Here is a 72,089-nt window from a genome sequence, read left to right as displayed (position 1 = left end):
GTTCCCTGATCCTGGGGTCCTCAGTGCCTGAGAACAGGTTAGGCAAACGCTCCTTCCCTCTTTCCAGCAACATCGGATAACACAGAACCCCTGGGACTCTGTGAGGCCACGTCTCCTTGTTGGGTGGGGTTCCCACAGGCCAGCCCAGGCAACAGGCTGAGCTCTAGAAGCCTGGAGATGAGACAGAGAAGGGGGTCACTTATGAAAGCCGTCAGCATTTTTAAATGAGATGTTTCTACCCCAGGCTGCACCACTGGGCTACATTCCTCCAAATCCATTTCACAGTAATCTTGTCTTGGAGGAAGTTTAACAACTACTTGTTTTCAGTGTGGAAAAAAAAAAATAGTGGCTATTTTTTGAGATTCTATTTTATTCGTTCTCACTCTTTTGAGGGTGTCTCTATGTTCTTGTATTAATAATCTGGGACTTCATATCTTGTGCCCTCTGACTATGTTTTTGTCCTTTGCATTGGAAGTGTGGAGAGTCTTAACCACTGGACCGCCAGGGAAGTCCGCGTGGCTATTTTTTACAGAAATAAATAGAAATGCTTTTGTAAATAAAGATACAGAATTGATTGGTTCATTCATTCATTCAACCATTCTAGTTCCACGTGGTGACTGAGAAGAAAGATGCAGAGCGTCAAGTAATGTGTCCCAGTTATTTCCTACCTGTGCTGTTTGGTTTAGGATATTATTTTTTTATCATTTTCAATGACAGGAAACAATTAAAATATGCTTTCCAGTAAATTCCGAGGAAAACATCTTTATCCCATTTCTGACAGTTTGCACCCAAATTAACACAAAAGCAGCAGCTTCACTAGTGTAGAAGGAGCCAGTGTCTGGTGGAAAAGCTGATCTTGGACTTGATGTGGTTGAAGGGCTGCCAGCAGTGGGGCCTTGGGCAGGGTGCTGGAGCAGAAAGACAGCCTGCTTTTCCTGGGGGATCAGGACATGTGTCCTCTGGAGGGGGCAATGTGGCTGTCTGTGCCTTGAGTGATGGGCAGGGTTTCTGTGATTTTTATTTTTCTGGCTTAAGGGCAATTTTCGTTCCCAAATAATGGAGCCAGGCATGGAGGCTGGAATTTGGGAAGCGGGGGTTACAGAGGTCTGGAGCGGGAAGGCGGGGGCCTTTGGGGTGGGGAGTTCTATGTGAACCACTGTTGGCCACTCTGTCAACTTCCAGAGCATCCCAGGCTTTGAGACCCTCAGAGGAGAGCTGCAAAGGCCTGCGGGCGAGGGCAGTGTGACGACAGCCCCCTTCACTCCTCAGCCTCCAGACCCACAAAGGCTGTGAGAGAGAGATTTACTCTTGAACAGTTTGGAGGTTTTATTTTTTTCTCTTTTTTTTTTTTGTTTTTGTTTTTTGTTTGTTTTAAAAACACTTCCCTTGTGCCATGTATTACACTAAGCAGTTATTAAAAATTTAATATTCAAAACAATCCTAGCAGGAAGTCACCATCATTTCCATTTTACAGGTGAATGAACCAAGCTTTGCTGTTGTTTACAGCTCATTTTATATTTTGTTTCTCGGGCACAATTCTGAAAAATGGATGATGATATAGATCATGGTTGTATTTTTTTCTGTAAAAAAAATGTCAAGAACTTAACTCTAGAACTTCAAACATACCTGTGTTAAAACAAAAATTTAAGGTAACCATCCCAAAGGATTCTTTCTTACTACTGAGGTTAGTTTGCTGATTTGCACTTTAAGTAGGGGACTGTTTAGTAATATACCTTTGACTAGTATTCTTGCTATATTTTAATCATTAAAGGGCTTGAACACTTACATAAAAACACAAGCAAACCCATGCATATTTAGTTTACCCTTTTAGTTGACATTTATTTGCTGAAATCCTAATGCTACTTGTGTTTTTTGTTAGTGTGGCCCCAAACACTGGGCCACCCTCTACAGAAGGAGATAAACATGAGCTTCCTTCAAGGATCTTCACCTCATGGAACAGGCAAGGAAAGAAAGAAAGATGCAATGGAGGATTAGACGTATATGAAGGAAATCCATGTGGGGGGCTGGGGGAACATGAAGTGGCGGGGAGTCTATTCTAGCTGAAGTCCAAGAGTGTCTCAGAGACACACCTGGGGTAGAGGGAATCCCAGTCCTACGGGAGGAGACAGTTCCTTTCTCAGCAGACAGTGTCCACCTGCCCCTCCAGCTCCTGCAGAGGATGTTCTATAAACCGCTAGCACACTGATGTGGGGCTCCAACCGAAATGCAGCCTCTTAGAATATTGTCTTCCGACCCGAGAAAGTTCTAGATTTTAAAAATGAACGTTCATGACATCATTCAACTGAACAAGTCAGCAATATTTTTTTCTTTCATTTGAACTGGAAATGGACTTAACAAGACTCTAAAGTCTATTGAATTTGTCATATACTAGAATAGTCTTTTTAATTCATCTTTTAAATCCTCTTGTCAAATGATTAGCACCGCCCCGCCCCCCAGGGTCTCTTCACGCTCCTGGGTAACCTCCCAGGTCCACAAACCCACCAGCTCTAATTTCTATTTCTGGATTATTTTCCATTTTTTTCCATTGTGGAAAAGGCAAAGCAAGAATCATAAAATGTAGCGATCATGTGTAAAATACATTATTTCACATGGAAGTTTTTCTATCAGCTTAAAGTAGAACATCTTGGATTATAAATTTCTCCGAAATTTTGGCTCCATTTTAAAGGTACAACTGGATATGGTTGTCATTTTAAAGTTCTACAAAGGCTCCAAGTTGTGGACAAATATCAAAAAAGGAGTTTTGACACACAAGTTGAGCGTTTTCTCTATTTTCACCCTTCATGTTGTTTCAGATTATTCGTTGGAAAAGAGCTGAGTAAGCTGAGAATCCTATAAATGTTTAATTACAGTTTCATACAGCCCTTGGAGCTGTGCAACATTTCCTATGCTGCATTTACTTGAAATGGGGGCTCAGTACATTACACTAAAATTAGCCACGTCAGATTATGATTGAAGAACACATACTGAACATTTAAAGGTACAACTATTTTTTTCCGACTAATTCTATATTGAAACTCTGACTAATCCTAAAGAAAACCTTCAGGGCTCTTTTTTTTTTTTTTCTGGGATTATGTTGATGTGATCTAAGATATTAGCATGAGCTGTTGTTCTACCTGCATTTCACTTTAGAAGAAGGCATTACAGTGCTTTTCTCAGAAGACGTCAGGGCTGCTGCAGAGATTTGCAAGCTAACCAATACGCCTCACATTGCAGAGAAGAAACAATGTGCATACACGCAGCTAGGTGGGAACTTCCACCACTCCTTGTCTTTGCTCATGTCAGGGCAGGCATGGTTTTTAATCAACATCATTCCAAGGAGAGAGAGAGAGAGAGAGAGCATCAGGTGATTCCTTCTGCAAGAACATTTGTAGGTGTAAAACCAGTGCCCACAATGTCTCCATAATGTAAAGAACTCAATGTTCAACAAAATTAAACAAAATCTTTCTAAAGACATGTAAAAGCTATTGGACTAGTACACTGATTTAATATGAAACGGGGCATTTCAATTCTGAATAGCAAAAAGAAAAATGCTTTTGTTCCTTTAAAAAACAAAACCAAACACCGGATCCTAAGTAAAGGCTTCTAATTGATCAAGCATACATAATAATTCACAGTCTCACCCGAAAGGGTGAAAGGCCTCGGTGCAAACTGGTTTAGAAAAAGTGTATTTTAATATTTCCATTAATATGCTAGTTTTTAAAGATTTTGACAGAGTTTTTAGGATATTGAATTTGCAATTATTATTCAAAGTTTGTGTGATTTGGTGATAGAAGTCTTAAAAATACTTTATCTTTCAATAAAGTTGGGTGGTTTCCTCCCTAGACAGTCTTCTTATTTTTTGGCAGTGACAAATATCTTTTTCCTTAATATCACGTGCAGATATACCGTGAAGGAGTTCACTTTACTTCATGGGTCTATGGTATATGAAACTGGTTACCATCAGTAATATTTAAAAATACAAGTAATGAAAAGTTTGGCTCCTACTTTTTTTTTCAGAATTCCAGACCTCTTATTGTGTTTCAGTCTCATTTGAAACTGAAGGTGTAATTCCGTTGAAAATATTTTCATTTAAAAAGTTTCTCTGTTTTTAAAATGTGTAATTATTTTAGAAGAAATTTTCCCTTCTATGCTTTTTCAGGAAAAAAACAGGATTAAAATTGCTTCTACCCTGTGTCTGCAGGGGACGCTCACTTTTGGCACAGGTGTCATCCAGGGGTGTAGAGAACAAACATTTTCTATCACAAATACCTACAGCTCCACCTGCATATATAAATGTGCAAATACAAACATAGCCATATGTGCTTTCTATAGAGGTGTAAGGTAGACCTTCAAAACAGAAAGCGGTCTGGAAACGATGTCTTGATCACGATATAGGATCCGTGTCAGCCCTAGAAGAGATTTAAAATATTAGATTAGGTCATTGTATATTTTTATATTCTATAATTTTTGATATTGCAATTTTTAATTGTTTAAATTTCCTATTTTTTAGACACCAACTTTCTCCATTAGTTTCTTTTTACAAGAAAAATTTTAAAGCTTCTTTCATGTCTAAAAATGTCTTGTTTCCAAACTGACTACTATAGCATGCTTAATGTAGAGAAAATCTCAGAAGATAACAATGTAAAAGAAAACATACGTCATAATAAAGAATCCCACAAATGACCTTTTTTTTTAGAAATATACTTTCAGAATTGAAGGATTTATTCTATTTTAACTTTTGAAAAAACCTATTTTGTGTTCACTTTGATATAATGAAATAATTAAGCGCATGGCATCTTGATGCTGTATTTGCAAAGACCGTTGATGGCATTGATTACAGAGGCTACCTATCTTTGTGATCATCTAGCTTACTGTTAAAAATACCTACTTAAAAGTCATTCATGCAGTTATTCACAGTGAGTCAAAACATGTGACTGGAAAAACAAATACTAATGATGTCAAGTGTGTTTTTGAGTATTTGCAATATTAATAATTTTTTCTTTTACATTTTAGTAAGGCTATTTTGATCGATTACTTTCAGGAAACTTTTTCAACCCGTTTTAAAATAGTTGGTTAAAAAATGTAGGACAGCACAGTATGAATATAAATTATTGGTCAACATATGGTGACAGAGGGCGTGGCCAAACCAAACTCAAAGTCTCCACAAAGAGCAGGCGTTGTTCAAGGAGATGAAGTCCTCAAATTGAAGTTCCGTGGTGGCGGGAGAAGTTGCTTGCACGCTCTGAGGTTACAGCACTTGGTAAAGCCGGGGACAGCTGCACCAATTGTACATAATTAGTCAAGGTCAGACGCTGCAAATGGAGGACATTCGCCATTTGTCAGGAGAACAATGGATGGGACCTGAGCCTTCTCAACTGGGAACAACTCAGGGAGGGGCTCATTGAATCCGGGGTGAAGCAGGCCTGCCCTTTTTTGTGCTCCCAGGAAGGGGGGGGGGCAGCCACTCAGGAGGATTCAAATGGTAGCACTAGCCAAGCTAACCAATGTCACAAAACACAATCTTGTTTTAACTACCAGAAGCATATGTTCATTGACACAGTGTAATGTTGGTGACACTTGAAGGGAAACAGTAAAAGAAGATTTGAGAGAATAAATGTATTTTCTCCATGTGCTTGGCATTTCATGTTTTCTTCCTCCAAGGGTATAATCTTTTAAGTGACCAATTGATGCAATGTAATCCTTTAAATAAAGGGGTGATTACTTTCAAATGAACAGTAGAGCTTGGAATGAGTACAAACAGGTCGTTGTGTATAGAATGAAATTGTTTTTGTCTTAACGGCTGCTTAGAAAAATGCTGTATTTTCAACAGGAGAAAGTAAACATGGTTTTAAATGGTCTACTAAAATAAGTTAAAATAAAGGAAAATGTTTGGGGCTGATAGATATTTTAGACCCACTAAGGGATGCTAATCTACCCAACGGGCAAGTGTATAGTGTGATTCTGAAAGCTAAAAAGTCTGCACTAGTTTTAAGGAAAAGAGAATAGGACCTTAGTGTTTAAATTGAGAACCACAGAGGTTTGAGATGCTGATTTGTAAAAATGCCTGTGCCTCTGTAACCAGTGAAAAGGAGGGCTGTCCTTTATCTTCCTGTCTCTCCTGTGCTGCTCTTTCCAGGGCTGGTGATGCCGTTTTAGCCCAGGGAGGGCATGCTCCAGCCTGCAGTAGGGACACCCTAAAGCACACAGCGGGTCCACGGGACACCTCCCTCTTCCTTCCCCAAAGCAGCCCTGTGGGAATGAGCTCCGGGAGGGACAGAGGACTTGCTGGCACAGAGGGGAACAGCAGGGCTCTGTACTGCCCTGATTTCTCGTTAGCTCACTCCCCCTGATCACAATTTCCAGGTGACATTCTTTCTTTGGACTCTGGGCCCTCATTAGTGTCTCATTATAATATCTTCCCACATTTCAGATTTATTTCACCTGCCGCAGCATGGGAAAAAAGTCAAAGAATTACTTTAAAATTAAGAAAAATTTAGTTGATGGCTTACACACACACACACAGCACATGCACACAAAAATCTGTTAGACATTTCAAAGCACCTTGCATTCGTAGAAGGTGCCAGAAGAGCAGGATGGCTTACCATCTTTCAATTATATGTCCTTATAATAGGTATTCATTATCTCATTGTGGACAAAGCAATACAGTTCTGATTAGCCTTTTATCACACCTTCATTTTCAAATGAATAAGTCTAATAAGAAACTGCACTGTAAAATCCTCCCCCATTACTGCTAGCGAGGCAAGTGAATTATACATTACACATAATGTCCTAAGTTTTCATATGAGGAAACGGTATACATGTACTTACATGTATGCAATATACACATACAGAGACACAGAGACACACATGCACGCAGAGTGTGGGTCCCTCTTGTTCATCATTCCAGCTGAAAGAACAGCTCTTTCTCTCACAAACCCCTCACCTCCACATAAAAAGAAAAAGAGGGGAAAAAAATGTTATCTCTGCTATTAGAACCATTTCTCCCATATTCTTCACATCTTTAATATTTTCTCCTGTGTCCTCTTGAGGAAATGACAGAAGCTGCTGTGTAATTTAAGCAACCCCAAATACAGTCTTACAAATTTCACTCTCTGAAAAGTTAATAAAGATAATGACCTATTAACTTCTTTATTTCTCTATAGTGCAATTTATCCTTGGGCATAAGGAACTGCCAATTTTATGTAAGCATGGCAAATGATGTTCTTTGCACTCTCACTGGAAAATATATTCAGCAATTAAAAATGAAATATGCTATTAAGCAAAGGCGTCATCTATGCATGTGTTCCCTTTATGCTTGCGTTCTCTAAATCCAGGGTAAGAAATGCCGCTGTTTCTACCAGGCAGAACTGCATCCATCGCAGTTCCTTTAAGACAGCTTTTGAGAAAAATCCTAGCAAGAAATTCTGCTGTGCAGCCCCACTGTCACCGTCCCTGCATCCGCAAACTACTGTGTTAAGGATCCTCCTAAGGTAGTTCATCATGTCGGGGGGGAAGGGATGCAAAGCACACCAGGGCATCTATTGTTTCCATTTCATGCAAGTAGAATAGTAACTGCTAACGTGAGAATATGATTCAGCACGTTTATTACAGTGTCATTCTGTCGATTTGTATTTCAGTCACTACCACCTGCAATTAACACAGTCTCTAAACACTAAAAAGCAGTCCTATATTTATTTCTGATCTTAAACGCGACTAAAATTGACTAAACTAATATAATGAAATAACATTTGTCATTAAGCACTCAGTGTTTAAGCCTCAGCCTTTGATAAATGAAAAATGGTTTCACCGCCAGAAATGCATTCAGACTGAACTGATTTAACCTTAAAGAGGTAATGGTATACATGTAACGTATGGGCAATCTCCTACTTCTCAAGATATTAAAGAAATTATCTTCACAGGTTAGTTTCCTCTGAATGTAGGGTAAAGCAAGCACATTTCTATTGAAACCAAAAATAACTTTAGTATCCGAAAACAGTCTACTTTTTGCCTTTAACTTTCCTAAGTTTAGAAAAACAAATAGTATGTAATATATGACTTATAATCACATACTCCCTGTTCCTTCACATGGGTAACTTTAGACTTCACTATAACATATCATAAAATAACACAAAAGTGCAATAACTAAATAATTCTGGAAAAGGGACATACTGTGGCTTTCTCTTGTTTCAAAATTTAAAAGTAGCTTAAAATCCCCCCCACCCCGCCTTTGTTTAGGTATACAATGTTTTTCATATTAACTGCAAAAGAAAAGGGGACTCATAGGAGAATTGTTTTTTTTTTTTTCGGAGTTAAATCTCATTTTAATTCTTCAAACTAATTCATCTAATTTTTAAATATTAGTTGAAAAACTTTGAAAGTCTAGGAATTTGTAAATTAGCTGCATGATTTTAAAATGTCCTCTTTGTCTCATGACGCGATTGTTTTCCACTTTCAAGTATCTTAACGCTGTAATTATTACCATCAATCTTTTTTTAAAGACCATATTTAAGTCACTTCCAGGTAGTGAATTTTAATAACTACCACAGCGTACCCAATGGGAATCCTAGTGACCTAAAATAATTAATGCACCTAAGAAAAGGCCAAAACTGTTAATTAGAAGCATGCCAGGGAAATCCTACAGACTCAGCCCCAAGATGCAAGAGATTCTGTACCAGCAACAGACCGATTTGGGATTTTCCACTTTTGGGTTTCAATTTACCTTCCAATATCTGTATTTTCACATGTGTGAAGATAATCACACGTGATAGACTATAGGTAGATGGCAGTTAACCATTGCTATTTTTGTTTGCTCTACACTTTTGAGTTTTCTTTATGGAAATCACTAACTACTCATCTTGACTGAGATTCCTCGGGTTCACACTCCACAAGTGGAAAAGATGCAGAGCTGATAAGGTTGTGATGTCTGGTTGGATGGTGACATGGCTTCTAAAAGCTGCTGCCTGAGACTGTAATAAATGTGCGAATATGCACGTGCGTTTGAGAGTTTTATGTTCTCCTCTGAAGTCTAATGAGTGTATTCATTTCTTCATTGTTTCATTAAATGTCAATAAAGAAAAAGGTTAATCAGTAGCATTAAATAGCTACTGAAATTAGATAGTCAAAAGAGTTTATTGTCTTCCAGAATCTGAGAACAAAAGAGAGAAAGGCTAACTTCATACAATTTTTCATGAGATACTGATTCTGAAGGAAGATTTACTATTTTACATTAGGTAGCTCCTAAACTATTATTTGAATTATCTCAGCATCTGCCGTTATTGACTTCCGTTTGGAAATTCAAGCATATACTGAATGAGGGATTCATACATCTAAACAATGGCATTATTGGTGATTTGACCAAATTGTTTCTCCTAAGTTGATGCTGTATTTTCCTTCATTTTCTTTAAATTCTGTGATGACTGTCACTGTGTTTCTTTGCTCCATCCCAAAATATTAATTGGGGAACTACTTGTTTATACTTGTGCCAAACTTCCAACTGAAATGTATAAAACATGCCCAAGAAAATAATAAGAAAAAGAGAAAAACTTTTAGTAGAAATGGTAATTTGGAATCCTGATTGCAGGTGTAAAATTTAGAAAAGGTCCCTTTCTTGAAACAGCCCACTGCAGTGGTCCAACAACAGCTCTATCTGCTCCCTCCAAGGGGGAAATATCCATCACATCAGCCAGTATCCATGCCTGCGGGAGCCGGGTTTTGAAAGACATCAGCCTGTTTCCTTGTTCCAAAGCAGCCCTGTAAGTACAGACCGGGCAGAAACCAGTGAAAACCTCCCATAAAGGCTTCCCAGGTGAAGTCTGTCATAAGTTTCTCTTCATTAGCCGACTGGATGACTGGCCGGAGGTCACAATTAAAGGGGGTTATTTTACGGCGTTATTAGTACAAAGAGTATTAACGGTGACTCCATTTGTCATGCCTTATTGGCAAAAGCATGGGAAAATATTAAAATCACAATAAACTCAGCCTCCCCCCAGAATGCTGCCAAATGGACTTGACTTTCCCAGGCTCCACTCCATACCAGCACCTTCCTCTTAGAAAGAGACGGAGCTGAGGGAGGATTTGCCAGCCTGGGCCAGGAAGAAGCAGGCTTACTTTATGGCACTGTTGTTCCAAATCTTAATGTTCTGCATGCCTTCTTGAATTCCCAATATTTATTCCTAAGGAATACACCTAGCCTAAGGTACTGACATGGAAACACCTTGCGGTTTTAAATCCCAAGGATGTGGATTGAGACACAAGGCCTTGTGTGATTAAAGCATAAGGGCTTTATCTGTGGGTAGGTACTCGTGTTCACAAAGGAGCTTGCATTTTGCTTATTAAAGCAACAGAATACACACACACACAAACACACACACATACATACACATATACATACACATGCACACATACACCCGCATATACATACACATACACACAGAGACACACATACACACACATACACATACACGTCACACACACATATGTATATCTTAATTAATAAATTTATTTAATTACCTTATGTATAATTTCATATGTCACGTTTACGCCCCCCCAAAAAAGTTTATGCTAATTCACTACATGCAGCCTAATTTAGATATTCATATCATGGTTATTCAGGAAAAATGAATAAATATGATCTTTACTAGCTAAATCATCCTTATCATTTGAAATCCTTTGCCCGTGCTATACCATGCTACTAATCCACCTTGATGTGTTTAACATTTACTGTGAGTCATTTTCCTGGTACAAATTGGGTATTTACTCATTCACCTATAATTTATTTAACATTACTGGGGACTTTACTGTGGTCTCTCTGAGCCCTGGGACACAGGCCTGGGAGCAATGAGTTTAAGACGTGCCTGTTTGTCCAGGGCTTACACGGAGGAGGAGAAAGCTGGCCAGAGTTAGCACTGCAAGGGAAAGATGGGAAGGCACAATAGACATTATATATTTTTCTATTAATATTATATATTATAATAGAGACACAATCCCAGAACTGTCACTTTATTCCCCTGTACAAGCCAGCCATGGCCTTGAATAAAAACATATATATTAGTAGGCTAATGTCTTCATGTGCATATTTAAGGAGTATTAGCTTTTGCATACAAGACACAAAAGTATTACTCCAAGGCAAAAAAAATGCTCTCTCCAATAATACTTTCCTCTCATTTTCTCTTCACTGTACACATACACACATGCACACTCAATGTGATACAATCATTTATCAAATTAAAACATAAACAAATTATTTAGCATCCGTACAGTACTAACAAAGAAACAGCCTTGTAAAAAACAGGAGTTTATTAGCACCCCATCCTCTGAATGTACAGTGATACAAAATATAATTAAATCAGCATTTTTTACTACTCACTCAGCATAAATTGTCGCTGGCTCTGCAAGACTGATGCAGTGCATTGTTTGTGCTCATGAAGACAATAGTCTTCCGGGCTGAAATCTTTTTTTTTTTTTTTTTTAAATCTACAAGAGGTGTCCATGCCCAAACCCTGGCAAATGGAGACAGAATGTTGAATAACTTCATCCCCATCGTGACACCAGAAATTCTCATCATGTCCATTACCAGTGTACCATGTACGGGGAGCATTCATGAACCAAGAGCTGACAGTGAACGGGTCTTATAAATTACTAGTAATCTGAGATCCAGCATTTCACACCAGATAAACCCTGCTGAGAGGCAAAACGCAAGCTATCCTCTTGACCAGTCCTAAGCCTGCCAGTCTCTGAACACATGCTGTCAGTCAGCTGTGGCTGCTGTAACAAAATACTATAGACTGGGTGGCTTCAACAGCAGACGTTTATTTTTCACAGTCTGGAGCTTGGAAAGTCCAAGATCCAAGATCAAGATGCCAACAGATTTGGTGTTAAGTGAGGGCCTGCCTCCTGGCTTGTAGATAGCTGCCCCCTCTCCCTGACCTCTCATGGTGTTTCCTTGCAGAGTGCTCCCTATAACGGCACTAATTCCATCCTGGGGCCCCAGCCTCATGACCTCATGTAACCCTAATCACCTCCCAAAGGCCCCACCTCCAAATACCATCACAGTGGGGGCTAGGGCCTCAACAGGAATTTTGGGAGAACACAAATATTCATCTCACAATAGGTACTGTAATGTTTTTAGACTAATATCCCTGAAGTTTATCTCTTCTAGAATCATAGACTGTATCAAAATTGTGCCGTTTAGTTTTGAAAGTCTCCTAATAAAGGGAAAAAAAAACCCTGAATCACACTTAAGCAAACCAAACCAGACCGAGCTTAAAAGGCCCCATGACACCCTCCAGTCCTGTATACATACCTCAGGGAGGCAGAGGAAGGGAAAGACAGAGACCTCTGGGGAGGCTGTGGCTCAGGTATCCCCAGAGACACGGAAAGTGCCAGAGGCATGTCAACCTCCAGCTTAGTGGAGAGAAAATGTTCCCATTGCCCCGTTATCATATTAAAATGTCTTAAAACTGAACACATTGAAAGAAAGTAACAGTACACGAAGGTGGGTCTTTGCCTAGAAAGGGGAACTTTACCTGCAGGTGAAGGGCCACACTGCTGGTCTAAGTGGCAAGCTTGGTCCAGGCGCTTCTATCCCCAGAGCTTCTCCGTGTGGCTGGAGTCACTGCGAGGATGCCCGTTGTGACCCCTGATTAGAGACATGTGATCCGGACACGGAAGCTCCAACATAAGTGAGCTGCTAACAAAGGACATTTCCTTAAATGTGCATCAATTCAAAAACAGTGTCCTGGCTGGATCAGTATTCATCAATTAATTGGTGTGAAAATGAAAGAGCACCATGAAATACAAAGTACTTATTGTGGAAACCTTAATTTTCACAACTTCATGTTCTTCCCCAAATTCTGCCCTGATCTCCTTGCAGACCAGGAGCAGTTGGGGCCAGGGTATGTCACCCTGATGAGCGTCTTCTAGCCTCCCAGCCTGTGGCGGCTAAATATGGTGCTGGGGCAGTGCAACCACATCCAGGGCCTGGGTCTCGTTTCTCTCCCTGTAGAATTACCATGAGGAGCAAGGCCCTTTGGGACCCTGTTTGGGATAAGCCCCCAGCTTTGCTTTTCTCTCAGCCTCTAAGAGTCTTCTGAAAAATTCTAACCCATCATGAAAGGACTCATTCCCAACACGTGAATGAACGACATCTGTTGGTCTGAGGACAGAAATACATACTCTGTGAAGACACAGTTGCTGTCACTGTGCATGCAGAGAAAAATGGGGCTGACCTGGGAGTGGAGGATAGGGGAAGGGGCAGTAAAATGAAACATCCAGGAAGTTATGCTGAGGATAGTGTCCTCTGATAAACTGGGCAGGGTCCAAACACACAGCTGGGCAGGCAACCAGGACAGGAACAACAGTTCCTGAAGATCAGCAATCCTTCAACACCAAGGGGAACATAAGGAGAAGGCTGGGGAAAGGAATGAGCCCAGGATCTGGACCCCAGGCTGCACTGGATCTCCAGGAAAAATGAGGAGGAGGAGGAGGAGGAGGGGATAAAGGAGGAGGAGAAAGAAACACATTTAGAAATCAAAATTGGTGGCATCTACATAAAGAAAATCTTGTATATGGTAACAAAAATACATACTGTGTGACTCGATCTATGTGATATCCCAAAACGGACAAAACTAATCTACGCTGGTAAAAGTCAGAATGCTAGTACCTACAGAGGAGGATTGATTGGAAAGGGCACCAGGGAACTTTCTGGGTGATGAAACTGTCATATGTCTTATTTTGGTGGTGATTACTAGAATGTGTGCCATTGTCAAAAGTCACTGACCTGAACACCTAAGATCTGTGCATTTTACTCTATGTAAATTACGCCTTGATGATGATGATGATGATGATGATGATAATGCCATCCTTTCTTTATCTACTTCATTACTAGACTCCTACTTGGCCATGTGGATACTTTTAAAGAAAAGTCCTTATGAAACCTGATCCTAGCAGGCAGCAGCGGCTTTCATTTTCAGGCTTCTTGAGTGCTCTCTTCTGCCGGTGACACCACAGAGTCATGTGTAAATAAATAATGGTGGGATCAGCGCATCGGAACACTCACTTAACCTGTGAATCGCAAGGTTATTTTTGTAGCTGTGTCCTGTCTTCCAGTGTGGAGGGTGATTTATGGTTTTCAGCCCAGCGTCATCATCATTATTCTCACCTTTGTTTCCATCATAGTTAATTAAAGGGAAGGTCATTGTCACCTTATGTTTTAAACCTTCTTAACATAATATATCACCCTTGGTACACTTTAATAAGGGGATTTGTGAAGGAATGGTGTAATAGGAAAAAAGTTTACGGCATAATCCATCCTGTTCACAATTACACTTTAGCTATTGCACATAATGAAAGTTAATAAGTAGACAAAATGAAGGGTCTACCTTGGGATTCATTCAAGGGTTGATTAATTGGCTGGGTGATGTAATGGAACAAGAAGATACCTAGCTTTTCTAAACTGCAGGCAAATGTGGCCAAAACAAACTCTATTAAAGGACAATCTCTCCTTCCTTTTTATCCTTGCAAATTGTCACCCTCAAACAATATGAAATTAATTAAACAACTGTTTATTGAATGCCTTCCACGTGCCAGGCACAATACAAAACCCGGGACACAAAGGGTGAGGTAAGATACCGTCCCTTTCCCAGGGGGAACATAGACCGGTGCTGGTGGAGATACAAAGGAAGGACAAATTATTTATTCTAAAAGGTTACTCCTGGGGAATACCAGAATTAGTTAAGATTCATAAGAATGTCTGAAATAATATTAAGTATGCCAAGCACATCTGCCAAGAAAATGTTAAATCCTTTCTGCAAAGCCATTTATTTTATTTAACAAACACTTATACAGCACTTACTAAAAGGCAGGCATTGTTCTAAGTGTTCTCCAAATATAAAGTCATTTAATACCTACAATGTCCCTAATGAGGAAGGTGCCATTATTATTCCTGTTTTATAAATGAGGAAACTGAGGCACAGAGCAACAGAATCTTCTACCCAAGGTTGTATAGTTCTCCAGAATCTGAGTCCATATCTACTAGGCTCTGCTGCCTTTACAATAAAATTTTTTTGTAAGTTTCAGAAAATAATGACTTTTTACAAAATATTCAATTGAAAGGAACAGTTTTGTGTAAAGATCTTATAGAATTCTGCATTTCTAACAGTAATTCTTGGCCCTGTTAAATAAAACAACTCACCTAAACTAGAGAACCTATCGACCCAGTAAAATAAGTTACTGACCCAGTTAAGATTTAGGAGACTATGAAGCAAGATTGGAAAATGTGTTTTAAAGCACATCCTCCTATATACTTGCAAAAAGAAAGAAGAAATACCAAATCTAGGATGAGGAATATCTGAAGCGAGACTTCACACATCAAGAGAAATGTCATGGTGATTAAGCTCAAAGGGGTTCACCAGTGACATGACTCACGGTCCGAGTTATCAGCAGGCCCATCTTTAATCTGTGTTCCTGTAAGATAAAGTGGATGCAAGTTTGCATAATGCGAAAGATGAAAGCAGACTAACATACATCACAAACGGTCAATCGAGATTCGAGCATAGTGTGATGGGCAGCTTCCATGACGGACTGCAAGGATCTCTGCTTCCTGGGGTGACCCCTGCCCTTGACTGTGGGCTGGACCTTGGGAGTCACTTCCAGTTGCTAGATTGCAGCAGAGGTGCTGGGTGCTAACTTGGAGGTTAAGTTAGAGACGGCAGCTTCGGTGTTGGGTACTGTCTGCCTCACTTGTTCACTCTGATGAACACTCAGCCACTGTGTCGTGAGCTGCACTTATAAAGGTCCCTGAGGCAAGGAGTTGAGGGTGGGCTCCAGCCAAGATCCAGCAAAGAGCTGAGGCCTCAGGCCAAGAGCCTGCCAGTAATCCAATCCTGCTAACAAAGAGAGGGGTGAGATTGGAGGCACACCCTCCCCATTTGAGATTCCAGATGATACTACAGCCCTGCTGGAAACAATGACTGCAACTTCACAAGAGACCCTGAGTCCCCAGATAAACTGGCAGCACCCAAAGAAGCTGCACCCACACTCCCGACCCACAGAAACTTGGAGAAAAGACAATACATTGTTCTAAATCATTAATTTTTACATGTAATTTGTTATGGGGCAATAAGTAATAAAGCACCTGTCTTCAGTACACACTGATTTCCCAAGAAATGCCAAGAAAGTGAGGAAGACATTGAAGAAGAGGTGAGAGGCCTCTGTGAACTTGTGTGTAAAAGAATTGACACATGAAGTCCTAAATGATTAAATGTGGGTGTTTGACATTCATCAGTATATTTACTCTTCACACAGTCTCAGTAGATCATGGAAGTTTAGATGCGATGTGAAGAGATGGCTTCTTAATTTTGAAGGTGGAGATAGACCTGCTGGGTCACTTGGAAGTTGGGAAACTCTGTAGGAGTCTGCTGTTCTGTCCCTCTCCCCTTCCAACATGCTGCTGTATTAAATACAGTTAAAGAATGGCACAAGAAACAAAAGCAAAAATAAACAAGTGAGATGTAATTAAATTCAAAGACTTTTGCACAGCAAAGGAAACCATAAACAAAATGAAAAGACAACCTATGGAATGGAAGAAAATATTTACAAATGATGGGACCAAGAGATTAATTTACAAAATATACAGACAGCTCATACAGCTCAATATTAAAAAGAACAAAAAAAAACAAAAAACAAAAAGCAATCAAGAAATGGGCAGAAGACCTAAATAGATATTTATTAAAAAAAAAAAAAATACAGATGGCCAACAAGCACATGAAAAGATGCTCACCATCACTAATTATTAGAGAAATGCAAATCAAAACCACAGTGAGGTACCACCTCACATGGGTCAGAAAGACCATCATTAAAAAGTCTATAAATAATAAATGCTGGAGAGGGTGTTGAGAAAAGGGAACCCTTATACACTCTCAGTGGGAATGTAAATTGGTACAGCCATTATGGAGAACAGTATGGAGGTTCCTTAAAAAACTAAAAAAAGATTTACCATATGATCCAATAATCACAGTCCTGGGCATATATCCAGAGAAAATTTAAACTCGAAAAGACACGTGGACACCAATGTTGGTAGCAGCACTATTTACCATAGCCAAGACATGGAAGAAACCTAAATGTCTATCAACAGATGAATGGATAAAGAAAGAGTGGTACATATACACGATGGAATAGTATTCAGCCATAAAAAGAATGGAATATTGCCATTTGCAGCAACGTGGATGGACCTAGAGATTATCATACTAAGTGAAGTAAGTCAGACAGAGAAAGACAAATATTACATTATATCACTTATATGTGGAATTTTTTAAAAAACATACAAATGAACTTATTTACAAAACAGAAATAGACTCACAGACATAGAAAACAAACCTATGGTTACCAAAGGGGGAAGAGGGAGAGAGATAAATTAGGAGGTTGAGGTTAACAGGTACAAACTATTATATATAAAATAGATAACAAATAAGGACCTACTGTATAGCACAGGGAACTATATTCACTATATTGTAATAACCTATAACCTATAATGGAAAAGAATCTGAAAAAGTATATATATATATATATATATATATATATATATATATATATATATATATATATATATATATACACACACACAATTGAATCACTTTGCTGTACACCTGAATCATAGTAAATCAACTATACTTCAATTAAAAAAATAAACTTAAAAAATTTTTTAAATGGCATGAGAAATGACATGTCTGCTTTTCTTCCAATAAATACGAAACTAGCAGCCCTATATACTAGACACAGTACTTGTGTTGGAGATATTTACATACAGAAAACATGTCTCTCATACATTTCCTTTTATATATTAAAGGACATAATTTACAGTTCAAAATACATCGTATGCAAGCTGCCTTACTTTGCCCACATGTTGCTGTAGAGATGACCTAAAGGGGACTTAAGGTCTCCACATGTGTAATCAGAGCCCCCAAGCTCCTTCACACACTTATATTGATATTTTCTGTCCAATATGAACATCCGTACTTGAAAGAAAATCAGTAATTCCTTCGTAATTTTTATTTCCAACAGTTCCTTATCATAATAATCCTACAGTGGAATAGGATACTGGGTATATATCAGTTTGTTTCTTAGGGGAACATTCCTACTTTCCAATAATAGAAAAAAATCATATTTTATGATATAATTCAAAGCATCGGCCCAGTGGGATTCTCTTTCTCTCATTGGTGTAGGGCACTACACCATATTCATGACAATGGTACATGGATTTCATCCAGCAGAGACTACAAGTTAGCCTCATTGGACCTTACACAAATTACTTCCTTGCTGCAAACCACTTCATGGCCTGTAGAAGGAGAAGGAAGATGGAAAGATAGAGCCTTTGAAGTAGTATAGCTTCCTTAGATTCTGTACTGAGAGGTACCCTCCAGTACTCACCAGCTGCATGGCCTTGAGTAAGTGACAATCATTTTGACCTCAGTTTCATTATCTATAAATATGGCACACCCTCCTCATAAGATGACTACTTCAAGAGAAAAAAAAACAACAACTTTCTCAAAGCACAAAGATGACCAACTATCTCGAGATAGATGCTCCATTTATAACGATCATTACTATTTTTGTTTCTTAAATTCTATGATTGTTATTTCCATTGCTATTTTATTACAGTGGCAATTCCTGAGTCTCTGCACCAAAGTGAAAATTCTATACCTAAGAAACTGGCCGTTAAAAAAGTGTAACCCAGCTTTGAAATTCTTTTAACAATAAGTTTATGAAGCCAAAATGGCACACTTTAGCTCTGTTCATCCATGGGAGCATTGAGAAAGACTTCCCAGGTGGAAACTGGGTTTTCACCTTTCTGCTCTGTTCCTTGGCACCCTGGCTGACAAAAGTTGGCACTCAGTAGCTGTCAAAAGACTGGATTCCTCAATGCCTCTTACAATATTAGAAACTTCATCCCTTTTAATTACTTATGGGAAAGTTTCAAGGTGCTGGAATTCCCCTGAATTCCTGGCTGGAAGGATACCTCCCTTGTATTAGAAGGTTTCATCCTTTCCTCTTTCTTGGCTTACATTGAGGAACAGAGGAATTATCTAAGGAGGGTTGAGTTTCAACTCAACTCCATTGGTTGTTTTTTCATGGCAGACTCTCATGAGCAGCTCTCCTTATTCAATAAGTATGACACAGAGATTAGCACAACTTCCTGAGGTCCCAGGCATGGCAGAGTCTGGGTTGTAAGAGCGTGAACGTGCATGCTTGCATCACGATGGGAACTCAGACTTTTCTAGCGAGTCAGGGAGAAACAATGAGTCACCACCCCAGCAGGGAGAGTAGGGCTGCAGGTCATCGAGTTGAGTCCACGGGCATGGGGCAATCTCCGCGCTCCCCCCACCACTGAATTCTCTGTCTGTGGTGTCCTCCAGCTTTGGGAGAATCTGTAGGCCATTTCATGTCCATAGGGCTTCCTCATGGACGGTTTCTCTTCACTGTTTTCTTGTGATTGGGCCATATTTTCTGTGTCTTTTTGCATGCCTCAAAGTTTTTTTGGTTGGAGACTGGATATTTTGGCATATTATAATGTAGCAATTCCAGAAGTCAGACTCCCCCATCTCCTTGGGGTTTGCTGTCACTGCCTGTTGTGGGCTCTTGTTTGCCTGTTTGGTGGCTTCTCAGTTTTCATGTCTGTGAAATGCAGGCCAAGTCCAGTTAAATTCCGTCCTTTTCTAAATGTCAATCATCTGTCTCATAATAGAAGCAATCATCCACTCTCCCTTCCCTGAATCCGAGCAAGAATAAATAAAGTCTCGCTTGCATCCACTCCCCGGGGGAACTTTTCCACTTGAAGTCTAGTAGCAGAACTGGTAGACTGTGCTGAGAAGTTCAAGCTGTGCTATTACCCCCTTGTCAAATCAGACCTTGATGACACGGGACAAGTAAGCCCGCAGATAAATTATTTTGTGTTGGACAAAGAACAATACACTAAATAGCAACATTCTGTTAAATGAATTTCCAGCTCTTCACACGGACTCTGTCCACCTGCTGTCCCTTCCTTCCTTGGCTAACTCGCCAGTTCCCAGACCCCAGACAGAGACACTCACCTAATCGGCCTCTCAGAGATGTCCCCCAAACTCAACTCTGGGGGCGCTGCAGGAAACCCGAGGAGGGAAGAGCTCCCCCAGGTTTTCTGAAAATTTGCCTGTCAGTTTGTCCAGGGCTTGAAGGAGATGCGGCTCGTGTAGCGCTTTTAGGATGCACCTAAAGAGTTTAGGTGCATCTCTCCCCTGTTTCCAAGAGAGAAGTGACCTGCAGGAGGTAGTGACCACCTGAGTTAGTCCCTCAGGATGAAAGTGCTGCTTTAAATGCCCCTGAGCCGGCCCGGGCCCCTTTCTGTCTTGCAGAAGGTTAACAATTCTGTAAAAGGAAGCTTCTCTGAGTGTCCCAGAGTGCCTAAGGGCCATGTCCACATCTGTCCATCTCACTCTTCCAGCTCCTCACAGGTGACATCCCTGAGTTTCTTCACTGGCTACTGGACACCCCGTCTCTCTACACAGAAGGTAGAAATCTATGGGGTCTCTGTTACCCCAAGTACGTGGCACAAGAAACTCAGGGGTTATTTGATAACAATCCGAACCTCTCACATAACATTTTTAATTATAAGCAATGCAATTTTCAGATAGCTTAGTGACTTTTTTCAGCTATTGTTGTGCAAATTATTTGATAAAAATGCTTGCTTCAGGATTACCAAATGGCTTCAGGTAATGACTTAGAGAATGCCCTATTTTTTTCAGTTTTTTGCTCATTCTAATTAACCAAACTCTTCTCCAGCTTTGATCTCTGACTTAAAACTTCAGTTAGGACCTGCTTTGTCACTTTGACACTTATGAAACCACTGACAGCATGACTGATTTATCAGGAGGAAACTATTGATGGATGCCCTGTGAGAATGCTGCCCAGAGGGCCAGAAGGCGCTGTTTTCTGTGGTTTCAACAGGCCCCGGCGCTAAAGGTTCGGCTTCTCCAACTTGCTTCGTGCAGATGGGACACATCTCAGAGGAGTCACACACACACACACACACACACACACACACGGCTCTGGCTCCTAGTCCTCCCACTGTCTCCAGTGACGAAAATTAGTCCCTGCCATTTCAGACTTGTTTGAAATAAAAGGTAGTTTGCCTCTTGACTGAACGACCCATTTCCTAAGATAATGGCTCTTAGTGAGTTCAAGGTGTTCTAGCCACCAAAGGGTTTCACGGTCTCTCCTGGGTTTAGTGAGTATTTCCCATTTGGCATCACGGTTCCCACTTGATGATATAGGGTCCACTTCCCTGTGCACCTATCTGGTTGTCTTGGCCTTGAGTGTCTGTATTTTTATAAGCCAAGTAGTATCAGGGCAAGGTGGGAGCTGGTTTGGGCACATAGAGTCTGAGATCCCTGATCCACTAAGGGTTGCATTGAGGGCCTGTAGCTGGTGGATGAGATTGAGAACATGTTGACGATGACCTGCTGAATGAGGAAGCACGAGCCACCCGCGTGGTGTTGGCAGGCAGCTCCCTCAGCGTGGGGGCTCCCACATTGAGAGAGTGAAAACCCCAGGTCATTTTGATTGAAGGCGTAGTTTCAGTACACTCACATGAAGGAAGTAAAGTCACAAGATTTATTCCTTTACAGATGCCGGGATGGAATGATCTGTGCATTGGGGTAGAGGTCACTAACTTTTTGACGGCTCAATTCTAAGTAGTTGTTTTAAAAAGTGACCCAGGAAAAGCAGAGCGGGAATGTGTAGCAGGAATCCTAAGCTCAGGTCCTTATCTGAATGTCCAGACTCTGAGTGTCAGCTGGGTTGTCCTACTGTGAAAGCTCAGGCAGCAACTCAAAAGAGCTGTTTTCTCCTCGCAAGGGTGAAGGTGACCATGAAGCCGCACCAGTGTGGGATCTGAGGGGGGACAACCTGAGGACCCCACGGGGGTCACCGAAAGGCACAGAGCTGAGAAGAGAGTAGAGACCAGCAGGAAGAAGTAGCTCTGGATCCTCAGGTGGGAGCTAGACACTGTCCCCCACCAGGAGAAACCCCCTAAAAACGCTGACAAAGCCCTCGGGTGGTCACTGACGCTCCTAAAGCCTGAACAGGATGAGAACCCCTCCGTAGCGGCTAATTTCGTGTGTCATCTTGCCGGGGCCATGCGGCCCAGCTGTCCGGCTCAACATGATTCCCGGTGTGTCCGTGAGGGTGTTTCTGGATGTGATTAGCACTGAGTCAGTGGACCGAAGAAGCAGGTGGGCCTCCCCGAGGCGGCTGGGTCTCATCTTACCCGCTGAGGGCCTGAGCGGAACAGAACACTGAGTAAGAAAGAAATCTCCTCTCTCTGCCTGGCGTCTTCGAGCTGATCACTGGTCCTCCCCAGCCTTCAGGCTCAGGCTTGGACTGGAGCTACACCACTGTCTGAGTCCCAACTTCTCAGACTCCATCATCCTGCGATCCGATTCCACAATATCTATATACATTCCAAACACATGCCATTGGTTCTCTTTTTCTGGAGAACTTTGACTAAAATATCCTTCTTAAAGTTAAAAATTACCTAAATTCATGTTATGCCTGCCTGTGTTAGGTGAGAACAATCCAGCTTCCCGCCCACGGTACACAGGCTCAAGCTGTTGAGTAGTGGAAAGGGATTCCCGAGTAGAGAATCTTCCTGCACGAGCCACACTGCCTGTGTTCCGGTTCCTACCCAGCAAGGGTCTAGTTGCCACTGGCCGGACAGGTGAAAAGGTGTCCCTTACCAGGTCTGCTCACTTTCATGCTTAACTTATGATCATTAATGAATCAACATTTTAATAAAAAATCTGCAGGAAAACTAAGGAAAAAATGGTTATCTGAGTCTTATCTCCACTTGCTAGCTTTGAAATCTCTCTACATGTATACATCTGACCAATATGCCTACCTCCTTCTTGTTCATCACCACTTCCTGTGTCTCTCAGCTTCCTCTGTCTCTCACCACCTCCTGTGTCTCTCACCACTTCCTGTGTCCCTCACCACTTCCTGTGTCTCTCAGCTTCCTCTGTCTCTCACACCTCCTGTGTCTCTCAGCTTCCTCTGTCTCTCACCACCTCCTGTGTCTCTCACCACTTCCTGTGTCCCTCACCACTTCCTGTGTCTCTCAGCTTCCTGTGTCTCTCACCACCTCCTGTGTCTCTCACCACCTCCTGTGTCCCCCACCACTTCCTGTGTGTCTCAGCTTCCTCTGTCTCCCAGCTTCCCATGCCTCACGACTAGTGACCGGAAAACCATGGGTTCCAGCCACGTCCACCCTAGCTTCGCCCCAGCATCCTCATCAGCAGTTAACCGTCACATCAGGCACCTACGTGGCATCCACTCCCTCTGTCCCCTGGCTACTACAGCACCCCTGTTTCTTGTGCCATCCAAGAGTTTCACGATGATGCCCTAATGCTTGACCGCTTGTAGTATAGAACCCTTACCCATGAAGTGCTTTGAAGTTTTAAAAGTCATTGAGAAAGACTAACTGCAAATCTCTCATAGATGCAATAAACCTTCCTCAGAGAAACACATTCTACCATTTAAAAGAGAAAAAAATAATAAGGTGCTTACCAATCCATTTTTAAATGTGGAATCGATACAACCTGCTAACATTGTTTCCAGGTTACCTTTAAAATGGTGCTGAGGGAAAGGTCTGTGTACCTTAACGCATGCAAATAATTCAAGATCTAACAGCAGCATGAAGATTTTCTCAAAGGAAGAACCGTATACACATGCTTTCTCATAGGCTCTCCAATTTATCATTGTATTCTCTTAAACTCTAGGGTGTTGCATTTTAGGGTCCTATTAGATAAATCAAAAGAGCATATTATCTGAAATTAGGAACCAGACAGGACAGCAGCTAAAATTAATTCACCCTAGTAATCTCCTCCTAAGAAATTCCCCTGAGGGAAAACATTATATGCCCATTTCCATGGGCAGAGATTTAAATATATCTCTTCTATTAGCTTTACATGTCTAAATCCCTGTGCATTAAAATAAAAATATATCTGTCCTCTCAGAAGAGAAAACTGGAAGTCCTCACTGCCCTCTAAATGAGTCCAATTAAATTTAATGGAGTTACACATCTACGCTTTAGAATCATATTGAATGTGTGAAGGAGAAAACAGGTCTCAAGATAGATGCGCCCATGTACATTTCCAAACAATTCAACCCTTGCCTCGCGAATGAAAAGAAAACCCAAACCAAGAGCTATCGACACAGCCACATGCATGCGAAAATCCAATCATCTTAACCCCTGCAGCATGAAGCTACACATGCAAAAATAATAGCTGTGTGCAACAGAAGTGTTGTTCAACATTGGTACCCAAATTCCATTTCATTTCACCTCCACTGGGTTTGGGGGTGGGGGGCTCTGAGCGGTGGGGTTAGTTGAAGATAATGTGATATGGGGCTAGAAGCCCTCCTTCAATTTCAAACGGGTCAACTTGTCAAAGCTTTATGTGGGAGCCAATTACATTAATTTTCCACAGCCGTCGAATACATATTTCATTTCCATCTCCCACAAGAGATGGGGTCTGGGGATCCTGTTTCGAAAGGCTCTTATCACTAAGTAACATTCATACCCCCAAAGGAACCCTTGGCAGCCGGTGGCCCATTGATGTGATTGAGCGAGGCCCAGGCTGCCTGATGCCGCTTACAGCCCCACACGCTCAGGGACAATGGGCCGCCACGTTGGCCACATTGCCAATAAATTTCAATTATACTAATTGCCAAGAGTTCAATGAGTGCACTTTGAAAAGGGGGAGAAAGGAATATTAAAGAGGAAGCTTATGCCTCATAGGGCTAAAGAAAAGGAAGTAATAAATAGTCTGTGTTTTCTAATGGGGGCATTCCAGTATTTTTCAACATGGCTTAACCAGATTTTACAAGCTGTTCCAGCTTCAGGGATCCTGTTTTACATTTCTTTGTTACTGTCTCCAAACAACATATACAGAAACTCAATTATGTGGTGTTATATTTCAGGAGAGATTTAATTTCTAAGTAGCTTTGTTTTTTTTTTTTTTTTTAAGCACATCCATCTGTTCTGCTTGGATGGATAACATGCTGAGTGATTTTGGGAAGGCCATTTCATGAATGCATGGGACCGCTTTACAAACTAACCCATAGGATGTACGTGATTGCGGGCAGAGTGTCCCCGTTCCATACCTTCAAAGAAGGTAAAACATTGTAAAAGGAACTTCTGAGGACCACATATAGATGTAGTTGGGGACCGTGACATCTTTATAAGGTGGAGGGACCTTGACCAGTTTTTCAGGGTAGGACAAAACCATTATCACAGCCACTCATGTTGGGCTTCACAGAGAAAGAACAGAACAAAAAACAAGAATGGTTTCATGGCATTTAGGAGGTTGGGCGGCTCCCAAAGCCTGCTGGGTACCAGGGCACCGGCTTGTAAGGCAGCTCTAGCACCTCAGCTGCAGAGGGGACTTACCCCACGAGGCTGATCCAGACACTGGGTGGGTTCCTGCGGCCTGCGCCGTGCTGAAACCTGGCTGTCCAGGACATCAGGAAGTCCAGTCAGCTAACAAGACAACACACCTGCTGGTTTCTCCTGTAACTGTGTTGAAAGGACTAAATGAGGCTTCCTTCCACCGGAGGTGCCCTTTATCCCAGCTGGTTGCAGCAGAAAGAGCATGGGCCTGGAGTCAGCTGGCTGTAACCACAGACATCAGCCTGCCTGGGCCGTTTCTTCATTTGTAAAATGGAGATAATAGCAAACTCTTCACTTAGTCGACCCTGGGCAGCAGGCACTGTACTAAGCCCTTTATACATATTAACTCACTTCATCCTCAGATTGACTCCTCAGGGCCATCTTTGCTCATCTTCTGACACAAAACCTGAAGAGCAGAGAAATGGGCTGTTAGCAAATTACGCTTCAGTAATAGTTTTAAGTCATTGTATTGCTTCTTCCGAGGATACTTTCATTTTAAACAGTATTTCTGCTTACTGAATGAAAAGTTTTGTGCTCTGTAAAGGGGGTTTAAGCATCAACGAGCAGATTGAGAAATTGCAGTAGCTTGATCTTTGGAAACGTGGCTCTCATTACACCCTGGGAGGATTAGCAAACATGAGTGAGGTTCACGACAGCACTTCTGAGCACGTCCAAGGGAGGCAGTCACGAGGCCGTGCTCAGTGGGGGACTGTGTCCCGGTGAGCAAAATATTCAATGGTGCCACACATGGCTTTGTGAACGCCTCACGCCAGTGACCTGTCTCTACCAAGGTGAATGCCAGGCTGCTTTGAATCTGAATCACTGACTCAGCCTCCCACGTGCCTGTAGCTGGTGTGCCTTTGGTTACGCAGCCCATCTTCCCAGTCCTCCCAGATCCTTTATCGAGGAAGATTAAATTGTTTTATTTTTAAACAATTTTTAAAAAAGGAAAAAAACAGAATGGAATGGGAAAAGTGAGAAAGGGACTTTTAGGACCACAGGACTCTTTGTTCTTTAGAGCGTAGGGAGCAAAGCTCAGAGGACACTGGTGTGTGTGTGTGTGTGTGTGTATGTGTATTGGCTCGCTCGCAAGCCTGTGAATAACAGAGGTCCAAAATTATCTTATCTTCTATAGGCTTATAAAAAATTTACAGAAACACAAATACAATTGGAAAAAAATAAGGCAATTTGGAAAATATGTTCAAAAGACAGGCACCTTGTCCCTTAAAAGTTTGCTTCTCTTAATCTTAAAGCTTCTGCTGCCCAGTGGGATAGGGCAGGAGATGATATCTTTGGCCCCAAACTGCAATTTTCTTTGGGGAGGGGTCTGGTCCCCCAAAATGCCATGGCTCTTGCTGTTACAGCCCATCTCAGAAGGCCCTGCTTCTAGGCATCTCTTGCTGGCTCTCTACAGATGAAGTCTTAGATCCTGTGAGGTGAGTGATACGTCTTGTCATTTATTTATAGATTTGAGATTAGCTCAAACACATCCATCCAAATAGTCTCCTTAAGAAAGAATATACACAAGTCCTTTTCAGGGACTAGGGGGAAAATAATTAATGTTTGCATTTGAGCAATGGATAAAAGGAAATGGAGACTGATTAATAGAAATCCAGATTTAACTGCAAACTTCCAGGTGACTTGAAGTTATCTTTCAAGTGGTTATTAATAAGATATGAGAGGAAAGAACATTTGCATCTGGGGCACATAAATGGAAATGTAGCTACAATGCAGGAGGATGTGTGTGCCTTCAAGAGACACTTTATGCAATTTAGGAATTAAGTGGGAGCAATCCTGCTGGGCCCAAAGCAAATGCATCCACTCAACTTGTGAAGACAATGAAAGTATGAAGGAACGAAAAACAAAAAGTGGCGGTGGGGAATTAGGGCAAAGCAGCAAAAGGTTATTTCAATTTGAAATGTAGCATATTTATGTTTAAGGAGGTTAAAAATTGTTTCATCATTGACATTTAGGAAAGTCATTTATTTTTACAAGTTGAGTTTCTGTCAGTATTTTCTCCTAGCATAGGGCTTGTTTGTAGTTTTAAGTGCTTATTTAATGTAGCATACGTTGGCTTCTTCAGCTATCAAGTATTATGGCATTCTGATCAATATCCTAGAGAAATCCATGAGATAGAATGAAAAACTATCATCCCAGCCCTCGAAAGCGGGCAATATTAATTCCACTCAAAAGGCCCCATACTTTACTCAGGAAGCAGAATGAACCCTCGGGGAGCTTTTACCCACAGGCATTAAGTGATGGCAGTTAGGAATATTGCTGCCTTGGCCTTCAGGAAGGTTAAATGCAGCGTGAGAACTGTTGTCTTGTGTTATTTCAAGACAAAGAGCAAATAAAAATTATTATTTTCCCAATCTTGACCTTGTCTCATTTTAGATAAAGCCATCTTTCTGCTTCTCCCTGAGTTTCCAGTGATAATATCATTATTATCATCATTGTCTTGTTATAACAATGTTGACAATAATGATGACAGTCTTACCAGGTGATGCTTACTGAGATCTTCCTGTGTGCCAGTTTGGGCTAAGTATTTTTTGAATGAATGATCACATTCGATGCTCTCAAATATCCCATAGGGTAGATATTACTGCTGATTCCTTTTTACAGAGAGAAAGTGGAAACTCAAAGAAGATAGGTAACCTCCTCGTAAAAACATGGCTAGTAAGTGATGAACCCGGATTTTGAACCCAAGTGCCCCTATCTGCCCAAGTCTGGGATGTTAGCCACTCAATACTGAGGCCCTTCCATTCTTTATGAACATGTGGCCCTCAGAGTCAGACAAAGTGATCCTGTTGCTGGTGAGGGCTGGATCAATACAAGCTTGGGCGAGCTTCTGTCTTTCGGTTGAAGCTCATTATTAATTCCAGCAAGGCTGGTGGAATGACACCATCGTGGATTTTTGATGTAAAAACCCAGGATGGACAAGGGAACCAGACTCTGCCAGCTGAGTCCAGGCTCCTCATCCCTGAGCACACCTGTACCAGCTGGGGGTACCCGTCCCACCTGACCCAGGGGCTCCCAGGACCCTCTGAGAGCCTCAGGACGGTCTCTGTGGCTGAATCGGGTCACATGCTTCATGGGACAACTTGTGGGTGACCCGAGTTGCTTGATTAGCCTTGTCTGCTTCTTAATTTCATTGTGTTTTTCTACTGAAGAATCCCAAATGTGTGCAACAGAGGCAGGCACTGGGACACGATTGCTGAGAGTGAAAGCGGGGGCTGGCTCACTCAGGAGCTCACCTGATACCGTTCACATTCAGGATTCCAGGACGCCTGCCCCCTTGATGTCCCTTTAGCCCACCTCAAGCCCCAAGCAGAGGCAGCTGTGGCTCCGCGTGCTGGGATTCATGACTTTATACAGTTGCAAATTTTATTACTTCCATTTTAGAGGAAAAAAAAGAAAAAACCTTAAGTGTCTGCCTTATCCTGTGATCTAATCTCTTGTCCCATTCTAGCAATTTTCTCATTACAGTTCTTAAGATGTCTGTTAATCAAGCCGAACGGAACAGAACATTCTGTGCTGGTTTCAGCCTCTCAACCCACAGTATCTTGTCAGCAGTCCTTCCGTGCAATTCCTCAACGATGTTGTGTATTTTTTCTCTCTTAAATGGGAAATAAGAATTCTTTACATTTACAACCTTTAAATGAGGAATTATTTAAAAACTTATACTAAGTGGAATTGTATTTGCTTCCCTTTTCAGCTTTAGATTTTTTTTTTTTTCTGCCACTTCCAGTAAATGCTCCAGGTGTTTTTAAACTCAGAGAAGCAATGACTCCAGCGCACAGGCTAAGTAAACTCAGAAGTGTGATGTATTGAACTTGGCAGGAGTCCCTCATTCATCTTTGAGGTGTAGCTGGAGCATCGGTAATTCCAAAAGGCACTACATTAAAATAAAAAGCCCCTGATGGCAACTGAGGGTGGTTTTCTGTTTCCTGTCATCACCCATTTGTATCTGCCGATAGCCTCTAGTTAAATCAATGCTCCTGATAAATATTGCTTGACTGAGGAAATAGAGCATATCATCATTTCTTAGTAATGGATATTTATCTCTTTTGTGATAACATTTATTTTTCAGATGTACCCATGCACAACTGGATCCGATTTTATAAACAATTAGCACAGTTTAACGGGCCACGTAAAATTAAAACTACTGAATGTGCAATAGTTTGCTTTCTTGTGCGTTCATATTTTCTTCCCTCAGAATGAATTATAAGTGATCAACATTGGATGCATAGAAAAGAGCAGGACAGAAGCGGCTGTTACCCCTTAACTCTGGGTGCCCTGATGTCTTCCTTTCATCCCTGACTCTGCAGGTGTTCACTGGGCACCCACGCCTGTTCTGGGCCATGCACTGGGGCAGCTTGGAGAACTCAAGTAGCCTCAGTACCTGCAGTCACGGGAGAGAAAGAAGTGATTTACAAGTCACACCAATAAGTGGAAATTGCAGGTGTTTGAGTGTTGCACAGGAGGGTCAGTGTTTGAGATCTTCAGGGTGAGACGTGAGCATGGGAGAAAGGGTTCCCAAACCAGTGGTTCTGCAGCCGAGCTTTGAATCATCTCTGTACGTCCCTAAGGCAGGCCTTGGAAGAAAGCATGTTCCAGGAAGAGGGAAGAGCCTAGGCCAAGGTCCCGGGAAACAGCCATCCTATAGAGTGCAAGGATGTGCATGCAGTGGGGACACAGGCAGTGACAAAGAGGACCAGGCGGTAGACGAGAGAGCTGGACAGAGCCAGGCTGCAGTGGTGTCCAGGAGCTCAGAGCCGCAGGAAGCTCCAGAGGGGCCAGAAAGTGGGTAAGATGGGAAAACGGCTGTGTATGTCCAGGTTTGTATTTTGAAATGATGGCTCCAGCGGAGTCATAGAGACTGGATGGAGGAGGGATGGAGAAGGGCCGGAGAGTAGCTCACCTCTGCGTGACCCCAGGGCAGGGCAGGGGGCGTGGTACTGGTGCTAGTGATGGTGGAGTGAAGTGGATGGAGTAAAGAGATCCATGGAAGATAAAATCAACAAGATTGGATGTTGGGCGGGATACTCAATGAGAACAGGGCAGGATTTAACGGTTCCCAGGCTTCTGGCAAACTAGTTAACATGGATACTGTGCCATGATTAAAGGCAGTCATAGTGAGAGAGCTTCCTTTCTGTGAGAGACCACGTCTGAATTCAACCAGCCCAAGGAAACTCCTTTGTAAAGAGATTCTTTCTGTGGATAATATGTTCGTTTGTGTATCTACATCGTTTTACCCATGCCAGGCACTGGTCTAAATTCCTTACATGCATTAGCATAATCATTTCTCATCACAAACCTTCGAGTTGGCTACTATTACTGTCCCACAGAGGTCCAGAGAGCTTACTCTGCTGGGCTGAACACTCACAAGTAAGCAGTGGGCCCGGGCCTCTGAGGAGGTCAGAGCCGGGGGCTTTCACCACTGGGCAGGGCTGCCTCCCTCTCTACTAAGCTGGCCCAACATGTTCAGGGTTTTAACAGAAGGCAGACTTAGTTTCCCTGTCTCTGGGTTTTTAATGGAACCAACCCCCATTCTTTTCCTGCAAGACAGCAGTTCCCTTGGCCAGATTCCATAATCTTCCAACATAGTGAGTTAATAGTATAGTCTCATTCAAATGTTCGAAATTGCACTTACGTTCAATGCAGAATTCCTCTCTCTTCTCTTCCAACTCAAAGCTCTCCTTGCCTCGCTTCCTGCACTCTAGCACTAGGATGTGGAATGCAGGTCTGATGTGGTCTGATTCCCAGATTCCTCTCCTCTGTCCTTCTTCTAGTGTAAATACCCTGGAGTTGAACTTGGAGGCAGGAAGAGAAAAAAAGACGGAATTCTCTCTGTTTAAATGCGTGAAGTAGTCAACTTCTGTTGGCCCTGGGCTCCATATGTTAGAGGACTGTCCCCCCCATATCAGAAACAGAAAAAAAATATATTAAGAGCATACAAGTGGCTCCCTGCCTAGGTCCCGGTGCTCAGCTCTGGCACAGCACAGTTTCCTTAGACATCTTCTCTCCCCATACTTTATACTGAGAGTTTGCTTCTATTTATATGTTTTGAAAATCTGACATGCAGTTACTGTAACTTAATCTTAGGAGTGAATTCATTTTTTTCTTTTGATTTTATTGTGGCAAACTCACTGAAGTTCACTTATTCATCAATCATTTTTATCATGCTCTTTCTACTTGTCAGGAAAGATGTATAGGCGCCAAAAATGACAGACGTGGTCCCTGCCCTCATATGGACTGAGTTTCTCATGGAACCCTGGGCTTCTCAGTCTCTGCTCTGACCCCGCACTGCAGAAAGTCTAGCAGGAGCTCTCTGGCTGGACAGGCAATGTGGTGTTAAGCGCAGATGCTCTGTCATGGCTGTACTCTTATAACTGACCCACGCTGGGCAAACAGGGGCCTAGATGTTCTTGCTTTCATTTCTTCTGAGTTTCCTGGTCTCAGGTCTGCCCTTTGATGTTGGTGTTACCCTTTTTTCATGCTCCCTAACTCACAGCTTAGCCCTACCTGCTGTGTTCTCAAAGGCACATCTCTTGTACTTTTGTAGATGCTCATGGACTTGCAGCTTCTTGTCTTCCTTGTAGGAGCTATGGCATCTACCTGAGCGTTCTCTGGCTCTTTCTTCACCTTCAGTTTCTCAAGCATCCGTGGATCTCATCTCCCCATCCATGCTTTGATTCTGCATGCCCAGCCTTGCATTATCTCCCCGCCCCACGGACACAACTTCTGTCAGGGAGTCTGGTCCTAGACATCTAAGAAGACATTTGTCATCATGTAGGTCCAAGGAAGCTCTTAAAGTCTTCCTCTCAACGTATGACTCAGTAATTGCTCTTTCATAATCATTAATTGTTTTCAAAAAATTCTTTAAGGATTGTGAAAGATCATTTCTATATGCAAGTGATAATGGGACATTATGAAAAGGAAATTTTACCTTATTTTCAGTTTATCTTTTAAATAATCCATGTAGACATTGGTAAATACAAGTTTTCATCAATGGTATGGATTGCTACTTTATGAGACCAATGTAAAGTCACGAAGGTAACGATGTAAAAGTCCATAGAACTCAGGTGACACTGGAAACCAGAGTAATTAACCTCACCAGGGCTCCATTTTTGGATCTGTAAAAAGTTCTTAGATATTTTGCATCAGAATTTCTCAACTGGAAAAAAAAAAAAATTTCTCAACTGGGGCAATTTTTCCCAGGGGACATTTGGCAAAGTCTGGAGACATTTTTGGTTGTCACAGTTGGGGAAGAGGCATGCTTTTGGCATCCAGTGAGTAGAGACAAGGAATGCTCATCATCTTCATACAATGCAGGGGATGGCGCCCCCCAAAAAAGAAATGCCTGGTCCAAAATGTCAGCATACTGACGTTGAGAAACCCTACCTCACATAAGACTGAAATAGTGGGACTACTAGAGAGATAGCTGAGGTTTACCTTGGAATGTTTGGAAGATAGGAATCTGATGAAAAGAGGAACCCAGGTCCAACCTCTGTGAAAAGTTCCTACTCAGCGCCAGGTACACAAGACACAAGACTGTGTCCCTTCCTTCGACATTTCTGGCAGGTGTCATACTCAGCAGAGAAAGGAAGAGGTAGGTAAGGTGGGTGGCCACTCAAGTTCAAGCTTATATAACAAGGTGAGGGTGGGGAGAGGAGAGAAAAGGAGACAGGGTGTCACCCTCATACTGACTTCCCTAACTGCCTGGGAGACAGGGAGTGATGGTGTCAAGTCCTCTTAAAGTACAAGACCTTAGAAAATGGAATTTTCCTGATTTATTCCTCGTGTTGATTACTACTATGACCTACAATAAACAACAACCCTAAAAGTTGCACTTTATCAGTACTTAAATATTGATGAAAAGAAAAAGTCCTAGGTTATTGAAAAGTAACGGAAAGAATTCCAGGAGAATCTATGAATGATGTCATTCTCTTTCTGGGGTATGAAAGAGGCATTTGACATTTAGAGGACAAGAAAAACTGGGTGTGATGCTTGTCAACTGCAACAGCACATAAATACAGGCACTTAAATCGCCTACATGCTAAATGCACGGTTACTAAATAAATACTCCCCTCGCTGCCACCAAGAGTGACCTTCTTTCGGTCAGAAGCCAAAAGCAAGGGCTATTTATAGTTCCCCTAAAGAGACCTCTCCGCTGCACTCTTGATTTCCCCGCTTTCCTGACTGATTTTCCACTCTGACCATCAGTGCCACCACCCATCGGTCTGGCCCACAATGTTTGCAGATGCACAAAGCATGTGACTCCCTCAGTCTGGACACAATTTTTAGTCCAAGAGAACTGGGCAAAAAGCTTCATGCAGGCAGCAAAGCAACGGCTGCAGGCTTACCATGTCCTCCTGCCTCTCCTTCTCTGAACTAAGACAGTGCTCTTTAAATCAATTTAGCCAGAGTTTGAAACAAAGTGCTTCTTGGCTGATGGCAACATACCCCAGGCAGGATCCCGACCATTGACATGGTCTGGGTCACAAGCAAACCACCGGGGAAGTGACAGAACGTGGGCATCAAAGGGACATCACCAGCCTGAAATGCAACCACGTTATAGAGACTTAATTCCTATATTACCATGGTTCGGTCTAACTAGTCTGTGTAGATAAAGGGCATGTAAAAAGAGTTAATTTGTTTTTACTGTTTTATTTTTTCCAGTTATATCAGTTTTTGGAGATGTCAACTAAAAAGTATTAACTAATAAGACAAAAAAGTTTTGTTGATTTTAGTAATTCTAGAATTGATTTTGAATATCAAAAGAAGATTATGAGAGAAGTATAAAAAATAGGCGGTAAGTTAGAAAGAAACCAAAAAGCTCTGAAGTTGCAATTGCTCAGGTTTGGAAGATGAAGTTGCCAGTTACTGGTCTTTCTCCTTACAAAAAGCCCTGTTCATAAACTTGTTAATATCTCATAGAGTTGGACAAGAAAGAGGGATAAAAGGGAAATTGGGTAAATATGATAATATTTAACGATATAGTGAAATATGATAATACTTGACTTAATCAGATTTGTAGAAATTCTTGGTCATATGTTCTTGGAAGGGTAGTGGGCTGGTATAGGTAAAAATGAGTTTTTCTCGGGAAAATTTGAAGTTAAAGAATCAGAGCTTGTGGAATCTAAAATATGACACAAATGAACTTATCTACAAAACAGAAACAGACTCACAGACATAGAGAACAGACTTATTGCCAAGGGGGAGGAGGGAGGGGGGAAGGGATGGATTGGGACCTTGGGATTAGCAGATGCAAAGTAGTATATATAGGATGGATCAACAGCAAGGTCCTACTGTATAGCACAGGGAACTATATTCAGTATCCTGTGATAAACCATCATGGAAAAAAATATTAAAAAATGTATACATATATATAAAAAACTGAATCACTTTGCTGTATAGCAGGAATTAACACAACATAAATCAACTATACTTCAATAAAATAAATTAAAACAAAGAATCAGAGCTCAAATGTGTTGATTTGTCCATTTACATATTTTTTGAATTTTATTTTAGTTTATTTTTTTATACAGCAGGTTCTTATTAGTTATCTATTTTATACATATTAGTGTATACATGTCAATCCCAATCTCCCAGTTCATCCCACCACCACACTACCATCCCCCCCCTTCCCCCCTTGGTGTCCATATGTTTGTTCTCTACATCTGTGTCTCTATTTCTGCCCTGCAAACATTTATTCAGCTAGCATACAATTAGTGTCTATTATCTAGAAAAAGGGGATTGGAGAGAAAACGAGACAGCTGGCCACAGGAAACCCACAGGCCACTAGGAGGGTATTTAAAGGTCAAGATTAACAACAAAATAATCCCAGTGACAATGTTTTCTGGGATGCGTTGTGTGGGAACCCTTGCTGACCACAGAGACCGGGGCCCCTGCACCCTCTGAGCAAGAGGAACTCTGAAAGGCACCCATCCAAGAGGCTGCCCCCTTCATGGTGTGTTGTTCGGGAGCCCTGTGAGAAGCAGCAGATGCTACGGCAATGAGGTAAGGAGGGGTGGGGTTACCAGCTCCCCAGGGGAGCTTCCAGCAAGGTGGGCTGTTGGCCTGGGTCTCCAGGGAAGGCCATCAGGAGGCTGAGGAGTGGGGAGCCGGCACTCCGGCCCATAGAACAGCACATGCAGATGTGTGCAGGGAAAAGAGCATCGGGAGTACGGGACCCACTGGAGTCTGGCATGGCCGAAGCAGGGTGGGCGGTGGGGAGGTGAGGGCAAGGGGAGTAGGGGATGCCGCTGGGTCCTGCCCACTGCCAGCAACCCTGCGCTACATCCTGACTCTGCCATGGCTGGGCCACTGCAGCCCTTGGCCTCAACCTTTCTGGGCCCTAGTTTCTTCATCTACACTTCTGGACTGTTGGATCCAAGAGTTCCTAGGGCTTCCCAAGAGGTACAGAATGTGGTCTATGACCTTCTTTAAGCCCCACAACAAATTGACTCCATAATCAGGAAAAGAATAAGTCTCAGCACAAACCCAGCATCATCTAAATTAGTATTATTGCTAATACTGTGCATATTGGCTCTTAATGCGCAATTATACCTTGAATTAAGCCCAAAGGCTCTTACAATGTCTCAGCTGATACAGGCAGCATCTTTCTGGCTCTAACAGTGATTAGCATGACAGGGGAAACCGGATATTTACCCAAATCACTTTGCCATATGTTCATTAATGAAGCGACGTTAAGCTCTTGAATATAAAGGGATTCCCCTTTTAATTCATTTATAAAAATTATATTAATGTCTTTACAGGAGGACAGAAAGACATGATCTACAGTTAATTTCCATTTTACCATATTAAAAGAGAAGATTCACAAGCTAAATAAGTTATCTTATTCCCTCATGTAAATGCATTTACAGAATTATAGCTGAAAATTATGCATTTTATGAAAACCATTGGTCAGTATATAAAACTGCCAGATGTATAACATAGCCACTATTTTTACATAATTGCTGTGAATTATGGTATCCCTGTGTTATTCAATATCAGCTAGGCAGTGAGAAATTTTCCCCAGAATTAAGAACTAGAACAAATTTGTCTTTCTTCATTTAATTGCATATACCTTTAACTAAATGATGTGGGCAAAGTTCTGAATTTTCTCACTACTTTTTCCATAAGAGAAGTTATAATTTTGTCATTCATCAATACCAATGAACTATACTTGCCAATAAAAATTTAATCTGAACTGGCTCAAACGCTAGACCCAAATTCTAGTTTTCAATGATATAGAAAGATAGAAGAAGCAGAAAAACATATCCACAGAGAAATAATCATACAAACCCCAAATGCAGTGTATTCATCAAGACAATTGACCCAGATACATAAAAGTCAGTAAGAAAAAAACAAAGATATGGGGCTGTTTAGATTAAAAAGAACTAAAACAGTATGATTACCATGGAATTCTGGCTTAAAACAAAACAAAAACTCTCTACGATTGAAACAAGTGGGCAAATGTGGAAATTTGTGTGAAACAAGTGGGCAAGAGATAGTAAATTGATATTAGATGCTATTAATGAATTATTGAATAATAATTATTATTATAGCTATTATAATAACTATTTCAGATGGGATAATGCCATGTTGGTTATGCTATATAATGTACTTGTTTTTAAGTGAAGGAAGCTAAAGTTCTCGAGACTGAAGTGTTATTATATTTTGAACTTCTTTTGAACTTGATCCAACTGGTTCAGTAATACGTGCGTGTGCATGTATATATAGTTGCTTGTGGGTTTCTGGAAAGAGATAAAATAAAAACAGAAATATTAACAACCGTGGATTCTAGGAGGAGACCGAATGACGGGAATAATGGCTAAAGAGGTAAAAACTACTTTTGCCAAGATTCAGTCTCTGAAAACATTTGAATTACAGCAAGTCTACAAAAAGTTAAAAGTGATTAAAGGATGGGGCAAAACTTGGCACTGATTCTAAGAATTTGAAAGGTACAAAGCAGGCCCAATAAGTGCTACCTGGGCTGACACTCTGTTGAGTCCCGTGTGCCTCTGAGCTTCCCGTCCTTGGCTACTACACATGTGACTAAACTACATATAAAAGGAAGTCTTCAGTTAACATGTGCAGACTGTATTTAACCGAATGCAGTGTTTGTCTTGCAGATACTCTCCCCACTGCTAACCTCACCAGGGCCTGGTCTACAGGGGCAGAACCCAGAAAGGTACACCATGGATCAGAATCTAGAAGATCTGTGGAGTTTGGCAGAAGCCAGAAGACCAAGATATGCGTGTCTGTGTATATATATATATATATATAAAGTAATTTTTATGAAAAATATTTTTATTTTAAACAAGACAGTGAGAAGAGTGGCATGGTTTTTAACTTTTTGCAAACCTACTTAGTGCTGAGCTTCCTAGAAGACAGCTGGATCCTCACATCTGCTTTTTCATTCCATCTTCTGTGATGAATTGTTTTGGTTCAAGTATATGCAGAAAATCTGGCCTCACAGACATATGTGCCTGGAAAACAGGACTATTTTCATAACCTTTATGTGGAACTGAGGATATTCTTCTGTGATACTATTGAAACAGAACAAGTAGTCCCAGATTCCATATTAGCTTCTTGCAATGCGGAATCTGAGAAAAAAAAAAACACAATTGTTCATGCTCAGTTACATTAAAACCCACTGGTCTTTTGTGTACTTTGAATAGATGGAATTTTTACCCATTTGTGATAATGTAACATCCTTCATTGATGATTTGGACACTGGTTCACTGAGCTTTGCAGATCTTCTCATTGTTGACACATTTCAGTTAAAAATATCAAAAAAATTCACCTTTATTAATAACACTACCAATCTCATCAGAAAAGTCTCTAAATATTGAGAAGTTGTCAAGCTCATGTTTGAAAACTCACTTTGTATTCTTAGCAACAAATACTGTCAGTTGTTTTCCATGAGGTGTCAGGCTCACTTGATTTGTTTTTGAGAAAATGTCTACAAAATGTCTACCAAAGTCTGAATAATTATAGTTTGTCTGTCAGTTGTTATTTCAATTAAATATGGTGTTCAGTGAAGAATGCAGCTAATTCAGCTTCCAGCTCAATCACAGAGGTGCTTTTCCTTGAAACACTTGCCGTACTTCAGTGTGAAGCAGAAATGCTTTATGGGGACTTCCTGAGCCATCACACAGGGTCCCGGAAAGCCAGAGTCTCTCAGGTAGACCAGTCCAGAACAGTGGAGGCAAAGGGCCTCCTGCAAGCATGGCTCCTCTGACTCCATGGGCAGTGGGTTGGGCCAAAGTATTACAGTCTCACATGGCTCTGTGTTTCTCTCTAGAGGATCATGTTTAAAAGCTTCCAGTATATACATTTTTACTAAAAGTATTAAGATTTTGTGCTACATCTTTTAGATGTAGCAAAATTAACATATTTACAAGAACTTGATAGATTAATTCATGAGTTTAATTTTTAAGATTTATAAGATCTTACTGTTTGGGATTATTTTATTCCTGGGGTTTTATGTTTGCCGTCTCAGGAATATGAAGTGCTCAAAGAGATTATCTAACACAGTATACTCAAAATAAAGTTTGAATATTTAAGGTAATTTGCTCAAATAAGTAATTCAGTGGTTCTGATTGTTTTAAGGGAGTTTTATAAATGCATTTTATTAATTCAATATTCATTTAAAAACTGCTAGATTAATAAATCAAACAGTAAGATTTATAAGTTGAATTTAACTATTGAGATGAAGCTAAAGTTATGAAATTTGCATATTAATACATTGTATATTACTATAAAACCCAAATAATTACTTTCTGGCCTCTGCATAGACCTAAGCACATCCACACACATGCATACATGCACACATCTCCCGATTTAGATCACAATCATTTGAAAAAATAAAATAATCTGGTAGAGTCTCTAAATAGATAAAGTTTTAAGAAATCAAAGAAAAAGAAAATACCATGAAAATAAAAAATACATTAAAATAATAAAATAATGTGATTTTATAAGTAAAAATAAAATAAAGAAAATGTATAAGCCAATAGATGAGTTAACAACATATTTTGTTTGAGGAAGAGAGAATTGATAAAGTGGAAGATAGAATTAAGGAAATTACCAGGATAGATTAAAGAGATTAAAAGATGTAAAATAGGATGAGAGACTAGGAGAATAACAGAGACTAGTATGAAAAGATGCAACTCAGGTAGAAATTGTAGAAAACAGAAAATAGAGAATGGCAAGATTCACAAAGTAGTGGTGAACTTTTTGCAGAATTGATGATTGACAATAAGCAAAATCTGTCATAAGCAGAGTGGATCAAATTAAATCCACTTCTAGACATGACTTAGTGAAACAGTTGAATTCCATAAACAAGGGAAGCCTAAAATCATCCAAACTAAAAAGAGAGTCTATCTCAAAGGAACTATAGTTAGAATTATAGTCTTAAGACAACTATATCATCTGGAAAAAAAATAATAAACCCAATTTATATATAAATACATAGAAAAGAAAATACAGAGCAAAAAATAAAGTAAAACATCAAAGAATTAATAAAACTCAACCCTGATTTTTTTTTAAAGTTAAAGAAACTTTGACAAAATGTATCAAGAAAATAGGAAAGAAAAAATAAAACAACATTAAATCTGAAAATTGTGGCATATCATATGATATAAGCAATGTGTAAAAATTATGAGACACTTCAAACTAGGTTATGCTGACAAATTTGAAAGCTTAAATATATAATTTCTATAAAAATATAATTTATGAAAATTAAGTAAAAAATGTCAGAAAACCAGAATAAACTGGAAACTGTTAAATAAATCAAATCATTAGTAAACTTCTCTCCAATTCCTCAAAATAAGAAAAGGTACAGACTGTTTTACAAATGGTTTTCCTCAAATATTAAGGAGTGTATTATCTCTGTGTTATATACTCTTTCAGAGAACAAAAGAAGATCTTCATATCTCATTCATAAAATTAATATAGCCTAGAGTACTCTGGGAAAATATTAAAATAAAAATTATAGAACAATCTCATTTGTCACCAGAGAGGCAACAGCACAAAATGAAATAGTAGCAAACGTACAAAAAAACATGCATCATTACTAATTAGTACTATAGGCATTGGCAAGAATTAATGGAGGTTATTGAATGAAGATTAAGCAAGAAAAAGCATATTGTCTCAGTCCATTCGCAATATTATTTGCTATAGTTCAACCAAATTTGGAATAGAAAGGATTTTTCTTAACATCGTCAAGTATTTCTTTCATAAAACTACAGTATAAAGCCAACAGTATAAACTCATATCAAAAACATTCCTTTTGATGTCAGGAATGCCAGTTATAACTGGCTCTATTCTACTTTGTGCTGAATGTCCTAGCCAAGCAGAAAGCCAAGAAATATTTTATAAGAACTATAAAGGAAGAAATACAGATGTCTATGTATAAGACTACATACATACATAGTATACACATATATAAACAGTAATATTATATATATATGAACAGTATTGTGCAACAGTAGTAGTTGTGAAATATAATAGAAAAAAGCAAGATGTCATTTACAGTAGAAATAAAAACTATTGAGCTACTTAGGAAAATGTCAAAAAAGTATGTTAATGAAGGACATAAAAGAAGGCTCCCCAAAAATGAAAACTCTACCATGCTTATTTATGGAAAGGAAGGCTGTTAATTGGTCTATAAATGCAATATATTTCTAATCTATAAATTTTATGAAATTCAATAAAATTACATGGAAATTGACAAGTTGATCATTATAGTCCTATGGAAAATTAAAGCAACAAGGTAAACCAAGAGAATTGAAGAAACATTCCAATGCAATCAGAATTCAAGAGTAAAACTATAGTATTAAAGATTGGATACTTGTGTATGGACATAGAAATAGGTTTGTGACAAAGAAATAGTTTTGTGACAAAGTAGAGATGCTCAAAAGTCCATGAATATGTGAACTTTTAGAGTATGAAAAGATGAAATAAAAGTGAATGAAAAGAATGGAATATTAAAAAAAGCACTTTGGCATTGTTTATATGTGAAGATAAAATCGATCCTTAGATCACACCAAGTTATAAATTAGTCCCAGATGGATTAAAGACACAATTAAAATGCAAAAGTACAAAACTTTCAGAAGACAACTTGGAAATTATCTATCCAACACCAGTATAGGGAGGTACTTCTTAAGTAGGTCTTAAAAGACAAAAATGTACTCTCAAATCAATTGTATATTTTGATACTACAGTAACATTAAAACATTTCTGTTACAAAGACCCCATTAATAATAATGACAACAAATATTTATATAGTGTTTATTAAATGTATGGTTTTGTTCTTATCACTGCGTATATATTAACCCATCTAATCCTCAAAATATCTATTAGGTAGATAATATTGTTATCATAAGTTTTCCAATGGTGGTATTGAGGCATAGAAGATGATGAAATTTCTTCAAGATAAAAGAGCTAGTAATACCAAATGGTGAAACAAAGACTTGGAACCATTACTTAAATGAATAAAGAACACACCACACAATAGGTCAACTAAGAGAACAGTTTCCAGAATATACTAAAATCCCAACAAATTAATAAGAAAAATTTGAAACACGAGTAAGTAGGCAAAGGTATGGTTTTGTTGTCATATGACTGATGGAAACATGCATCAGAAACAGAGGGTGTAATATCTCATTAGAAAAGGAATAGGAACTCCCATTTGGCATTGAGTAGAAGCGGGGCAGGTAGTGTACTTCCAGCCAAGGAATGTGTTCCCAGGTATACAAGGGCAAAGCTCTTCACAGGGACAAAAAACTGCTGATAATTAACCAGAATTCTATAAGGATTCTGCTGGAGTTAGACACTTGACTTTGCCGTTCTCAGGGAGAGTTTTGTGCTCTCCTGCTCACGGGCCTCTCCCTAAACACTTTGGAGATGTTGGCTACACCTCTACTGGCTCATGGGTTTATGCAGTTGGAGAAACAAAAACAAAAATAGAAAAAACAAGAGTATATTCATATGCGTTTACTGAAAACAGGATGAATGATCGATTGTCTCTGCCTTAATATTCCAGGAAACACTGATCTCTGGGTTTGCTCATGTCCCTTTACTGCAGACAAGAGCTGGCAATTCACAAAAGAAGAAACATGAGTTCCCAATAAACCTATAGGTACATGGCCAAATGTGTCTTAAATGAGAAGCGTAAATTAAAACTGCAGTTAGATGACACTGGCAAAAATTAAGGAGTATGATGATGCCATATGTGGGAGAGGATTATGAGAAATAGAAGGAAATGGGGAATCTACATCGTTTGTGGGAGTAGATATTGACCCAACCACTTTGAAACACTGGGCAATACTTAGTATATGTGAAGATGCTCACACCCAAATATGCATTCCAAACATGTATTCTAAGTCAGACAGAGGAAGACAAACACAGTATGATGTCATTGATATGTGTAATTTAAAAAAACAAACTCATAAGAACGGAGTAGAGTGTTGGCTGCCAGGGGCTGGAGTTTCAGGAAATGAGGAGACGTTGGTCAAAGGATGCAAACTTCTTGTTATGAGTAAGTTCTGGGGATCTAATGCACATGGGATTATAGATAACTGTATACTTGAAAGTTGCTAAGTGAGTACATCTTAAATGTTCTCAGCACAAAAAAGAAATGGTAATTACGTGACATGATGTAGGTGTTAGCTAACTCTAAGGTGTTAATCATATTGCAATATACAAATGTATGAAATCAACAGGTTGTACACTTTAAACTTACACAATGTTATATGACAATGATATCTCAACAAAACTGGAAAAAATATAAATGTATATATAATTTACATATACTATATTCAGAGACTATATATATAGAGAAATATGCTCACAAGACCACATGTACAAGAATACTTAATGCAGCATCATTTGTTATAATGAAAAATGAAAATGACTTAAGACCTTGTGACCTTCACTTAGATAAAGATGTTTTAGATATGACATCAAAAGCCCAATCCATAAAATTTAAAAAATGACAAGTTAAACTTTAAAAGAACTTTTGTTCTTCAAAAAAATACATTTAAAGAGAATGAAAACACAACTACAGGCTGAGTAAAATTCTTGTAAATCATATGTCTAATAAAAATTTTTATAAAAAATATGAACCCCAAAACTCAATAATGAAAAACAAAAAGCCCAATTTAAAAATGAGAAAACTATGTGAGCAAACACATTACCAAAGAAAATGTACAGCTGGCAAATAAGCACATTAAAAGATCAGTTGCCATTAGGGAAATGCAAAATAAAACCACAGTGAGATACCACTACACATCCATTGGAGCAAACCTTATAAACTTACAAAGTTTTAGTGCGGATTTGGAGGAACAGAAACATACATATGCTGCTGGTAGGCACATAAAATGTTAAAATAACTTTCGAAAACAGTTCGGGTTTCTTAAAAAGTTAAACACACTCTTATATGATTTAGCCACCCCATTCCTAGGTATTTACCTTACAGAAATGAAAGCATGTGCCCCCCAGCACACACACACACACACACACACACACATATTAATGTTTCTAACAGCTTTCTTAGTATTAGCCAACAACTAAAACAATTCAAATATTGAGGTGAATGGATAAACTATGGTATATCCATACAATGAATACTACCCAGCAATAAAACAGAGTGAACTGTTTATACATGCTACCACATGGCCAGTTCTCAAAATAATTATTCTGAGTGAAAACGGACAGAGAAAAAAAAATCAGTATTGTATGATTCATATTGCATAAATTTCTATAAAATGCAAACAAGATAGAATGCACATCAATGGTTGACTGAGGCAGAGGGGCAAGGAAGAGTGGAAGGAAGGGATTTCGATGAAACTTTGGGCGTGGATGATTAGTGCATTATCTTGACTCTGGTGATGGTTTCACGGGTAAGAATATATATGTCAAACATAAAATTGAACACTTTATGTGCAGCCAGTTTTATGTCAAGTATACCTCAATCAAGCTATTTTAAAAAAAACAAAAAGTCCTATTAAGACCATTACATCAATGGGTTTACTGTCCATTTCAGCTTCCATATATAAACATATATGTGTTTTTAATTCCCTCCACCATGCGTGTCTGCAGGAGGCTGCTGAATCAGTGTTTTTGGCTTGACTGTGCTCTTTATTTTCTACTGGTCCAGTGAAACCTGCCAGGGAGGAGTGTCTCCATATGCACGGCAGATACTGTGACAGGTGACAGCTGATACCTGACGTGAAGATGGAATGAGTCTTGGGCACCTGCACATTGTATATGGGCAAGTCTCCTCGGAGTAATGTGCTGATTATATATAATTGTGTGTGTGTGTGTGATCACGTGTGTGTGTGTGTGTGTGTGATCACTTAACAAAGGGAGGATGCAGGCAATGATACAGTGACTTCAACCTCCAGAGGAAATCTAGAGCAGCATTTCTGAGAGGAGATATGTGGTTACAAAGCATGTCTCCTTTAGAAATATGCAGAAGACAGAAAATGCTGCTGTGGAAAGTATTTGCTCCATTATTTAAGTGTCTTTTAAAAATCAAATCCCCTTCATATTTTTATGCGTGTTTCTAACTTGGAAAGAAGCTCGGCGTCCTCTTCTTAGTTACGGACTGCCGCACGATTCCATCTTCTCACCTCTTTCCAGCCCAGCTGACGGCACTCAGCAATAGCACTGCAGCGTCTGGAACTTTCTTGCTTGTAAATGCCAGCTCCTTCTGTGCATTGTTTCTGGATGTTGTGGGGAGGCCCGAGTGATCCTGTTCTGGTTCAACAGGGCAGGCACTGAGACTCACGGGGAAGGAAAGCATCTTACCTGGGAGTGTTTTCATCTCCCCTGACCACTGCTCCATGGAGCTGAGCATCATGGCAGACTGTTCATGAGGGGGCTGCTTAAACTTTTCGACTTCAGTGTCCTCGCGTCTAAAGCGTGGCTGTTTGTGCCACAGGATTGCTGCCTGCTTAGTGAGATCTCATGTGTCTGTGGAAATGGTCCGTCCAGCACCCAGGGAATTTCAAGCTCTCCAGAAGTGTTAGTTGCCTGCTCAATCATCAGCCTTACCATCTGACTGCTAGATCAGAAGGTATTCACTTAGCAGTAATTAAGGGGAAAAGCTGATTTTTATCGGTTGCAATTGTTAAGGAAGATTTGATTCACAGGCAGCTGCCTCTGCTAACTAACGGTGAAAATGTTGTCTTATACTGCCCCCCTGCGGCTGATTCTGGGAGGCCGTCTGCAGACCAGCCATCCCAACCGGATTCACTCCTACTTTCATCCCTCAGTGATGACTGTGAAATTCATGGAGCTCACAGAGGAGGAGAAAAATGATTTCTCTTAAAGACTTGATGGTTCTTAAAGTCTTTGGTCTGGAGCTTTAAAACAGGCAAAAGAAGAAATGTTTTCTGTGTTTATGTATGTGTTATTATCAGATACATTTCAGAAGATTTTTAATTAAACTCCTGAGTAGTGATGATCTAACCAGGTACTTTTTAAAATTCTATGCATCAAGAAAAGTAAAGGTAAATCAATGTGTTTCAAGGAAACAGTAAATCACAGGACTATTTGAGGGTTAGTACTTCTTCAGTTACAGTGGGTAATATAGAACTAAAGAACCTGCATTGGAAATTTTCATTTTATTTAGTTCCACTTTCTCCATTGAAATATAGGAATATCATGCCACTAAAAGGAAAATTAAAAAAGAAAAGATACACTAGGAAGAAACCTTTCAAAATAATCTGAAACACCTAATAAAACCAAAGAAGTTGCCCTCTAATAAGCCATGGAAAATGTTGCAATTATTACCCACTGAACCACATAAATTCTTTCAAGTTACATTTTAACTGTAGAGTTTCATTTCCATTCACTTGCAATATCGAAGGGAAACAATCCCAGTATAATGTTTAGTTCAAACTGAAGGAGAAAAAATATTTTCCTTGATTCAACTGCCTCATATTACTGCTTTGTTGAAAGATTCTAGCTTAAACATAATCTGTGTGTGCTTTGTCCTAAAATATGAGTTTAGAAAACCCTAAACCTTGTTTATATATTTGTATTTAAGAAAGCTGCAGCTCAGAGGAGTTACGTGTGGTCTCCAGTCAGATTATACAGCAGGTATAATGGAACTAAAGTAGGAGATAATTTCTCTTGAACTTAGTCGAGTGGTCTTTTCCCCTTCACTGAATGTTACTATTCATGTGGTCATATGCATGAGCATATTATAATTTGTAGTAAAAACAAGACACCTACTTTATAATACCTTTTGGAGAAAATCGATCCTCTGTTGGAGTCAAAAGCAAATAAAAGAATTTGGATTATAAAATCTAGTTCAAGTCTTATACTGGTCCTTCTGTTTTCATCACCACACAAATGATATTTTTCTAAAATCTTTGAAAATCCCATGGATTTCTTGTCTCTGTCTGATAGATTTCAAAGTCCTGGCACTTAGTGGTTTAGTACAGTGTCCACAAAAGAAATTACATGTAACCACAAGAAAACCAGAATCGTGTACAGTATGATGAATCATTAATTGCTTCTTCTCTTCATGTTGTTAGCAATATCTGTTTATTAGAATTTTTTCAGTAGACAAAATATTTAAAAGTGTAAAAAATAAAATAAAAGCAATCTATAATTCTGTTACTGAGTGTACCCAAGCAAACCATAATTGCAATTTTTGCATACTTCCCTGCATCTTTCTGTCTCTCTCTTGCTCATATTACTTTTCCAATAGTAAATGAGATAAGCTCACTATAGCCACGCCTGCAAACTTTATTTCAGAGTTTTTCCTGTCTTAATAAGGACCCATCAAAAGCAAACAGACACAATTTCCAAACAAAAGGGGTGTGAGCTGGGACAGTCTACACATTCCTTGGTCAGACACAGCCTGCGGATTCCAAGGGCCTAGGGTTCCCAGGGTCTCTTTACTTGGGATCAATAATCCCAAGAGCAAGAGAGAGTTTCTCTGGGAATGGGTTGTGTGTGTGTGTGTGTGTGTGTGTGTGTGTGTGTGTGTGTGTGTGTGCGCGCGCGCGCAGGGGTGGGCTCAGGCTCCTGCAATCAATATTTACTGGTGTCTTCAACAATAGACTCTTTCTATTTTACTTTTGAGTTTGCATGACATTTTATGTAAATAGTGAATTTGTTAACCCTCGATCTATTTTTTTCTGCAAATATTGACATTGACTTTCTTTTTTGATTATGGTGTCCTTTTTGAGGTTCAGAAATTGCAAAGACAAATCTATCAAAATATTTTCCCTTTTTTTTTTTTTGCTTTTGCTTTCAGGATTAGCAGTTTCCTCCTGACATTGGTATCTATGGATATTCTTTCATCTGGTCTTTGTGGTTCATTAATAGTTTTATTAAATATATATTCTAGCTGAAATTAATTGTGGAGTATTATAAAAAATAAATCATCTAAATTGATTTTTTCTAAGAAGTTAACCTGTTTTTCCAATGCCATTTGTTAGAAAACCAATAAACAAATATAAAAAATCAATTTAAAAGTGTTAAATAAGTTAGAAAATATATGTTTTTTGTTTTGTTCCATGAATTTCTTCTGTTCGACGCATTGCCATTTCTTATATCAATTACATACTGTCTGATCACTACAATAATACTAGGAGTTTTAATTGTTATTTTTAAAATGTTGGTTTTTTAATTGTTTATTTAATAGATGCCTTGTATAATCACATTTGAATGGACACTGATAAAAAGGGTGCTTAAGTTGAAAAATTAAAGAATTGTTTTTTATCTATGTAATAATTTGAGGCATAGTTTTTAATATTTTATACCATGTCATATCTTTTTATCCAAGCTATATTTAGCCTTCAGAGAAGATTTGAAATTTTCTTTTTGGTGCGTCTATGCATTTTTCATTAAATGTATTTACAGATATTTTATGCTTTAGTTGCTTGCCATTAAGAATTTGATTTTATCACCATTATATTTGTATAAATGGTAACATCCAACATTAAAGAATATTCTTAATTGTGTGTACTTCTTTTATATAATAGACTATCTGGTTGAATTTTACACTATTTTAAATGATGAGTAGTCATTTTTTTGGTAGTTTTTCAGTTGGAATCTCAGAGTACCTGCAAGTACTGACATGTAATTTTCATCTTTAGGAAAGCTATATTTCATTTGTTTTTATCATTCTGTGTGATTCTCTAAAAATCTAAAGAAAACTTATAAAAGATAAAGGGGATAGTCTACATTCTTTAATATTTTTTATTTTAATAGAAATAACTCTAACTAAATTCTTAAATAAGCTGTTGGTTCTTTGCATAAAAAAAAGTAGTTTATAATGTTAAGGAACTTTCCACTTCCAGTTTCCTAAGTGATTTTCATTTGCTTGTCTGTTTGCTTTTTTAATCCTGCAGGAATATTGCATCTGATCAACTGCCTTTTTGAGCTCTATTGAAATGATCACGTATGAATATGTGAGCCACATTAGGGGTTTCAAATATTCACCATCTTGTGTGGCTGGTACCACATCTGCACTGCCAGAGCACCATTCTTCTTTATCTATATGTATATATGTTTAAATATATATTAAGACATATATATGTACATTTTTAAGCGTGTTGGCTTTACCTATAGGTGTTTTAGTGGGACATTTTAAATCTATATTTGCAAATCTATTATTATTTGTGTTTTAATTCACTTATTCTCCAGATGGAATTATTAAAATCATTGTATGTTTTCTTTAGATGTGTCTCGTAATTTGGTACATTCTTTAGAAGAAACTTAGTACATTTCATTTCATTCTTTTTTGTTTTATTATGAAACTGGTAAGGACTTGAAATTTGCCTCTGAATACCCTGTTAACCACATCTTGTACAGATTTTTTGTAGGTATACTTTTCTCCTGTTTTAAAAAGATGTTCGATATATTTTAGAAAATGGATGATTGAGGCGATTCCAACATTTGTTTTACAAAAGAGTCCCAGAAATAATATTATTTGCATTTTGGTTCTCTGTTGCTGCATAACAAACTTGGTGACTTACATACCATGTGGTTATTCCATGGGTCGACTCAGCTCACTAGCTGGAGTTAGAGTCATCTGGAAAACCATTTAGCACCGTCTTGTATGTCCACATTCTCTGCCCTGCTATGCTATCCCTTCTAGTTTCTAGAGAAACTTTTTCATGAGGACCAGGGAACATGCACATGGATGTTCACAGCAGCACATATGTAACAGCAAAACTAGAAACAACTTAAATGCCCAGTTAAGGAGAGTGGATAATAGTGTTTCTTCACAATGAAAAATTAAATAACAGTGTAGGTGAATGAATTACAAAAACATGCCAAAATATGCATGAATCTTAATAATGTAATTTGAGTGAAAAGCAAGTCCCAGAGCATAATATCTAATATATATATTTCTATTAAGTCCAGAAATGAACCATAGAGATAAAACTATTTTTTTTTTTTTAAAGTGAGGGACTGATGGACATGATCATCAGGATAGAGGTTAACTTGATGGGTCAGGAGTCGGGTGAGATGGATTAGGAACCCCTCGGCAGCTGTATGGTATTGGTGATGTTCTAGTAGTTGAGTGGAGCAGTGGGCTCATTATATTATTAAATCCATTGATTGCTTAATTAAATTCAAAGAGAGTCATGAATCAGGGGCCAAGGATGATATTGTGTTGCCATATTGGACGCCTGACAAGCTTCCCCTCACATGATCTCCCCCAGACTTTGCTGCAGCTGTTCTTATAACAACCAGCTGCACTCACTAATCTCTCACTTCCACAGGCACATCCCTGCTCTCCCTCTGCTGGACTCCTGTGCCGTCCTGACTCGTGCACAAACTTGGGAAGGCCAGGAAGTCAACACCTCGTGCAGCATCCCTGGACCCAGACAGAGTGGGAGCCAGTGGATGGAAGCGCCACTTCCCCATTTCACATGGTTCTCTGTGTCCAGGCAGGAGCCAGGTTCTGCTTGCCTGCAGTGGTGTCAGCTCACCAACACACCCTTGATTTAACTTCCCTTGCCTCCCAGTTTCTGGCTTCTTGATACCCCAGCACACAAGCTCTTCTTTTAGGCTCTGCTTTCAGGAGAAAAATAGGATAAGACAGGTAAAATTCTAAATTATTATTAATCCAATCATGTATATTTAAGGGACACTCTTTTTCTACACTCTCCTTATATTACAGTATATTTTTCTTATATTTGACACATGATAAACTGCATGTACTTAAAGTGCATAATTTGATGAGCTTTGGCATATGACTAGAACGACAAAACCATCATCAAACTGGGAATATGAACCCCCGAAAGTTTTCTTATGCCTCTTTATCCCAATGTACACCCTTCCTTCCCACTCATCCAAGACCCACTCATCTGCTTGTCATTACAGATTAGTTTTCATTTTCAAAAATTTTTATATTAGTGGGTTTATACAATATATACTCTGTTTTTTTTAGAGGTAGTGGAAAACTGACTTCTTTCACTCTGCGCCATTATTTGGAGATTCATCCCCATTCTTTTGTGTATCTATTGTTAATTCTTTTTATTGCAAAATAGTCTCCCTTTGTAAACACAACTTGTTTATCCCTTCACCTGATGATGGATGTTTGGGTTGTTTCCAGTTAGGGGTAAAAGAAGTAAAGCTGTTACAAATATCCATGCAGAAGTCTCTGTGTGGTGGGCATACATTTTAATTTCTCTTGGTAATATACCTAGGATTTGAATGGCTACATAATGTGGTATGTGTGTGTTAACTTCTTAAGAAACCGCCAAAGGTTTTGAAAAGGGTTTCAGTATTTTACATTCCCAGCTGCAGTGTGTAGGATAATTTCAGCTGTTCACATGCTTGCCAACACTTAACATAAACAGTCTTTTTAATCTAAGCATTTTAATCAGTGGGTAGTGGTATCTTATCATGACTTTAAATTGAATTTCCCTAATTACTAATGATGTTGAGCATCTTTTCATGGGTTTATTTGCCATCCATGTGTCCTCTTTGGTAATGTGTCTGCTGAAATATTTTGCCCATTTTTCATTTAATTGGGTTACTTGTATTTGTATGATTGAGTTATAAGAGCTCTTTACATCAATATATTTATTTGCAAATCCTTTGTCAGATATATTTTGTTCAAGTATTTTCATTAAGTCAGTGGCTTGCCTTTTTATTTCCATAACAATAACTTTTGAAGAGCAAATATTTTTAATTTTGAGGGAATACAATATATTTTTTTAATGGATTAAACTTTGGATACCATATCTAACAACTCTTTGCTTAACCCAAGTTCACAAAGGGTTCTTCTGTGCTTTCTTTTTTAATTTTTATAGCTTTAAGTTTCACATTAAGTCTATGATCATTTTGAGTAAATTTCTCTATGATTTGAGTCAAGATTCATTTTCTTTGCATATAGATGCCTAATAGTTTTAGCACCATTTCTTCAAAAGCTATTCTTTTTTTCATTAAATTGCCTTCGTTGAAAATTAATTGACCACATGTACATCTATATCTGGACTTAATATTTTTAAGGTGATTTTTGTTTCTATATTTTTACCAGTATCACACCATCTTAGGTACTGTAGTTTTATAGTAGATCTTAAAATCAAGTAGTACGAATCATCCAACTTTGCCTTTCTTTTACAACATAATTTGGCTTTTCTAATCCTTCATGTTTCTACATAAATTTTAAAATCAGCCTGGTAATTTCAACAAAAGGAAACCTCCTGGAATTTTGATTGGGATTTTATTGAACCTATATATCAATTTGACACGAACTGAAATCCTAACAATATTGTTATTCAATTTGTGAATATGCATCTCCATTTATTTATGTTTTCTCTGACTTATTTCATAAATATATTTTCTCTTTCAAAATAAAGATTTTGCACATAATTTCTTAGATTTATATCTAAATATTTGAGAATTTTTGTAAATAATGTAAATGTCACTTTTTAATTTCAATTTCAAATTGATTTTTTTGATCTTGTGTTCTTTGATCATATTAAAACCAATCATTAATTTCATTAGCATTTTTATATTCTTTGGGATTGTCCTCAGAGATGATTATGTCACCTGGGAATAGATACAGGATAATTACTTCCTTTATAATATCTGTGCTTTTTTCTCCAGTACCCTATTGTCCTGGCCTGGACATTTACTAGCCGTTGAACAGGAGGGGTGAGAATGGACACTCCTGCTTTGTGTCAACCTTAGGGGAAACATATTTGGTCTTTTACTTTTAAGTAAAATTTTAATTGTAGGTTTTATATAAATGCTTTTTATCAGCTTGAGGAAATTTCTTTATACTCTCAGTTTTCTAAGAGATTTTGCTATAAATGGATGTTTAATTTTTTCAGGTTTTTTTTTTTTTTAATCTGCATCTATTGAGATGATCACATGATTTGAGTTCTTTAGTTTGATGATATGGTGAACTACAGTGATTGATTTTCAAATGTTGAACAGGTCTTGCATACTTAGGGTAAACCAACATGTTCATGATGTATTATCCTTTTTATAGATTGCTGGATTTAATTTGTCAATATTCTATTGAAGATTTTTGCATCTATGTTCATGAGAGATATTGGTGGTAGTTTTCTTTTTGCAATGGTAGTAGTTTGTCTTTGGTTTGCATATTAGGATGATATTTTTCTCATAAATCACTTAGGAAATGTTTTCTATTTTCTGGGGGAATTTGTGTAGCATTAATATTATTTATTTCTTAAATTGTAGAATGTTCCAATGAAGCCATCTGGCCCTGGAATTCTCTTGTTGGAAGTTTTTTAAATTGCAGATTCAATTTCTTAAAAAAGATCCTTGACTACTGTATATTTATCTTCTTGAATGAACTTGGTAGTTTATCCCTTTCAAATAATTTGTCCATTTAATCTAAGCTGGCAAATTCATAAATATGTATTTGTTAATATTTCTTTATTATCATTTTAATGTCTCTAGAGTTTGTAATGACCTTTCCTCCTTTATTCCTGATACTGGTCATTTGTGGCTTTTCTCTTTTTTCCCTGATCAGTCTAGCTAGAGCGTTATCAAAACAAAAACAAAAACAAATACAGGTTTTTGCTTCATTGCTTGTTTCTACTGCTTTTCTGTTTTCAATTTACTTGAATTCAGCTCTCATCTTTATTATTTTTTTTTCTCTCGCTCGTTTTGGTTTTAGCTTGCTCTTCTTTTTCTGGTTTCTTAAGGTGGAATAAGTGGTGTGTTTAATAAGCCTAAAGAGAGTGAAGAGTGTCACATGTCCCCAAGTGACAGACAGAAGGTTCTCCTGCCGTCCATCTAACTAAGGCTGAGGATTTAATGAAGAAGAATGCTTAATTCAAAGAGAGTACGGTTTTACTATTTCTCTTACTTTTAGATTACTCTGTCTTTGAAATCTTTGAATTCCCTTGTTTCTAAGGTTGAAATAATGCAAATCATTCTACACCTTTGCTTTGGTTCCACCTTTCTGACTCATAATATCAGATACACAACTTACTTCATGTTTTTCCTTACTATTCTATAATAGATTTTCTTTCTGGTCTACAATCTCAACTCAACATATTCTTCTGAGATTATTTCTTTATCCTTGAAATGACATATAATAACATAAACTACCACTACTAACATTGCAGCAATATATCCATCTATATTTGTTTTTTTAAAAATTCTCCCTTTTTTTCTGGGCACTTGCTAAGAGCTTTTCATCTGCAGTTTAGATTTGTCTTCAAATGAGGAAACTATTGTGTATAACTTTGTATTTTTAGCTTTATTTGAACATCTTCCATAAAGAAACCAATTTCTCATCCATGGATCTACTTTCTCTATCTTCTAACACCAAAACTCTTCTGTCATCGTTTTCAACACTTTACTAATCTAAAGTGTGCATCACACACTTTTTCTATATTGTTTTGCACATAGAGTCTGCTTTTCACCCCACTAAAGTTATTTTGATTTCATCATTAATCCCTTTCCAGACTCTTCCATCTCATCTGGTTCCTCTGGGACCCTTGCAGTCTTGTCAGTTAGCTTGCTTCACTTTTGGCCTTCTATTAGTTATTCACCGAGTCATTGATTCTGTTTTGTTTTTTTTTCTAGTTCTTGGTGTTTCCAGTTGGGTCTCTTTCTCTTAAAAACTCCTTCTTTTGAAAGTTTTAAATGGCAGAAGTAATGCATGCTTGTTGCACAGATGAGATAATGCAAATAAGTGTAACAGAAAAAATAATTTTATTCTTCATCTCTATCTAAGGTAAATCAGGTTAATAACCTAGTGTGTTTGTTTGTAGCAGATTATATATTTTCTTCTAGTGACCACAAAAGTAGATCTGGCCCAATATCTCTTCCATAAGAGGTGGCTTCTATTTTACTCTCTCTTTAAACCTGGCAGGTGTCTGTGATGACTTCAATTAACAGAATGTGGCAGAAGAAATGCAATTTGACTTCTGAGGTTAGATCATGAGGCACTAAGGTTTCCACGTCTCTCTCTCTTTGATTTTGGAACCCACCCAAATAGACGAAACAGTGCAAAGAAAATGTCAGCCCCCTGTCAATAGCCAGAAGCCAGCAGGAACCTCCAGACATGTGAACAAACGAGATTTTGGATGATTCTAGACCCCAGCCTTCAGGTCTCCAGCTGAGACTCTGAACATCATGGAACAGAGATAAGCCATCCAGCTCTGCCATGTCCGAATTCCTCAATCTGTGAATCCATGAGAGTAATAAATGTATATCTTATGTCACTATTTTTCATATGATTTGAGAGAAAGAGATTATTTATTTTAGTTTGGTCTTTTGTTTTCTTTTAACTAAACTTATACTGACCACATTACAGTTTAACTTTTTCGCTACACAAAATATCAAAAGACAACAATATGGATGCAATTCTAACTTAAAAACTACAGGGGCTACCCTTTTCATAGTCTCTCTGCATAACCGTCATGTGTCTGGCGCCCCCTGCAGGCATATCCTGATAATCTTACGTCTCATCGTTGTGGATTTTTTTTTTTCTTCTTTACTTTGTTTCCAAGCTCATATAATGGATGCAAATATGCACGTATGTATGCTTATATAGATATGAGGAACGATATTTGTGCCATTGACCGTTTTATAAAATTAGAGTCATATTTTACACATAACAATTTTATTTTTCACTATATTTTCATTGCCTATACAGTGCCGGGATATAATACATCTTTAATACCGAATTTCATACTGAACTTATAAAACCATAAAGGCAGAGAGTACTGTTACTGAAGGAATTATTAGGACAAATTTATTTGGGAAGAACTACAACTCTGATATTTGCAATTATAGAGGTTTCTAAAATTAGCAAAGACAAATCCATAACAAGAATGATAGAAATATTGTTGATAGAATACATGCCAGAGATATTATTTAACCCCCCCCCCGATAAACTCCATATGACAAGGATTGACCAAGTCAAGGAGCAAGTGCCTGCCATGTATAAGTCCTTCTGACACAAGTTCATGGTTCTAGTAAGGGAGGATGACCACCAACTCCTGCTTCAGAGAAGAGCAGAAAAGCAGAACCAGAATAAGGAACCAGAAGAAGAACCACACTTTATTTGAGCCTCGTCCACCACCGAACGTCATAATCATCATGTCCATGTATTGGCGTATTCATTAAGCCTATTATTTGAGGTTAGACCATGTCCAAGACATCAAGGAAAATATAGTAATGTTTAAGTGTCTTTTCATGTTATTTTCCTTTCCTTTTGTGATGGGTACAGGAGAATTGGTGCCTCTGTTGTGGCAAGGTTTTTGCCAACAGAAACGTGAAACCAAATTAGCTATAAAAATACTTCATATCTGTGCATCCTGCATCTATATTAAATGTTTTGTATAGTTTTGTGAGGAACAAAATTATGTTGAAATGATTAATATGCTACCAAAACCTAAATTTTTTCCAATAGCTAAATAAAACAAACCAATATAATTAAAAAGCTGTATGTGTAGCCGTATGTTCTGGAAAAGTTCAACTGTTTTGAGTCTGAGAACAAACCACGGAAACAGAGTTATCAAAAATGACAAGCCCTGCTCTGCCCCTTCACTTTCTACGTTTTCACTCAACTAAATTCTTCTGCATTGCACTGTTCACCACCTGGTATCGTATTAAGTTTTGGTTTTCCATCCTTTCTTCCCTCATCAGAATACATGCTCCATGCTGCTACTCAAAACAGGCATCTTCTTTTTCATCGTTATATTCCCAGTATCTAGAACCTATTAGACACTTGCTAAATATTTCTTAAATAAATAAATTAGTGAACGAAGAAAACAGTTCCTCTGTCAAATGATGAAATGAGCTCTGGTATCACTGACATTGGTGCTAATTCCTTGTAGCAGGTCACAGGACAAATGACGGCAATGTCCCTCCCCTCCAGGTTACTACAGAGGGAAAAGATTAGTGAGTTTAGTGAACCAACTCCTGCTTTTCATTTGTTAAAAAAAAACTCAAATGACATCAAAGACAAATGCTTATATTCTGAAGTTCAAATATATTAATATCTTATAAACTAGGAAAAGTTCTGTTGCCAGGCAAAATATAAAGTTAAGCTGCCAGAGGCCCAGATGGAGAAACAGTTATGTCCTATATACACACCTAGTTTTGCTGCTTGGCGAGAAAAGATGCTGCATACCTTGTAGCAAATCTCTGCCTTCCGTACCCACAGGTGTTGTTGACAAAGACTCTGCCCCAAATCCCCAAAACGATTCTTTTACTGTTGCATGGTTAACTGCATCAAAGCTAAAAATAAACCACCACATTTTGAAGACATTTTACTGAGAAAATGGAGCATCCCAGAGGATAATTTCAAGTGTTTGATTGAAATTCTCAGTAATGAGGAGAACAGGATAAAACTGATTTTATGAACTATTGAACAGACAAGAGGTCATTCATGAAGTGGTATACTTGAAGTATCTCTGGCTTTATGAATAAGGTAAACACTTCAATTCAGAGATCCTGCTGTCTTGACATAGAGATCAGATTTGTGGTTGCCAAGGGAAGGGCAGGGAGGGAGAGGTATAGACTGGGAGTTTGGGATTGATAGATGCAAACTATTGCATAGAGAATGGATAAACAACAAGGTCCTACTACAGAGCACGGGAAACTATATCTCAGTTTCCTGGGATAAACCATAATGGAAAAGAATATAATAAAATAATATATATATATGTATAACAGAGTCACTTTGCTGTACAGCAGAGATCAGCACAACATTGTAAATCAACTATACTTCAATTACAAAATAAAAGGAACAAGATAAAGATAAAATGAACTATATTTAAAATATTTCAAAAAAAAACCCCTGCAGTTGTATTGTCTACAAACTTTTGGTTTAGATGGTAGTTTGGAAGACATTTGGTGGCAGATAGCTATATGAACTCTTCAGGGCTCAAAGAAATCCTGCTAAAAGCTCTGCTTGAAAAAGGAAAGGTATGGTAATTTTTCTGGTGGTAAAATCTTTAGCCTTTTTGAAACTTTGGAACTATTATTTAAATTTGCTTCCTTGTAGAAGAATCTTTCAATTGAGATTTGAATCTGCACTAAAGTCACAAACACTGCCAGAGGTGAAGTCATTGAGTTGAGTATAAAGGATATAATATGACATGACTTAACTCCAGAGTCTTGGAAAATTTAAATATTTACTGAATTAGCCTCCCCTTTCCTGGCCAAGAAACTTATAATGTTTATAATTTGCTAAAATATGACTTTAAGACTGTACTTATTTGTTGCCAAGAATAAGAAAATTTGAGATTGATAAGATGGCAAAGAGAATGCTCATAGCTCTTTTTAAAGTCCTCCATAATTTCAATTTTTTATCTAATCCAAATATCAACATTATTTTTATTTATTTGGATCTAACTTTATGCAGAAGTAAATTTTATTTATTGTTTTCTTTGTGCAATTTGTATTTGGTTCCTTTGTTTTATTCAGGAAGACTGCATCACATGATCTCATTAGGTATGAGACCTAATTTATACAATTTTTTTTTTCACTGAAGGACTCAAAATAATACTGCTCACGTGAGATGAAAATAGAAATATCATGTATTTTCCTCTAGTTTCTATACATATGTATGTATAATAAGTTTATCGTAGCTTGTTGCAAAACCTGAGCTCATTTCTGTTCAGGAATTTGTTTTATTCTTTGTACAACAGATTAAGTGTAAAAATTCCTCTTTAGATACTCTTAGGGAAAAGTATCTGACCCAGATGAACCCAATGCTCAATTTAGTGATAATCCTCATGCTGGACATGGCATATGATAGACACAGTGAAGAAAGATACAGTGATGCACATTGTTCTAATTTCCATGTGCCGTCCCAGGCACAGTCAAGCTTGGGACTTCTGTTTAAAGAATCAGATGCACTCAGTGAGTAACTAGTGTTCTAAGCATTGCTTTAGACCCAGTATTTAAGAACCTGTGTCTGAAATTCTCCTCGTGAGCTGGGTTTTCCCTTTGCACTTGCAGCAGACCATGGACAGACTATTGCCATCCATTCTCATGCTGAAAATGGGCAGAGGAGTAAACAGGTGAAAGACTGTCTTCTTCCCACGTAGGCAGTTTCACATTTTCTAGTTCTTTACAGTTTAAAATCCATGCTACAGACTCAAGGCACAAGCAATCTTTTTCCTTTGTACCATCAAACATTAATACTACTTCTAAGATATACAAGGAAGCAGTTCCTAATGCATCTAGGTTGAAAACAGGTAAAAATACTAGTGATAAAAATGTGTTAAAGAAAAGAAGAGAGAGAATATGCATGTTTGTTTGTTTATTTGCTTGTATTTGGTGCCTGGCTCTAAGTACAATGAGTCAGAAAGTAGAAGCAGAAACTGGGTGCTATTCATCATCATCTTCAAAAAAAAAAAAAAAAATGAGCTGCTTTTAAGGCTGCACTCAGCAGGGGAAACAAAAATTACACATTTAGGTCAGACTTGAGGGGCCTCTGAGATTGTTTCAGGCTTAATATTTCTACCTCTAACTCAACATCATACTCAATTAATCTACCCTTGCCCAGAAGTAGAGAGAGATCTAAAAGATAGCCTTATTCTTTCTTGCTATGAGGACTTTTCTCCTTGAAGAGTATGGCACACGAATTGCAAGATTAAACCTTCTTTTTGGCTCTGAAACCTAAGCTAATATAGCAAGACCTAGTAATGTCTTACAGGGGAAAATAAGTAGAGTGAGATCAGGAAACATAAATTATAGTGACTGAAACGAGCATTCACGGCTGGCCCACAGGACTGTGAAATTTTTCACGTGTTAGAGAACGTTCCAAAAAGAGTGATGTCTGATGAATTCAGGGCTAGTACGGTCCAGGGAAAGAATAACAAGCTTGAGGTTGGTAAAAAAATATTGACAATTCCAAACACTACTGGCCTTAGAGGTCATTATCAGAACCCTCCAATGTCCCAGCCAACTTAATTTTCTTGGTAGTTTGACCACTATGGGTAAGTGCTTCTGTTAAAAGATTCATGTGAGTCTTGGTATTGACCTTTCAAAGTGGGAAATGCAATGGAAATTTTTGCTATGGTTTTGTAGCCATTATCTACATTTCATTTTCCCCAAAATTATGAGAATCAACGTATCAAATATGCGGTTGCCACACAACGTGCGATATTCATGATTCTCGGGGCTTTGTCCCAGCAGAGAAGAATTCTTACAGAGGCTGGGGACATTTTCATTCAAACTAATAAATGAAAAATAAGTGAATTCTATTGCTTCATGCTTCTACTCAGAAATGCAATTTTTCCTTTTGCAAATGTACCAGTCCCTTAACTGGCCACTTCCTGTGTTTATTCGTGGATTTCCTCTAGTAGTCAATATTAGAGATATAGATGATGGAAATGATCCACTCTCCTTCTGCTTCCTAGCTCTCCAAATTCACTGGACCTGACACATATTAGGCACTCAGTAAATGTTATCTCCCTTTCTCGTGATTAGCTGATAGTGAGGTTTCTAAGTAAAGGGAGAGGGAAATTGTGATCAAGTCCCTCCAGGGCAGGTTGAGTACTGAGACATGTACTCAAAAAGTGATGTAAAGATCTCTGAGTTAAGTAGACCACAGTAAGGTCTGTACCATCAAGACTGAGAGCTTTAATTCAAAAATGCAAAAACTAAATAAAGCTCAAATGGTTGTCAAATTGCTAACATATTTCTCCAAATGCAACAAAAGTGTGAACAAGCTGAATAATAGAATAACTGTGCTTGAAATCCATATATTTCTCACGTAAAATGATCACACAGGATTATTTTGTAGTTGCCATGGAGGAAAAGAAAAATCCAGAACACTTAAATATATTATTATTCAACAAGTTAGTAGGCTGGAAAGCAAGACAAGTCAATTTTTTCTTTTCTTTTCTTTTTCTATAAAATTGAGTAAAAACCAAGACCATACTATTGGGATCATATTATTAATGGTTATAGGAGCAAATAAATTGATAACATAAACTGCTTTTGGAGCAGACTAGAATAGTTCTGATAGCTGAAAAGTCTTGTCTGAGAACTTCATTCAATTTAAGCCTTTAAACAAAGATCTTGTAAGAGTAAATATTAATAAAGCCCTATCATAAAAATACCTGGGAGTTCCACGAGTTTAGAGAGCTGAGCTCAGTTTATAAAAATGGCAAGAAAAGAACGTATTTGGGATCCAAATAACTAAATATTCTTTCACACCCATTTTCACAATATTAATATGCTGGAGATTACTCTCCCTTACCTATTTGCATTTATATGTGTAGCCAAATCTAGGAATGGTCACATGTAGTTATTTTTCAAGGGCTTTGATGTGTGTATTTTAATTATGTTTAAACTGGGGGAAAAACCCTCTTTCTTCTTACAAGCCATTTCACTAATATTCCCAGGCTTATTATGTGTGTGTGTTTTCTGTGTTTTTTTTCTAATATATTTATTTATGTTGTTTTATTTTTCTATTTATTACCCCAAATTTCATCTCAAACCAGTAACTTGGAGACTGTTTATCTTTCTCCATAGGTTGTACGATTAAAGTTTGTTCTTATTGATTTTCCATAATCAGTTGAAGTGGTTTTTAAAAATTCTCTAATCTGCATCACAGAGTCCACTCTGAGCTCAAGATAATTTAATACTGTGGTGATCTCAGGCCCAGCTCCCTTGGGAGTAAAGGGGAGGGGAAATGTTCTCTCTCTTTTTTTTTTTTAACATCTGTATTGGAGTATAATTGCTTTACAATGGTGTGTTAGTTTCTGGTTTATAACAAAGTAAATAAGCTATACATCTACATATATCCCCATATCTCCTCCCTCTTGCGTCTCCCTCCCACCCTCCCTATCCCACCCCTCTAGGTGGACACAAAGCTCTGAGCTGATCTCCCTGTGCTATGAGGCTGCTTCCCACAAGATATCTATTTTACATTTGGTAGTGTATATATGTCCATGCCACGAAGTGAGAGAGTAGAATGTTCTCTTTTGACAGAACACAAAGCACCCACCTGTGGATGTTTGGATGCTGGTGAGCTCAGCAGGAACAGGGGACCCATGTTGCTGTTCTCTGTCCCCATGGCAAGCACAGTGTAGCCTGTACAGTGAGTTTATCTCTTCCGATTTTCCAAGAGTTAGTAAAATATCTGAACAAATTTTGGAGCACTCGAATTAAGGTACTTGAAAAAAAAATCCAAATATATTAATTTTATAAAATGTAAGTAAAATATTTAAACTACACTGCCTGAAAACACACTGGGCTGTAGCAGTGACTGTAGAGGTCAGAAGGCCAACCAATGGTATCATGAAAGAGTTGATATAAACTATCTCTCAGTAAAGAATTTTGTACCCCATGAATCAGGGCAAAATAAAGACATGTTTAAACTAAAGATGTATCCAAGTCATAGAATTTTTCCAAAGGAATTATTTAAAGGATGAATTTTGAGAAAACTGAACAAAGATAGAAGAAGAAGAATATGAAAAAGAAAGACAAAGAAAGAAACTAAGACTTTTTTTGTAAATCCAAATAAGTATTATATTGGGTGAAAACACAATGATTACATTATTTCTCAACATTCTTTGAAAGGTGAAAATAAAATACTCTACAGCAATGGCATGGGAAATGGAGAAGGTGTTTGGAGTTGTATCTTTCTATATATCAACTACCAGTTAGGAAGAGATTTGCTATATTTATATATTATATTGATTAACTTTAGATATTGTCACACAAGTATGTTAAATATTTAAGGTTACCTAAAATATAAATAATTTATGGCTTCAAACTTACGTTTGGAAAAAATAAGCTATAGGTAGATAGATAGATAGATAAATGAATTGAACCAACAGATATGAAAAAGAAGAAAAAAAGAAGCAAAAAATTGTATAGATCAGATGGTACAAAAATGTATCAGTGTAACTGAAAATGTCAGTTTTCTATCCACATCCTCTCAGACCCCTTTATTATTTTCACCCTGACAGCCTGCATCCCTGTCTCTCCATTTACACTACCGTTCACCTCTCACTAAAGGTCGGCCCTTAACTGATGACAAATACACACAAAAACGTGAAATGAACCAACTCCTGTGCTCCTGGTCAGACAGCTCTGAGCTGTGGCTGTGTCTCTCCTCTTCCCAGATGTCCTGGAAAGGACCGAGTTAAAGCTACCTTCCATCCAACTTAATCCCACACTTACTTGGCCTCCTTCCCTCCAAGGGTCTTCTCCTGAGGACCTGGTCTAAGGTAATTAGTAATAGCAAAAAATTTAATGGACTGCTTTTCCTGTTAAAATATGGGGACTTCCCAATTAGAACCAAACATTTAAAAATAGATAAATTCGGGACTTCCCCGGCAGTCCAGTGGTTAAGACTTTGCCTTCTAGTGCAGGGGTTGTGGGTTCAATCTCTGGTCAGGGAGCTAAGATCCCACACGCCTCACAGCCAAAAAACCAAAACATAAAACAGAAGCAATATTGTAACAACAATTCAATAAAGACTTTAAAAAATGGTCCACATCAAAAAATCTTTAAAAAAATAAAAATAGATAAATTAAACAAGACCAAAATCCCTCCCAAAACCTTGATCTTATATCAGGCAAATACGAACAGAAAGGAAGTTGGTGAATCTGTATTAAGAGATGATAAAATAAACTTTAAGCAAAACGGACATCACAATAGGTGAAGACCATCTTTACTCCTGATAAAAGACTCATTTCACTTAAAAGATACAGCATTCTTGGATCTGTAGGCACCTAACAAGAATTATAAAATGCAGAACATTAAGATTACAATAAGAAATAGATAAAAATCACAATTGTGTAGATTTTACATAACTTTCTTAGAAATTGATAGATTAAATAGATGAAAAAATAGTAGATATAGAAATTCTGAATAACACACTTAACATTCATGTCATCATGGAATATAGTATGTCCTATACTCAATATTTAGAGACTAATTTTTAAAGCACACAGAGAATTTATGAAAATTATACATACTATAGCCAGTAAAACATATCTCAAACAATTATAAAAATATCTTTATGGTGTCTACCATATTCTCTGACTTTGACCCTTTGAAATAATTACAAATCAATACTGAAAAGATAATGCAAACATCCTATAATTAGAAGAACACTTTTCTAAATTATAATGTATGAAAGATAAACTGATGATGAAATACTGAAAGTTAGAAAAATGTGATTTCAACATCTTAGTTGATGTAAATATTATTATTCCATTTCATAGCCAAGGAAGCTGAAAATTAGACACATGCTTCAGTGTTTTGCTCAAGATATCATAAGGAAACGCCAAAACCAGAAATTAAAGTCAAATCTTTTGACTTGAGAAACTGTTCTTCTTTTTTTTTTTTTTATAGCTCTTTTTTTTTTTTTTAAAGCAGAGATTCTTTTTTTTTTTTTAATTAATTAATTTATTTCTTTTTGTCTGTGTTGGGTCTTCGTTTCTGAGCGAGGGCTTTCTCTAGTTGTGGCAAGCGGGGGCCACTCTTCATCGTGGTGTGCGGGCCTCTCACTATCGTGGCCTCTCTTGTTGCGGAGCACAGGCTCCAGACACGCAGGCTCAGTAGTTGTGGCTCACGGCCCAGTTGCTCCGCGGCATGTGGGATCCTCCCAGACCAGGGCTCGAACCCGTGTCCCCTGCATTAGCAGGCAGACTCTCAACCACTGCACCACCAGGGAAGCCCTATAGAAACTGTTCTTCTTAATGCTAAGTCTGCACACAAAATAACTTGTATAGTCGAGGATGCTAACAAATGCTTTATTTTACTTAATGAAGTTAATTCTTGTAAACTGAGTGTATCTATATGGAATATGGTGGGATTTGTGAGTTCATCATAGGAAATATATGCAGGCCTAAAATAACCTAACTACTCTCATCTTTGAGTTATTAAATTGTATTAATATTTATATTGCATGGGTTATGAAGGCTGGATATTGTGTTAATATATGTTTACACTTGTGAAAAATAGCAATCATCATCCTGAATAAGCCATATTGCTTGGTAAGATACTTTATTACATACAAATATAACAGATTCTGTGTCAGAGGCTAAATTTAGATTTCAAAGATATTTTGTAATATCCACACACTTGTCTTGTGCATGTATTTCCTTGCTGATCTTGCCTTTCTTTTGGCTTTGAATGTATCTCTACAACAAGGAAACCCCCTTCTAGCTGCTGAAATCTCTCTGATGTACTCCAGACATCCCACTCCTGTTTTGTTTGAATGTCTGGCAGGCATTTCAGATTGGCAGGTCCAAATGAGAACTCTGGAGCCCTCACCCGTCTTCCCCCAGGGCAGATTTACTTTCTGGTACCTTTCTCGGTAGGTGGCCATTCTGACTTTGGGGCTGTCAGACCAGAGAACTTGGGGGGCAAGCTCCACTCTTCTTTTCCTTGCATCCCACAGCTAGCTGGTGAGGGGGTCTTGTTGGCTCAACCACCTGTCCTCTGCAGAATCTGACCCCTTCTCACTGCCCTGAGCTCTCTCCCAGGTGTGCACCCTGTTGCCTGCATCTGGGGGTCTGCTTGCTTTTGTGCTTTACCCTCAGCAGCAAAGCTCGCCATGTCTCTCAGCGGAAGTCGAGGTCCTCAAATGACCCTCAACATGCTACCGAGATGCCCTCAGCACAGCCTGCCCTTCTGGCTTCTCGCCCGCTGCGTTTTTGCTGGGTAGTTGGTACTCCAGCCCGCCCTGCTGACCCCACCCACACACTCCCATCTCATGGACTTGCCATGGCCCTGGACCTCTCCACCCCCCTTATCTGCATGGTTGACTCCTCCCCCTTCCGAAAGACTTTGATCAAGCGCCTCCCTGGCAGACACTCCTGCCCTGACGATACTGCATTATATTACGACCCACTCTATGTATCTTCTTTTCCTTTCTATCACTTTGCACGTTCTAAAGGTGCATTAAGATCTCTTGAGTCATCTTGCCTAATGTTTACTTTCTGTCTCCTTCTTCTGAAAGATGAGGACATTATTTGGTCTTATAGAAATACATATCAGTGCAAACATACGTTCCCAATACTGGCCTAGGCCCTACACCAGCTTTAGCTGAAACCAAATGCTGCTCCACACGTTCACTGCAATCTTGATGATTAATGTAACTGACGTTGTCTGAATGACTCGAGCTTATGATAGAACCTGCCTTACTCATGGGAAAAACATCTGAGAACATGACATTATATGGGTCCTTCTTTGATTCAGTACAATGATTAATGTATCAGTTACCCTTTGAATTTTATTAATAAAATATTTCAGTAATATCCTTTTTGGACTAAATTAATAGAAACTATTTTTTCATCTAATTCCACAGTGAGTTGTTAATAGAGCATACTCTACAAATACATTCATTTACACATGCTTTGTTTAAGCAAAGCGATATCTAGACAGGCTTTTTCACAAAGCAATTATTAAATGTAGTAACTTAATTACAGAAGCCTCTGGAAGGAATGGCATTAATGGACCCTATGCCATATCAGTAGATACAGAACGGGATATGGGATACACAGATTGAATCACAATAGGAGCTTGGAAAGAAGTAGAAGGAGACAGCTATATATCTTCTGGGCTTCTTTTTAAATCTCTATTTTTCATTTCAGAGTTTCTCATTCCCTTAGGTGCCGTATGAACTTAAAAGCAACCTAGATTCTTCATAGGACTTTTAGAGTATATGATAGATCAATAATTTGTTGGTTTGTTTATGAAATATGCCAACTTACTAGGACAGAGTCATTTTTAAGAGGAAGCCAAGATCAATATATATGTGCATAGATTTATGGGTGTTTTTGTTACAATCAGAATAAGTCTGTTTAAAGAATTCGAAACGGCAAGGCTGGCTGTTTTCAGTGTGATCTATTGGCTCACGGGTGCCACTTTAATTCCAGAGACTAAAAATATCACGTCTGAGACTTTTATTCTGATAAACTCTCCTTGAATGTAATTAATTTTAACAGCCAGGGTTTAAAATTGCAGACAAATAGCAATCCAGCTGTAGCTTAACCGCATAATCGCTAGAATCTGCCCCCTTTCTTGGGAATGTCAAATATTTCTTCACGCCAATGAATTTTAGAGTTATGGCCTTCTGAATTTTCATACTGAATTTTTCCCTTCAGAGAATTAAAGGAAGGAACTGAGAATTATGGCCTTAAATATGTGTCATGACTTAAATATCAAACCCAAAGTGTGTTACCATATGACCAGCAGTTGTACTTTTCTCTGTATAGCTGGTTGTATGATCTCAGCTCTGCCACTCTGAGAAATCAGGTTTGGACAAAGAGAAGACAGAAATAGATGTCTTCCTTCTGTTTATTAATTTCAGTGATACTTTCATTATGTGGGACAGCTGAACTCAACTGGTTGGTCTCCCCACCATTGCAGAATTAGCCCAACCACGTTGATTGGCATGAGGTGGTCAACTAAGTTGATGGAATAGGACAGGAGACATTTAGATGGGGCAGCTGTAATTTCCCTAACCTCCCACTCACATAAAGGAAATGTGGGGATGGCTTGGGGGGCAACAGGATGGGAGATGTGGTCATGATCACCAGATTACTGGCTGTTCTTAAGCACTTTCATTTTGGACTCCTAACTCTGAGCCTCATTTAGAAGGTAAATATGTTTTCTTTTCTCATCTGTCCCCAACCCCACTCCACATTGCCCAACAATAAGGCAAAGACACCTGCATTTCACTTTCCAAGTGTTAATCACCAATCAAAGGAGAAAGACTATTGACTTTAATACCTAAAAATTATTATGAGTAATTAAAATTCTGAGCACATATGGGGAACATTGAGTCAATGTCATCTTAGCCTGAACAATGATAAGTAAACGTCTTGGAGGTGAAGGGGAGGCAAAGAGAAGAGGAAATTCCAATGCTGCAGAAGTATATATACAGGTAAAAGTGAAAGTCCTCTCTTCTTTGGAATGCACCCTATAGCTTTATAATCTATGCTTAAGAAAACATCCTGTTTTTATTTAAACAACAACGAAAGAAAACAGCCCATCGTACATTCAGAATAACCTCTGAACTTGTTATTCTTCATGAGGCACAGGATAAGGATGGATGCATGTGACCTGTTTTCTGAACCCAAGACAAAGCACTTCAAGATGGCACATGTGGTGCTGTGAAAAGAGCATGGCTTTGTGGTTAAGAGCTGAACCATGAAAAAGTCAAGTCTCGTTTTTCTTCTTAAAATAGATTTTCTATTTTAGAACAGTTTTAGATTTGCAGAAAAATTATGAAGATAGTATAGAAAGTTTCCATACCCAGCTCCCCTATATTAACATCTTCCATTAGCATGGTGCCTTTGTTAAAATTAATGAAGCAATACTGGTATATTATTAGTAGCTAAATTCTGTACTTTTAGACTTCCTTGGTTATTACTAATGTCCTTTTTCTGCTCCAGGATCCCATACAAGACACCCCATTAGGCTAGTTGTCATGTCTCCATGAGATGCTCTTGCATGTGACAGTTTCTGAGACTTTTCTCACTGTTGATGACCTTGGTGGTTCTGAGGAGTGCTGGTCAGGTGTTTTGTAGGGTGATCTTCAATTGGTATTAGTCTGATGTTTTTCTCAAAGTTAGACATGGGTATTAGGTCTTTTTAGGAAGAAGACCATGGAAGTAAAGTGCCATCTTCATCCCATCAATTAGGATGTATCATACTGGGTATAATAGTGATCTCCGAATCCTAATCCTTGGGATTTACGAATGTGACCTTATGCGGATATAGGCTCTCTGCAGGTGTAATTACATTGAGAATCTTGAGATGAGACCATCCTGGGTTTAGGGTGGTCACTAACCCAGGGACTCGTGTCCTTATCAGAGAGAGGAGAGGGAGATTTGAGACAAGGGGAAGGGCCATGTGAAGAAAGGGGCAGATGTTGGAGTGGTGTGGTCCCCAGCCAAGGAGCCTAGAGCTGCCGGAAGCTGAAGGAGGCGAGGAAGGATCCTGTCCTAAATCCTTCAGAGGGAGTGTGGCCCTGCTGACACCTTGGTTTTGGACTTCCAGCCTTCACAACTGTGGGAGAATAAATTTCTGTTGTTTTACCAATTTTTTTTTTTCCTTTGGCCTCGCAGTATGTGGGATCTTAGCTCCCCTACCAGGGATCGAACCCATGCCCCCTGTATTGGAAGTGTGGAGTCTTAACCACTGGACCACCAGGGAAGTCCAAATTTCTGTTGTTTTAATGCCCGCCCAGTTGAGGTAATTCATTATGGCAGCCCCAGGAACTGATGCATGTCTATACTTGTCACGACTGATGTTAATCTGATCACCTGGCCAGGTGGTAATCTCCAGGCTGCTCCACTGTCACTGTGTAATACAGTAATTAGAGTCACCGAGCACAGTCACAGCCGGCACTTAAGGGCTGGGGACCCTACCACCTCCTGTGGGCAGATGAGATAGGTAACATTTTCAGAATTCTGCACAGGAGATATATCTCTTCTCTCCATTTATTTCCTTCTTCAATCATTTAATTGTATCATTATGGACTCAGGGGTGTTTAATTTATGCGTTGCTTCATCATCCCATGCTGTGTTATTTACTGTGTTGGTAAATGGTTCCAGGTTTGGCCATGGGGATTGTGTTACTTGGCTCCTGTGTACCTTTGACACACTCCCATCATTGCTGCTTTTTATTGTTGTTTTTTTGAACACTTTCTTTTTTTTTTTTAACATCTTTATGGAGTATAATTGCTTTACAATGGTGTGCTAGTTTCTGCTTTATAACAAAGTGAATCAGTTATACATATACATATACCCCCATATCTCCTCCGTCTTGCGTCTCCCTCCCACCCACCCTATCCCACCCCTCTAGGTGGTCACAAAGCACCCTGGCACTATGTGTTGCTCCAGGCTCATCTCCAGTTCGGAGCCAGCCATTTCTCCAAGGAGAAATGGTCCTCTTAATGAAAGAGATCACAAACAAAGATCTGGATGCTGGTAGCTGCTGGCTATGGGGATAGATTTCTGCTGTGTACTACCTGTTGGTCCTTAAATAGCCTACTTAACCTCTCTGAGCTCCACTTTATTTATTTTTCAAAATAAGGGTTATACTGCAATAAAAATGGCTCTCAACCAATTCTGACTTAACGAACTAGCCAAATTAACCCCTATTCCTCATTCCTCCTTTAAATTCCTGATAACCATGCAAAGAAAAAATGTGATTAAGGCACGTGACTTTAAAAAATCCTATAAAATGAAGTATTCAAGCAACTCACATTTAGAAGACAAAGTATGAAAACTGGACATATCCTATTCCAATTACTCCACAAAGTATCTGCAAGTTTTCATTCCCTTATTAAAAATGCAGACATCATAGGCTAAGCCTTATGTGTACATTTTTTTTAAATTTTATTTATTTATTTATTTATGGCTGTGTTGGGTCTTCGTTTCTGTGCGAGGGCTTTCTCTAGTTGCGGCAAGCGGGGGCCACTCTTCATCGCGGTGCGCGGGCCTCTCACTATCGCGGCCTCTCTTGTTGCGGAGCACAGGCTCCAGACGCGCAGGCTCAGTAGTTGTGGCTCACGGGCCCAGTTGCTCCGCGGCATGTGGGATCTTCCCAGACCAGGGCTCGAACCCGTGTCCCCTGCATTGGCAGGCAGATTCTCAACCACTGTGCCACCAGGGAAGCCCCATGTGTACATTTTTTAAAGAAGGAGGATTTGGAAATTCAACATCAACAGACCTTATTTTAATATATGGTCTCTACCCTTTTCACAACATTGGTAAATAAATGGACACTTAGAGTTTAAATTTTAAGAAATGTGGTTTCCCAGGGGTGGTGGTTAAAATATTTAATGACTGGTGGGTAGGGCGTGGCCATAATCATTCAGATCGGTTCTGTGTGAAAGCCCTCTGGGGAGGGCAGGCATGGTCTTGAGGTGTTAGGTATATTATAGTGTTGTGCCTGGTGTTAATCTTTTAATTGCTGGGATCCGGGTGTTCCAGGGACCCACGGAGGAGGGAAGTAGAAAGGCACTGAGTGAGCGTTAGGGACCAGGCAGCAGCTGGCTGCCATTCTGCACAGGAGCGTCTGAGGACTTGATGCTCTGAATGCGGTCTTGGTGCACAGTGACGGGCCCTCCACCCAGCCTGTGAGTCTCACCGACAATTCCAGGCCTTAACTGACCCTTTGAGTAACCGATGAGTTAACTGGAGTAGAGGGCTTTACTAGTCCTCTTTCATGGGGCTGGTGCGAGGACCTGGCAGTAGGAAGGGCCTAGGCAGTAGGAAGGGCCTACTCACCTGTGGGCCTGTGAACCTCACCATATTGTCACCTTGTCATGGCCATTTTCTGACTTCAGGGCGCCCAACCAGAGCCTTTGCTTGGCCAAGTTCTTTTCTTAGTGTGTCTGAGATAGAAAGCGCACACAGATTTTGAAGAGGCATTACAAACATCATGCCACCCAGGTAATTTTTTTCCATTTTTTAAAATTTATTTTTATACAATTTTTAAAGGTTACTTTCCATTTGCAGTGATTACACCCAGGTAATTCTTAATCTCTTTAAGTCTGCTCTTCTCATCTATATAAAGGGAAGTAGAGTGTTGGGTTTAAACAGCAAGGATTAAAATTTAAGGATTAAATGCTATAAAATGTTTGTAAGGAGTACTCAATAACTAGCTGTAGCTAGTTGCATATTTATACAAATACAGATGTAAATTGTGGGCAAGGTAGATAAGTAAATAGAAGATTGAAATGCAGTGTGGTGAGTATTTTACTTTATTGTAAAAAATATTTGTTTATTTATTTATTTATTTTGGCTGCACTGGATCTTAGTCACGGTGTGGTGTTTTAAACAGAAGGATGTACATGGTGCTATGGGAGTAGATAAAAACATCATATAATTAAGCACTTTCCATTTCCCAGGAATTGGTTTAGATGTTTTACCGGTGGTTCACAGCACAGCACAGCCAAGCTCTCTCATCAGTGGTGAAAACTGAGGCACAAAGAGGGCCCATCGTTCCTTAAACGGGCAGCTGAGGTTGGGACCCAGGCCCTGGCTCTAGGCCCATGTTTTGTCCTGCTGGCTGGTCCTGGAGGGCTGAATGTGGAACAGGGCTCTTGAAGTACAGGTGATCCTGTCTTTGTGTGGAGAGGAGGTGGTCAGTCAATGGGTGAGGGAAGGACTGTCAGAAGGACAGAGAC

At 38.9% G+C, this 72,089-nt stretch overlaps 1 long non-coding RNA gene across 1 annotated transcript; it reads right to left on the bottom strand.

Annotated features, from left to right (window-relative positions):
* Positions 1 to 19,440: 19,440 nt before the first annotated feature.
* On the bottom strand, positions 19,441 to 41,141 carry LOC309657295. The gene is made up of 2 exons (XR_014261756.1): positions 37,851 to 41,141; positions 19,441 to 29,876 (listed from the first exon to the last, which is right to left on the bottom strand). It is a non-coding gene; the product is annotated as an uncharacterized lncRNA (long non-coding RNA).
* Positions 41,142 to 72,089: the final 30,948 nt, after the last annotated feature.

The sequence above is a fragment of the Balaenoptera physalus genome (genome assembly GCF_965194825.1).
Source record: "Balaenoptera physalus genome assembly, chromosome: 3".
NCBI lineage: Eukaryota > Metazoa > Chordata > Mammalia > Artiodactyla > Balaenopteridae > Balaenoptera > Balaenoptera physalus.
Note: the sequence above shows the minus strand (reverse complement) of the source record. Positions and strands in the feature narration are given on the sequence as shown.